This window comes from Artemia sp. Qi Xiang Cuo, chromosome 4 (genome assembly GCF_049724085.1).
Source record: "Artemia sp. Qi Xiang Cuo chromosome 4, ASM4972408v1, whole genome shotgun sequence".
Lineage (NCBI taxonomy): Eukaryota > Metazoa > Arthropoda > Branchiopoda > Anostraca > Artemiidae > Artemia > Artemia sp. Qi Xiang Cuo.
The window spans coordinates 39,791,130-39,863,218 of record NC_142797.1 but is presented as its reverse complement, the minus strand read 5'-3'; the positions used below and the strand labels follow the sequence as shown (position 1 = coordinate 39,863,218).

Here is a 72,089-nt window from a genome sequence, read left to right as displayed (position 1 = left end):
GATTATTTACTGACCTTCAGTTGTTGTGATTTTAAAAGTTCCGCTTTTATTACAGCCAATCGTGTTTAACAAAAAAAAAACACATGAATTATTTACATACCTTCAGTTGTTTTTATTTTAAAAGGTTTGCTTTCTTTTCACGAAATCTTGTTTAACAAAAAAAAACAAAGGAATTGTTTACTGACCTTCAGTTGTTGTGATTTAAAAGTTCCACTTTTGTTTCAGACAAAAATGTTTAACAAAAAAACAAATGAATTATTTACTGAACATAAGTTGTTGTGATTTTAAGATTTACGCTTTTATTTCAGCCAATCGTGTTTAACAAAAAAAACAAAGTGATTATTTACTGACCTTCAGTTGTGATTTTAAAAGGTCCGCTTTTATTTCAGCCAATCGTGTTTAACAAAAAAAACAAAAGAATTATTTACTGACCTTCAGTTGTTGTGATTTAAAAAGTTCCGCTTTTGTTTCAGCCAATCGTGTTTAACAAAAAAAAAAAAAATGAATAATTTAATGACCTTCAGTTGGTGTGATTTTAAAATTTCCGCTTTTATTTAAGCCAATCGTGTTTAACAAAAAAACAAAACAAAGGAATTATTTACTGACCTTAAGTTGTTGTGATTTTACAATTTCCGCTTGTATTTAAGCAAACCGTTTTTAACAAAAAAAAACAAAGAAATTATTTAATGACCGTTATTTTTTTCTATAATAAAGTCAATTCCGTTATTTAATCCTCTAGTGTTTAACAAAAAAAAAAACAAATGTATCAATTACTTAACATTAGTTGTTGTGATTTTAAGAGTTCCGCTTTTATTTCAGTCAATCGTGTTTAAAAAAAAAAAAAAAGGAATTATTTACTGACCTTCAGTTGTGATTTTAAGAGTTCCGCTTTTATTTCAACCAATCGTGTTTAAAAAAAAAAACAAAGGAATTATTTAATGACTTTCAGTTGCTGTGATTTTAAAAGTTCCGCTTTTTTTTAAGCCAATCGTGTTTAAAAAAAAAAAAAAAGGAATTATTTACTGACCTTCAGTTGTTGTGATTTTAAAAGTTCCGCTTTTATTTCAACCAATCGTGTATAACAAAAAAAAAAAAAAGGAATTATTTACTAACCTTAATTTTTGATTTTAAAATTTCCGCTTTTTTTTTATACCATCGTGTTTAACAAAAAAAAAACAGAATTATTTACTGACCTTCAGTTGTTGTGATTTTAAAAGGTCCGCTTTTATTTCAGCCAATCGTGTTTAACAAAAAAAAACAAAGAAATTATTTACTGACCTTCAGTTGTTGTGATTTTAAAAGGTCCGCTTTTATTTCAGCCAATCGTTTTTAACAAAAAAAACGGAATTATTTACTGATGTTCAGTTGTTGTGATTTTAAAAGTTCCGCTTTTATTTCAACCAATCGTGTTTAACAAAAAAAACAAAGGAATATTTTACTGACCTTCAGTTGTTGTGATTTTAAAAGTTCCGCTTTTATTTCAACCAATCGTGTATAACAAAAAAAAACAAAGGAATTATTTACTAACCTTCAGTTGTGATTTTAAAAGTTCCGCTTTTTTTTAAGCCAATCGTTTTTAAAAAAAAAAAAAACATAATTATTTAATTACTTTAATTTTTTTTGATTTTAAAATTTAGGCTTTTATTTAAGCCAATCGTGTTTAACAAAAAAAAAAAAAAAAAAAGAGATTATTTACTGACCTTCAGTTGTTGTGATTTTAAAAGTTCCGCTTTTATTTCAGCCAATCGTGTTTAACAAAAAAACAAAGGAATTATTTACTGACCTTCAGTTGTTGTGATTTTAAAAGTTCTGCTTTTGTTTCAGTCAATGGAATTATGTAAACAAGGAATTCCTTTGTGTAAACAAAGGAATTATTTACTGACCTTCAGTTGTTGTGATTTTAAAAGTTCCGCTTTTATTTCAGCCAATCGTGTTTAACAAAAAAAAAAACAAATTAATTATTTAATGAACTTAAGTTTGTTTTATTTTGAAATTTACGATTTTTTTTAAGCCAAACGTGTTTAAAAAAAAAAAAAGGGATTATTGACTGACCTTAATTTTCTGTTATTTCAAAAGCTATGCTTTTATTTCAACCAATCGTGTTTAACAACAAAAACAACCGAATTATTTAATGACCTTCAGTTGTTGTGATTTTATTATTTATAGTTTTTTTTAAGCCAATCGTGTTTAAAAAAAAAAAAAAAAATTAATTATTTAATGACCTTCAGTTGTTTTTATTTTTAAATTTTAGCTTTTTTTTATTCCCAAAGTTTTTAACAAAAAAAAAAAAAAATAAATATTTAATTACCTTCAGTTGTTGTGATTTTAAAATGTCCGCTTTTATTTAAAACAATAATGTTTAAAAAAAAAACAAAGGAATTATTTACTGACCTTCAGTTGTTGTGATTTTAAAAGTTCCGCTTTTATTTCAGCCAATCGTGTTTAACAAAAAAAAACAAAGGAATTATTTACTGACCTTCAGATGTGATTTTAAGAGTTCCGCTTTTATTTCAGCCAATCGTGTTTAACAAAAACAGCAAAGGAATTATTTATTGACTTTCTCTTGTTGTGATTTTAATAGTTCCGCTTTTATTTCAGCCAATCGTGTATAACAATTAACAAAAAACAAAATTATTTACAGACCTTCAGTTGTTGTGATTTTAAAAGTTCCGCTTTTATTTCAGCCAATCGTGTTTAACAAAAAATTAAAGGAATTATTTAATGACCTTCAGTTGTTGTGATTTTAAAAGGTCCGCTTTTATTTCAGCCAATTGTGTATCACAAAAAAAACAAAGGGATTATTTACTGACCTTCAGTTGTTGTGATTTTAAAAGTTCCGCTTTTATTTCAGCCAATCGTGTTTAACAAAAAAAACAAAGGAATTATTTACTGACCTTCAGTTGTTGTGATTTTAAAAGGTCCGCTTTTTTTTCACCCAAACGTGTTTAACAAAAAAAAACAAAGAAATTATTTACTGACCTTCAGTTGTTGTGATTTTAAAAGTTCTGCTTTTGTTTCAGCCAAAAATTTTGAAAAAAAAAAAAAATGAATTATTTAATGACCTTCAGTTGTTGTGATTTTAAGAGTTCCGCTTTTATTTCAGCCAATCGTGTTTGACAAAAAAAACAAAGGGATTATTTACTGACCTTCAGTTGTGATTTTAAAAGGTCCGCTTTTATTTCAGCCAATCGTGTTTAACAAAAAAAAACAGAGGAATTATTTAGTGACCTTCAGTTTTTGTTATTTAAAAAGTTCCGCTTTTGTTTCAGCCAATCGTTTTTAACAAAAACAAAAAAAAGGAATAATTTAATGACTTTAAGTTGTTGTGATTTTAAAAGTTCCGCTTTTTTTTAAGACAATCGTGTTTATCAAAAAAAAAAAACAAATGAATTATTTACTGACCTTCAGTTGTTGTGATTTTAAAATTTACGCTTTTATTTAAGTCAATCGTGTTTAACAAAAAAAAACAACAAATGAATCATTTACTGACCTTCAGTTGTTGTGATTTTAAAAGTTCCGCTTTTATTTCAGCCAATCGTGTTTAACAAAAAAACAAAAGGAATTATTTACTGACCTTTAGTTGTGATTTTAATAGTTCCGCTTTTATTTCATCAAATAGTGTTTAAAAAAAACAAAAAAGGAATTATTTACTGACCTTCAGTTTTTGTTATTTACATATGTCCGATTTTATTTAAGCCAATATTTATAGAAAAAAACAAAAAATTAACTATTTAAACAAAATCAGTTTTTGCTATTCCACGATGTCCGCTTTTATTTAAGAAAGTAGTGTATAAAAGAAAAAAAAAACTGGAATATTTACTAAACTTACGTTTTTATTTTAATAGTTCCACTTTTTTTTCATCCAAAAATGTTTAAAAAAAAAAAAAAAAGAAATATTTAATGACCTTAAGTTGTTGTGATTTTAAAAGTTCCGCTTTTATTTAAGCCAATCGTGTTTAACAAAAAAAAACAAAGAGATTATTTACAGACCTTCAGTTGTTGTGATTTTAAAAGTTCCGCTTTTATTTCAGCCAATTGTGATTAACAAAAAAACAAAGGAATTATTTACTGACCTTCAGTTGTTTTGATTTTAAAAGTTATGCTTTTGTTTCACCCAATCGTTTTTAAAAAAAAAAAACAAAGTTATTATTTAATGACCTTCAGTTGTTGTTATTTTAAAAGGTTCGCTTTTATTTAAGCCATTCGTGTTTAAAAAAAAAAAAACAAAGAAATTATTTACTGACCTTCAGTTGTTGTGATTTTGAAAGCTCTGTTTTTGTTTCAGCCAATCGTGTTTAACAAAAAAAAACAAAGGAATTATTTACTAACCTTCAGTTGTTGTTATTTAAAAATTTACGATTTTTTTTAATCAAATCTTTTTTAACAAAAAAAAAAAAAGTAATCATTTACAGACTTTAATTTTTTTTTATTTTCAAATATATGCTTTTATTTAAGCCCATCGTTTTTAACAAAAAAACAAAACAAAGGAATTATTTAATGACCTTCAGTTGTTGTGATTTTAAAATTTCCGATTTTATTTCATCCAATCGTGTTTAACAAAAAAAAACAACAAAAGAATCATTTAATGACCTTCAGTTGTTGTTATTTTAAAAGGTCCGCTTTTATTTCAGCCAATCGTGTTTAACAAAAAAAAAAAAGGAATTATTTAATGAACTTCAGTTGTGATTTTAAGAGTTCCGCTTTTGTTTCATCCAAACGTGTTTAAAAAAAACAAAAAAGGAATCATTTACTGACCTTCAGTTGTTGTGATTTTAAAAGTTCCGCTTTTGTTTCAGCCAATCGTGTTTAACAAAAAAAACAAAAGGAATTATTTACTGACCTTCATATGTTGTGATTTTAAAAGTTCTGCTTTTATTTCAAACAATCGTGTTTAAAAAAAAAAAAAAAAAGGGATTATTTACTAACCTTCAGTTGTGATTTTAAAATTTCCGCTTTTTTTTAAACCAATCGTGTTTAAAAAAAAAAACAACTGAATCATTTACTGACTTTCAATTGTTGCGATTTTATAAGGTCCACTTTTATTTCAGTCAATCGTGTTTAACAAAAAAAAACAACGGAATCATTTAATGACCATCAATTGTTGTGACTTTAAAATGTCCGCTTTTATTTCAGCCAATCGTGCTTAACAAAAAAACAAAGGAATTATTTACTGACCTTCAGTTGTTTTGATTTTAAAAGTTCTGCTTTTTTTTCAGTCAATAGTTTTTAAAAAAAAAAAACAAATGTATTATTTAATGACCTTCAGTTGTTGTGATTTTAAAATTTACGCTTTTATTTAAGCCATTCGTGTTTAACAAAAAAAAGGAATTATTTACTGACCTTCAGTTGTTGTGATTTTGAAAGTTCTGCTTTTGTTTCTGCCAATCGTGTTTAACCAAAAAACAGAGGGATTATATACTGACCTTCAGCTGTTGTGATTTTAAAAGTTCCGTTTTTGTTTCAGCCAATAGTGTTTAACAAAAAAAAACAAAGGATTTATTTACTGACCTTCAGTTGTTGTGATTTTAAAAGTTCCGCTTTTATTTAAGCCAAACGTGTTTAACAAAAAAACAAAACAAAGGAATTATTTACTGACCTTAAGTTGTTTTGATTTTAAAAGTTCCGCTTTTGTTTAATCCAAAAGTGTTTAAAAAAAAAAAACAAAGGAATCATTTACTGACCTTCAGTTGTTGTGATTTTAAAAGGTCCGCTTTTATTTCAGTCAATCGTGTTTAACAAAAAAACAAAAGAAATTATTTATTGACCTTCAGTTGTGATTTTAAGAGTTCCGCTTTTATTTCAGCCAATCGTGTTTAACAAGAACAACAAAGGAATCATTTACTGACTTTCAGTTGTTGTGATTTTAAAAGTTCCGCTTTTATTTAATCCAATCGTGTTTAACAAAAAAAACAAATAAATTATTTACTGACATTCATATTTTGTGATTTTAAGAGGTCCGCTTTTATTTAATCCAATCGTGTATAAAAAAAAAAAAAAACATGAATTATTTACTAAACTTAAGTTGTGATTTTAAAAGTTCCGCTTTTGTTTGAGCCAATCGTTTTTAACAAAATAAACAACAAATGAATTATTACCTGACTTTCAGTAGTTGTGATTTTAAAAGGTCTGATTTCATTTCAGCCAATCGTTTTTAACAAAAAAAAAACAGCGGAATCATTTAAATAAATGCAGTTTTTGTTATTTTGAAATTTAAACTTTTTTTTAGGCCAGTCCTGTTTAAAAAAAAAACAAAGGAAATTAATTAAATAACTTTAGTTGTTGTGATTTTAAAAGTTCTGCTTTTGTTTAAGTCAATCGTGTTTAAAAAAAAAAAACAAAGGAATTATTTACTGACCTTCAGTTGTTGTTATTTTAAAAAGTCTACTTTTTTTTCAACCAATCGTTTTTAACAAAAAAAAAACAAAGTGATTATTTAATTACTCTATGTTGTTTTTATTTTGAGATTTATGATTTTGTTTATATCAATTTTGTTTAACAAAAAAAAAAAAAAAACAACTTAATTATTCAATGTCATTAAGTTTTTTGGATTTTAAAATTTCCAATTTTATTTAAACCAATCGTGTTTAAAAAAAAACAAAGGAATAATTTAATGGCTTTAAGTTTTTGTGATTTTAAGAGTTCCGCTTTTATTTAAGCCAATCGTGTTTAACAAAAACAACAAAGGAATTATTTATTGACGTTCAGTTGTTGTGATTTTAAAAGGTCCGCTTTTATTTCAGCCAATCGTGTATAAAAAAAAAAAACGAAATTATTTACAGACAGCGTTGTTGTCAGACCTTCAGTTGTTGTGATTTTAAGAGTTCCGCTTTTATTTCAGCCAATCGTGTTTAACAAAAAAAAAACCTAGGGATTATCTACTGACCTTCAGTTGTGATTTTAAAAGGTCCGCTTTTATTTCAGCCAATCGTGTTTAACAGAAAAAACAAAGGAATTATTTACTGACCTTCAGTTGTTGTGATTTAAAAAGTTCCGCTTTTATTACCACAAATCGTGTTTAACAAAAAAAAACAACGGAATCATTTACTTACTTTCAGTTGTTGTGACTTTAAAAATTACGCTTTTGTTTCAGCCAATCGTGTTTAACAAAAAAAACAAAAACAAACGAATCATTTACTGACCTTCAGTTGTTGTGATTTTAAAATTTCCTCTTTTATTTCAGCCCATCGTGTTTAACAAAAAAACAAACAAAGTAATCATTTTCTGACCTTTAGTTGTTGTGATTTTAATACTTCAGCTTTTTTTTCAGCCAATAGTGTTTAACAAAAAAAAAACAAATGAATTATTTACCGACCTTCAGTTTTTGTTATTTAAAAAGGTCCGATTTTATTTCAGTCAATCGTGTTTAACAAAAAAACAAAAGGAATTATTTACTGACCTTCAGTTGTGATTTTAAGAGTTCCGCTTTTATTTCAGCCAAACGTGTTTAACAAAAAAAACAAAGGAATTATTTACTGACTTTCAGTTGTTGTGATTTAAAAAGTTCCGCTTTTATTTCATCAAATAATGTTTAACAAAAAAAAAAAAACAAAGGAATTATTTACTGACTTTCAGTTGTTGTGATTTTAAAAGTTCCGCTTTTGTTTAAGCCAATAGTGTTTAACAAAAAAAACACAGGAAATATTTAATGACATTCAGTTTTTGTGATTTTAAAATTTCCTATTTTATTTCAACCCATATTTTTTAACAAAAAAAAACAAATAATTCAATTAATGACATTTAGTTTTTTTGATTTTAAAATTTACTCTTTTTTTTCAGTCCAACGGTTTTTAAAAAAAAAAAAAAGGAATTATTTACTGACCTTCAGTTGTGATTTTAAGAGTTTCACCTTTATTTAAACAAATATAGTATAAAAAAAACAAAAAATGAATTATTTAATGACCTTAAGATGTTTTGATTTTAAGATGTACAATTTTATTAAAGGTAAACATGTTTAACAAAAAAAAACAACAAATGAATCATTTAAATAACCTAAGTTTTTTTTAGTTTGATATATATGATTTTATTTAAGCCTAACGTGTATAACAAAAACAAAACAAAGGAATTATTTATTAACCTTCATTTGTGATTTTAAAAGTTCCGCTTTTTTTTCAGCCAATCTTGTTTAACAAACAAAACAAAAGAATTATTTAATGACATTCATTTGTTTTTATTTTATAATTTATGCTTTTATTTAATACAATCATGTTTAACAAAAAAAAAACAAAGGGATTATTTACTGACCTTCAGTTGTTGTGATTTTAAAAGTTCCGCTTTTATTTCAGCCAATTCTGCTTAACAAAAAAACAAAGGAAATTATTTACTGACCTTCATTTGTTATTATTTTAAAATTTCCGATTTTACTTAAGGAAATCTAGTTTAACAAAAAAAAAACAAAGGAATCCTTTACCAATCTTCAGTTTTTTGTGTTTTAAAGTGTTCGTTTCTATATAAGCCAATCATTTTTAACAAAAAAAAACAAAGGAGTTATTTAATGAAGTTAAGATATTGTGATTTTGAAAGTTCTGCTTTTGTTTCTGCCAACCGTGTTTAACAAAAAAAAGAGGGATTATATACGGACCTTCAGTTGTTGTGATTTTAAAAGTTCCGCTTCTGTTTCAGCAAATCGTGTTTAACAAAACAAAAAAAAACGGAATTATTTACTGACCTTCAGTTTTTGTGATTTTAAAAGTTCCGCTTTTATTTCAACCAATCGTGTTTAACAAAAAAGACAAAGGAATTATTTACTGACCTTCAGTTGTTGTGATTTTAAAACATACGCTTTTATTTAAACCAAACGTGTTTAAAAAAAAAAAAAAAGGAATTATTTAATGACCTTAAGATGTGATTTTAATAGTTCCGCTTTTATTTAAGCCAATCGTGTTTAAAAAAAAAAAAAAATGAATTATTTATTGACTTTCAGTTGTTGTTATTTTAAGAGTTCCGCTTTTATTTAAGCCAATCGTGTATAACAAAAAAAAAACAACGAAATTATTTACAGACAGCGTTGTTGTCAGATCTTCAGTTGTTGTGATTTTAAGAGTTCCGCTTTTATTTCAGCCAATCGTGTTTAACAAAAAAAAAAACCTAGGGATTATATACAGACCTTAAGTTGTGATTTTAAAATTTACGCGTTTATTTAAGCCAATCGTGTTTAACAGAAAAAAAAAATGAATTATTTACTGACCTTCAGTTGTTGTGATTTAAAAAGTTCCGCTTTTTTTTCAGCCAATCGTGTTTAAAAAAAAAAAACAAAGGAATGATTTACTGACCTTCAGTTGTTGTGATTTTAAAAGTTCCGCTTTTATTTCAGCCAATCGTGTTTAACAAAAAAAACAAAACAAAGGAATTATTTACTGACCTTCAGTTGTTGTGATTTTAAAAGTTCCGCTTTTATTTAAGCCAATCGTGTTTAACAAAAAAAACAAAGGAATTATTTAATGACCTTCAGTTGTTGTGATTTTTAAAGTTCCGCTTTTATTTCAGCCAGTCGTGTTTAACAAAAAAAAAAAACAAAACAATTATTTAATGACCATAAGTTTCTGTGATTTTAAAAGGTCCGCTTTTATTTAATCCAAAAGAGTTTAAAAAAAAAAAAAAGGAATTATTTACTGACCTTCAGTTGTTGTGATTTTAAAAGTTCCGCTTTTATTTCAGCCAATAGTGTTTAAAAAAAAAAAAAAAGGGAATTATTTACTGACCTTCAGATGTGATTTTAAGAGTTCCGCTTTTATTTCAGCCAATCGTGTTTAAAAAAAAAAGCAAAGGAATTATTTATTGACTTTCTCTTGTTGTGATTTTAAAAGGTCCGCTTTTATTTCAGCCAATCGTGTTTAACAAAAAAAAACAACGAAATTATTTACAGACCTTCAGTTGTTGTGATTTTAAAAGTTCCGCTTTTATTTCAGCCAATCGTGTTTAAAAAAAAATTAAAGGAATTATTTACTGACCTTCAGTTGTTGTGATTTTAAAAGGTCCGCTTTTATTTCAGCCAATCGTGTTTAACAAAAAAAACAAAGGTATTATTTACTGACCTTCAGTTGTTGTGATTTTAAAAGTTCCGCTTTTATTTCAGCCAATCGTGTTTAACAAAAAAAAACAAAGGAATTATTTACTGACTGTCAGTTGTTGTGATTTTAAAAGGTCCGCTTTTGTTTCAGCCAATCGTGTTTAACAAAAAAAACAAAGAAATTATTTACTGACCTTCAGTTGTTGTGATTTTAAAAGTTCCGCTTTTGTTTCAGCCAATTGTGTTAAACAAAAAAAAAAAGGAATTATTTACTGACCTTCAGTTGTTGTGATTTTAAAAGTTCCGCTTTTATTTCAGCCAATCGTGTTTTACAAAAAAAACAAATGAATTATTTACTGACCTTCAGTTGTGATTTTAAAATGTCCGCTTTTATTTCAGCCAATCGTGTTTAAAAAAAAAAAAAAAAAGAATTATTTACTGACCTTCAGTTGTTGTGATTTAAAAAGTTCCACTTTTTTTTCCCCCAATCGTGTTTAAAAAAAAAAAAACAAAGGAATAATTTACTGACTTTCAGTTGTTGTGATTTTAAAAGTTCCGCTTTTATTTCAGCCAATCGTGTTTAACAAAAAAACAAAAAAAAGGAATTATTTACTGAACTTCACTTGTTGTGAATTTAATAGTTAAGCTTTTATTTCAGCCAATCGAGTTTAACAAAAAAAAACAAAGGAACCATTTACATAATTTTTGTTTTTGTGATTTTAAAAGTTCCTCTTTTACGTCAGCCGATAGTCTTTGAAAAAAAAACAAAGGAATTACTGACAGAACTTTTGATGTTAATTTTAAATGGTTGATTTTATATAAGAAAAAAGATTAAAAAGAAAAAAAAGACGGTAGCTTTGAATAACCTTCAGTTGTTGTGGTAGGATATGGACCGCTTAAGAGAAAGCCCAACGAGTTTAACAAAAAAAAACAAATAGATCATCATCTGAATTTAAGTTGTTGTGAGACTTTATTGTCTGATTTTATTTAAGAAAAAAGACGTTCAAAGAAACAAATCAAAGTAAATATTTACTAAACTTCCTTTTGTTTTTTTAAATTTAAGCTTTTTTTTCAGCCAATCTTTTTTAAAAAAAAAAAAAAAAGAATGATTTCCTGACCTTCCGTTGTTGTGATTTTAAAAGGTAGGCTTTTATTTCAGCCAATCGTTTTTAAAAAAAAAAAAAAAAAGATATTATTTAATGACATTCAGTTGTTGTGATTTTAAAAGTTAAGCTTTTTTTTAAGCCAATTGTGCTTAAAAAAAAAAAAAAGGAATTATTTACTGACCTTTAGTTGTTGTGATTTTAAAAGTTCTGCTTTTGTTTCAGTAAATCGTGTTTAACAAAAAAAAAAAACAAAGTAATTATTTACTGACTTTCACTTTTTGTGATTTTAAGAGTTCCGCTTTTTTTTAATCCAAACGTTTTTAAAAAAAAAAAAAAAATAAATTATTTACTGACCTTCAGTTTTTTTGATTTTAAAAGTTCTACTTTTGTTTCTGCCCATCGTGTTTAAAAAAAAACAAAAGTATTATTTACTGACCTTCAGTTGTTGTGATTTTAAAAGTTCCGCTTCTGTTTCAGCAAATCGTGTTTAACAAAACAAAAAAAAACGGAATTATTTACTGACCTTCAGTTTTTGTGATTTTAAAAGTTACGCTTTTATTTAAAACGATAGTGTCTAAACAAAAAAAAAAAAGGAAATATTTAATTACCATAAGTTGTTGTTATTTTAAGAGGCAAACTTTATCTTCAGCCAAACGTGTTTAACAAAAAAAAAACAAAAGAATTATTTACTGACCTTCAGATGTGATTTTAAGAGTTCCGCTTTTATTTAAGCCAATCGTGTTTAACAAAAACAACAAAGGAATTATTTATTGACTTTCAGTTGTTGTGATTTTAAGAGTTCCGCTTTTATTTCAGCCAATCGTGTATAACAAAAAAAACAACGAAATTATTTACAGACAGCGTTGTTGTCAGACCTTCAGTTGTTGTGATTTTAAGAGTTCCGCTTTTATTTCAGCCAATCGTGTTTAACAAAAAAAAAACCTAGGGATTATCTAATGAACTTCAGTTGTGATTTTAAAAGGTCCGCGTTTATTTCAGCCAATCGTGTTTAACAGAAAAAACAAAGGAATTATTTACTGACCTTCAGTTGTTGTGATTTAAAAAGTTCCGCTTTTATTTCAGCCAATCGTGTTTAACAAAAAAAACAAAACAAAGGAATTATTTACTGACCTTCAGTTGTTGTGATTTTAAAAGTTTCTCTTTTTTTTAAGCCAATCGTGTTTAACAAAAAAAAAAAAGGAATTATTTAATGACCTTAAGTTTTTGTGATTTTAAAAGTTCCGCTTTTATTTCAGCCAATCGTTTTTAACAAAAAAAAAACAACAGAATCATTTACTGACTTTCAGTTGTTGTGATTTTAAAAGTCCAGCTTTTATTTAAGCCAATCGTTTTTAAACAAAAAAAAAAGGAATTATTTACTGACTTTCAGTTGTTGTGATTTTAAGAGTTCTGCTTTTGTTTCAGCCAATCGTGTTTAACAAAAAAAAAAACAATTGCATTATTTACTTACCTTCAGTTGTGATTTTAAGAGTTACGCTTTTATTTAAGCCTATCGTGTATAAAAAAAACAGCAAAGGAATTATTTATTGACTTTCTCTTGTTGTGATTTTAAGAGTTCCGCTTTTATTTCAGCCAATCGTGTATAACAAAAAAAAACAATGAAATTATTTACAGACCTTCAGTTGTTGTGATTTTAAAAGTTCCGCTTTTATTTCAGCCAATCGTTTTTAAAAAAAAATTAAAGGAATTATTTACTGACCTTCAGTTGTTGTGATTTTAAAATGTCCGCTTTTATTTCAGCCAATCGTTTATGACAAAAAAAGAAAGGGATTATTTACTGACCTTCAGTTGTTGTGATTTTAAAAGTTCCGATTTTATTTCAGCCAATCGTGTTTAACAAAAAAAACAAAGGAATTATTTACTGACTGTCAGTTGTTGTGATTTTAAAAGTTCCGCTTTTGTTTCAGCCAATCGTGTTTAACAAAAAAAACACAGAAATCATTTACTGACCTTCAGTTGTTGTGATTTTAAAAGTTCCGCTTTTGTTTCAGCCAATAATGTTTAACAAAAAAACAAAGGAATTATTTACTGACCTTCAGTTGTTGTGATTTTAAGAGTTCCGCTTTTATTTCAGACAAACGTGTTTGACAAAAAAAACAAACTGATTATTTACTGACCTTCAGTTGTGATTTTAAAAGTTCCGCTTTTATTTCAGCCAATCGTGTTTAACAAAAAAACAAAAGAATTATTTAATGACCTTCAGTTGTTGTGATTTAAAAAGTTCCGCTTTTGTTTCAGCAAATCGTGTTTAAAAAAAAAAAAAAAAATGAATAATTTACTGACTTTCAGTTTTTGTGATTTTAAAATTTCCGCTTTTATTTCAGCCAATGTTGTTTAACAAAAAACAACAACAAAGGAATTAAGTATTGACCTTTAGTTGTTGTGATTTTAAAAGTTCCCCTTTTACTTAAGTCAAACGTTTTTAACAAAAAAAACAAAGAAATTATTTTAAGGCTTTCCGTTGTTGTAATTTTAAAAGTTCTGATTTTATTTCAGCCAATCGTGTTTAAAAAAAAACAAAAGGAATTATTTACTGACCTTCAGTTATGATTTTAAGAGTTTCACTTTTATTTCAGCAAATTGTGTATAAAAAAATAAACAAAGGAATTATTTACTGACCTTCAGTTGTTGTGATTTTAAGAGTTCCGCTTTTATTTCATCCAATAATGTTTAACAAAAAAAACAAAGGAATTATTTACTGACCTTCAGTTTTTGTTATTTTAAAAGTTCTGCTTTTATTTCAACCAATCGTGTATAAAAAAAAAACATCAAAGGAATTATTTACTAACCTTCAGTTGTGATTTTAAAAGTTAAGCTTTTTTTTCATCCAAAATTGTTTAACAAACAAAACAACAGAATTATTTACTGACCTTCAGTTGTTGTGATTTTAAAAGTTCCTCTTTTATTTCAGCCAATAGTTTTTAACAAAAAAACAAAGGAATTAATTACTGACCTTCAGTTGTTGTGATTTTAAAATTTCTGCTTTTGTTTCCGCCAATGATTTTTAACAAAAAAAAAAAACAATGTTATAATTTATTGACGATTAGTTGTTGTTATTTTGAAGGGTCTGATTTTACTTATGGCAATAATGTTTAACAAAAAAAACAAAGAAATCATTTAATTACCATCAGTTGTTATGTTTTTAAAAGATCTGCTTTTGTTTCAGCCAATCGTGTTTAACCAAAAAACAGAGGGATTATATACTGACCTTCAGCTGTTGTGATTTCAAAAGTTCCGCTTTTGTTTCAGCCAATCGTGTTTAACAAAACAAAAAAAAACAACGGAATTATTTACTGACCTTCAGTTGTTGTGATTTTAAAAGTTCCCCTTTTATTTCAGCCAATCGTGTTTAACAAAAAAAACAAAGTAATCATTTACTGACCTTGAGTTGTTTTTATTTTAAAAGTTTCACTTTTGTTTCAGCACATAGTGTTTAACAAAAAAAAACAAAGGAATAATTTAATTACCTTCAGATGTGATTTTAAGATTTACGCTTTTATTTAAGCCAATAGTGTTGAAAAAAAAAAGAAAAGTAATTATTTACTGAATTTCAGTTGTTGTGATTTTAATAGTTCCGCTTTTATTTAATCCAATCGTGTATAACAAAAAAACAAAGAAATTATTTAAATACAGCGTTGTTGTCAGATCTTCAGTTGTTGTGATTTTAAGAGTTCCGCTTTTATTTCAGCCAATCGTGTTTAACAAAAAAAAAAAACCTAGGGATTATTTACTGACCTTCAGTTGTGATTTTAAAAGGTCCGCTTTTATTTAAGCCAATCGTGTTTAACAAAAAAAAAAAGGAATTATTTACTGACCTTCAGTTGTTGTGATTTAAAAAGTTCCGCTTTTATTTCAGCCAATCGTGTTTAACAAAAAAAAACAAAGGAATGATTTAATTACTTTAAGTTGTTGTGATTTTAAAAGTACTGCTTTTGTTTCAGCCAATCATGTTTAACAAAAAAACAAAACAAAGGAATGATTTACTTACATTCAGTTGTTGTTATTTTAAAAGTTCCGCTTTTATTTCAGCCAATGGTTTTTAATAAAAAAAACTAAGGAATCATTTACTGACATTCAGTTGTTGTGTTTTTAAGATTTATGCTTTTATTTCAGCCAGTCGTGTTTAACAAAAAAAACAAACAAAGGAATCATTTACTGACCTTCAGTTGTTGTGATTTTAAAAGGTCCGCTTTTATTTCAGTCAATCGTGTTTAACAAAAAAACAAAATTAATTATTTACTGACCTTCAGTTGTGATTTTAATAGTTCCGCTTTTATTTCAGACATTCGTGTTTAACAAAAAAAACAAAGGAATTATTTTCTGACTTTCAGTTGTTGTGATTTTAAAAGTTCCGCTTTTATTTCAGCCAATCGTGTTTAACAAAAAAAACAAAGGAATTATTTACTGACCTTCAGTTGTTGTGATTTTAAAAGTTCCGCTTTTATTTCAGCCAATCGTTTTAACAAAAAACAAAGGAATTATTTACTAACCTTCAGTTGTTGCGATTTTAAAAGTTCCACTTTTACTTCAGCCAATCGTGTTTAACAAAAAAAGGAATTATTTACTGACCTTCAGTTGTTTTGATTTTAAAAGTTCCGCTTTTGTTTAAGCCAATCGTGTTTAACAAAAAAACAAAGGGATTATTTACTGACCTTCAGGTGTTGTGATTTTAAAAGTTCCACTTTTATTTCAACCAATCGTGTTTAACAAAAAAAAAAAAAAAGGAAGTATTTACTGAACCTTCAGTTGTTGTGATTTTAAAAGTTCCGCTTTTATTTCAGCCAATAGTGTTTAACAAAAAAACAAAGGAATTATTTACTGACTTTCAGTTGTTGCGATTTTAAAAGTTCTGCTTTTATTTCAGCCAATCGTGTTTAACAAAAAAAAACAAAGGAATTATTTACTGACTTTCAGTTGTTGTGATTTTAAAAGGTCTGCTTTTATTTCAGCCAATCGTGTTTAACAAAAAAACAACGAAATCATTCACTGACCTTCAGTTGTTGTGATTTTAAAAGTTCCGCTTTTATTTTCTAAAATCATCTTCTAAAATGCCTCAAACTGTTTCGCCCAAATAATTCCCTAAAATGCCTAAAACGGTTTCGCCCAAATAATCCCTAAAATGGTTTCGCTCAAATAATCTCTAAACGTAATTTCAGCGTGTTCCCTTGAAATTTCAGCGTTGTTCATATTTGAAATTCCTAGGAAACTCTTTCCCGCGTTAATCTCTTCATCTCTAAGATCAAAACATTCGCCCGGAGTCAATTCTCCTGGATGAACACCAACAAATCAATCAACCTTGACATCATCTGTCAGACATTAATAAACTTCGCCCAGACACAATTCTCCTGGATGAACACCAACAAATCAATCAACCTTGACATCATCTGTCAGACGTTAATAAACTTCGCCCGGAAACAATTCTCCTGGACGAACACCAATTTCTCGGAAACGTGTCACGAAAGGGGAATTAATTTGTTGTTTCTAAGGGGAATGATTGATCTACGAAAGGGGAATTAGTTCGTTGTTTCTAAGGGGAATTATTGATTCACGAAAGGGGAATTAATTTGTTGTTTCTAAGGGGAATTATTGATTCAAGAAAGGGGAATTAATTTGTTGTTTCTAAGGGGAATTATTGATCTACTAAAGGGGAATTAATTTGTTGTTTCTAAGGGGAATTATTGATTCACGAAAGGGGATGTTAGAGTCAATTGTAGATGACATCATGGTGTTCGTTCAGTATTCTATGCCCATATAGCGGGTCCCGTCAGTATTCTATGCCAATATATGGATTCCCGTCAGTATTCTATGCCCATATATGGAGTCCCGTCAATATTCTATGCCCATATATGGAGTACCGTCACGAGCTCTTGAAGTTAGGTTACGCAATCAATTTCTCGGAAACGTGTTCTCCCTGGGGATTCCATGCCCATATATGGTATGGGATTGGGACTGACAGCACAGGTGTTCTCTCTAGGGAGTCTATGCCCATATATGGAGTCCCGTCACGACTATAAGACCCCTCTCTACTTACATTGTTATAGCATTTAATGTGTTAACTTGTTACTGGTAGATTATACAGAAAACAAAGGAAATTACGGGGAAAATTAAATATTTGTTGAATTTTTCACTACTCGCATTGAGCGATGATCAGTCTTTGTCATAGATGTTCATCGATAAATAAACTCTTTAGTAACGCCATAAGGTACCTTAAAGAATCACCCTATCCCGTTCATTATAAACTTTTTATTTTTTGGGGCCAAACTATTTAAAATTAATTGGGTTGTCTTGCCAGAACATGTAGAGATTGGATAAGAGATCCGAATAAACGACAGAAAACTAAACACGGACTTCTACTTTCCCGGAAATCTAAGAAAACTCATTTAACTTCTCCAGTTTAGAGCCAGAAGATAGAGATGTTCGATTTTAATGAAACTTACATCATGAGAAAATGTAAATTAGGTGTTTTTTTTTTCGATCACATGGAGCAGAATTTTCTTTTTAATGTTCAGGAAAAGGTAGACTCTAGATATGTTCTGGCATACCTGCTCAGAAAACACCACATCAACGAATTATCCTACAAGTAATTTGGCCGCTTTGAGAGTGCCCAGTGGTGCGCCTGCTTTGACTGACAAATTCGCCGACAAAAAGGAAGTAAATTTAGTCTTTTTAGTAAATTTTACAGTCAAACCACAAAGTCTCGACAGCTTTCAATGATAGTTATTCCCCCGGGAGATTTCACTAATGGACCTTTTGTCTTTAAGACGGTCAGCCGACACTGAGGCTCACGAAATGATTTTTGAGGTATCGTATGGCGTCAAGTATGAATCAAGTTTTCTTCAACCCACAGGTACTTTAGGGAGAAATCTGAATTATAATGACGGCTTATCAATTTTTTTTTAATGTCGTGTTATTCATATTTGGGTCTTTGCCAAATAAGTTTATCGTAGACTGATCAAGTGCAAGAGACTCTAGGAACTCGATAGGACTTGAACTCCTGGAACTCGATTAATTATTGCTAATTATTTTATTGCGAACAACAAACGGCGCTAAAACGTCTGGTTACCGGGTTTTTGTAGAGCTTCTTTGAAAGTTGGCAATGTATATTTTGTCAGAAAAAAGAAGAATTCATAAATTATCTCATTTGAAAAAAAAAATACTTGATACCAAACTGTAAATATCTGAGAAATTGCTGTGCAAGATATAATCTGAAAAAAAAACCATTCGGCCGTCCCGGAACTTGGCTTTTAAATTAAGACGTGTTTGTTTTTTTCACTTGGGGCAGCATACACCAGTCTTTATAAAACGCGATAATGAAACCATACTAAGTCCCAAATATATTTCAAACAATACTAGGGACCACAATGAACTATGGAAAAGAAAAACTATTTCAATAATCTAGTGTTTTTAAGCAGTTTCTAATTTGACATCGATGAACGTCACTCAAGAATCCAATATTCAGTACAAAATTTGGTACATAAAATGAGAGATCTGTAGATTTTTTCCCGTTAAGAAAAACGAAAAACATAAAACTTTTAAAGGAACTTTTATTGTATTTCTTCCTTTAATCGATCAACTATACTAGAAAACTTGTCAAAAGGAAAGACAAAGACTCGTCGGAAAGGTTCCCATTCTTCGTCACTTTCACTCCAGGATCCTCCTAGTCCGGTATCTGCTTCATGTTTCACTGAGTAATCAAAAGAAAACAATGCTTCCTAAAAAAAACATGAAATCACTAAAAGCCTTTCAACACCTCTACCTGAAAGACATCTAATCAAACTCTATGTACTGTATCAAGGGGCTCACATAGTAGCAGTAATTTTATGGCTACCTTGGATACTGCAAAAAATTAATTTTATTATTACGCAGGCATCTGTGCTACAGCACACACAATATCTCAAATATTCTCAAAAAGGGAACTATTTTTTTTATTTTCCACACTTGCACGGATATTTTTGCAAAGATGAACAACGAACTATAAATAATCTGTTCATTGAGGAGTGGCACCCATCAACGAAATTATACCTTAGCTACCGCCACAGCTTTGCATTAGATTTTGACAAATGAGTAATTCACCAAGGATTTGTGTGTTTGGTGCCTTTTCTTCCTAGCTTTAGTATTTATAAACAGTTGCCTCCCCACTGTAGTATTATATTTGCTGGCATGACCATATAATGCATCGGGGGTAATAGGCTAAAGTATACTTTCGGGACGTTGACTGTTGTGGATAGGATAGCATCGCCAAGTGCATGAAACTATGTGGAGATGAAGACGGGCTCATTAAATTAGAGATCCCTTGGACTTCTTGTTATCCGGTTTTAAGCAAGCTTAAACGTAGTGACTCAGATGAATTTTACTTACAACTGCAGGAACAAATAGATACGGTCCCGGGTAGAAATATCGTGTTTTTGTTAGATTTTAACGCCCAGGTTGGTAGAAATAGGGACAGATGGTATACTAGCGTAGGTAAATTTGGTATGGGAATAGAAAACAGTAATGGATACACAACTGCTAAAATTTTGAAGGTATGACAATCTAGTTATAACCAATACAGTATAAGCTAATATGGTATTCACATTATGGTAAGAAAGCAAATCTTATTATGTTATTGTAAACCGAAGACTGGTAGGATCAATACAAGACACTAGCGTATATAGGAGTACTGTTATTGATGTTAAAAGTAAAGATCACCCTGTAGCAGCATCTAGGGTTAATTTGAAGCTGAAACTTAGGAAGGGTAACTACTTTCTGGAAAGCAATGACGTTGGTGGACTCCAGGATGAGAATTTGAGAGAAACTTTCCAGGAACAGTTGAATAATGGAGAGTTTAAAATTTGACAATGTAGAAGATGTATGGCAAATTTTAAGGGAAATAATTTGTGAAACCACTGATGGTATCTTAGTGAAAAAAATTAGGAACTTAGCAAGGAATATTAGCGAGAATACTTTACGTTTATCACAGAGAAAAAAAAGGCTTATACAAGAACTATCTGAGTTATATATCATATGACAATGAGAGGTATGTAAAGAAAGCGGAAAACCCATCTGCATCTGCATCTGGAAGATGCAGCTAGAGGGCCTAATAGTCAAATATTGTACAGGCATGTTAATAAATTGAGAAGGAGTAGTCAATCAGGACTTGTCCCAGCTAAAGATAGAAAAGATGTTACATCTTAGATTTGAAGGAAAACTTATTTTGTAAGGAACAATTAGTGACAGTACTAAAACAATTAAAAAATAACAAGGCCCCAGGCGCTGATAGTTTGGTAAATGAGTTTCTTAAATATGGTGGTTATGAGGTTCGAAATAAGTTACTGAAGATAATGAATCTGATTTTTGAAAAGGGGGAAGTACCTAGCGATTTTAGGAAAACCTTATTTAAACGGTAGTCTATTTAATTAAAGTGATATTTGTCAAGTCGGAAATAAATTATTGAAGATAATGAATGCGGTTATAATTAAACCATGGGTATATATCTGGTGATTATGGAAAAATTCTTAATTATATCGTTTTCAAGAAGCAAATTACTTGGCAGGAGGAAGATTTGTTATATATATTTTCCAGAGAAATTGTCTACGGATTGCTTCGGGTACCCTACTGACTGACCGTATTTCAAACAGTAGGCTTTACGAAAAGTGTGGCTCAATCCCTCTTTCTAGGGCTATAATGAGATAAAGGTTGAGATGGCTAGGGCACGTTCTGCGAATGAAGGATGACAGATTGCCAAAGGTTGTCCTTGTTGGCGAACCGTCTAGGGCTAAACGGAAAGCAGGTCTTCCGCAGTTGGGGTGGGAGGATGTCGTAAAGAAAGATTCAAGTAAAATGGAAACTTTCTGGGAGGATGTAAAGAGACAGAGGGACGCTTTGAATAGATTGGCTTCGAGGAGGAGCGTGCGTAGCTGTGTTGGCCTCGGGCGGCTAGTTGTTAGTAGTAGGGTGAAATTGGGTAAATCCGACACAGGAGTAACTGCGACCCCCCATCTTATTTGGGTCAGTGACAACAGATGTCTTTGGTTCCGTATGCCATCTTCTTCCTTTAGCTTGGATACTTGACAACAGTGTTCAATATCTCCGCCATTTTCAATTCCTTCCGTACTTTTTGTTGGCCACGAGGTAGGTAGCAAATTTTAAGTGATAGTTCAGAAAAAAAGAAAGATGATAAAATGACTCTAAATAGCTGATAAGTTAGTGGGATAGTTTAAGTAATTACTGTTATTTATTACTATTTTATTCTCAAACCACTCAGGAGATACAAGGGGTGTAGGACTTACCCCAGAAAACCTTCAGTTTAGGGTAAATCCATGTCAGACTTACCCCGTTAAGGGTAAATTCCGACAGGGGGGTCGGGCTTACCCAATGTATACAAGTGGCTAGGTTTTGGTAATTCTAGCCTAGATTTCAGTGTATTTGTCAACTATTTACAATATTAGCAATACACACTATACATAATTTACAACTTACTAATTTATCAGACAAAAAATCAAAAATATTTCCCTGACTTGCCCGCTGTTACTATCAGAAAACCTGTGGAGCTACCCAATTATGTTGAGCAGAGTAGGGTAATTTTGCTGAAGGTGATGGAAAAGTGGGGCATGGGGCTTACCAATCAACAGTTCCTAGACGAAGTGAAAAAATATATCCGTGAAAACAAAATCAGCACTCATTTCAAAAAGAATCGGCCAGGTGAAGACTGGTGATTTGGGTCTAAGAAAAGAAACAACCTCTCGCTTAAGGAGCCTGAGCGACCTGAAAACCCTGAGGGTTGTGCAATAAGCAGACCCTTTCATCATTCTAGGATTTTATGAGCTGCTACAAAAAAACGCAGAAGAGCTTGGCATCTTAGACAAACCAGAATGTTGGTACATCTTGGACAAAACTTCGTTTTGCTGCAATCCTGATAGCCTTAAAATTGTTGGTGCACAAGGATCACCAGTAAAGCGGCGAACTGGTGGCAATGGGCGTGATAACACACCTGTTCCAGTATTTATTAGTACATCAGATAAACTGCCACTACTGGTAATCTTCTCGAAGAAAAACACTTGGAGTTCATCGCTACCCGTTAAAGACCATCCAGATGCATATGTTTCAGCTACTAAGAAATGATGGAAGAGAGTGGAATTCTTCAATAACTGGTTTAAAGATGATTTCCTGCCTCAGGTGAAAGAAAAAACACTTCTTATTCTTGACAGCTATGGCTCCCATTTATTATTGGCACTTGTGGAGCTCGCTTCCGAAGAGTGTTATCATCCTCAAGATGCCAGCCCATGCATTTCATGTTCTGCAGCCCTTTGACAGGGTTATTTGCAAAGGGCTGAAATCATCCTATACACAGAAGCTTGTGAACTGGCAACGAGCACACCCAGGTGACATCTTACCAAAAGAAGGACTCGTGAAAATTTTATGTCAGATCTGGGAGACTTGCCGTACCCCTTCACTGACTAAAAAATCATCTTAAACGACAGGAATTTACGATTCCGCTATTCCAGCACGTATCAACTGTAACATGAGTGACAAGTCGAAGTTTGATCCAGGCAAGTTAAAACAATACGTTGAGACAAAGTTATCAGAGACTCGGAATTTAACAAGAGCGAAAACCATAGTGCATACTGCAACTAATCAGATTACTATTTCGATATTGGTTAGTCCAAAAAAGATTCATGCGCATGATATATCATTTGAAGAACTTCTCTTGGACTCAGTACGCTGCCCTTCTCTTGATGCCTCAGCACCCGGGACATCTGGTAGGCAGAGAATTGCTTGGGAAGCCGAAGTAATCACATCTGTAGAGGCTTTGAGAGGGCTTGAAAAAATAGAGAAAGAAAAAAAAAGAAGAAAATCTCAAGAACAAAAAGAGAGCCTTTGGGCAAGGGGGTATATAATGCCCTGCCCCCACCCCCTGTAGATTAGGCCCCGGGGGTATATAAGTTTATTACTGTAATTGACAGCTCCAGTGCCCTTTTTAAGAGACAAAAGTGAATGGAGGGGGGGGGGTAACCAGCCCCGCCCCCACATCCATCATCATACTACTGGTACTAAAACTTTTCGCGTATTTTGAGGGGGATATTGAATATTTAGGCTTTCAAGGAATATTTAGGCGGATGTTAGACTAAATCAAAAGAAACTACAGTATTCAGATTGTTAAAAGCGTGACATAGCTATATCTCAAGAACAGTTCACATTTTTAAGTTGGCCTTTTCAGGGTAAGTTGTAGCAGATTTTGAAAAAGCTAGAAGGCACTTAAGGTATACTATTAATATTAGTACTGTGATTCCTGTAATTAATGACACTAAGGGTATTAAGATCAAACTTTCAGGGAACGCTTAAGGGGAGTTTCAATTAAACAAAAAACTATATGCATGCAGGTTTTCAAATGGGCATATAAGCAATATTATAAGCAGTGCAACACTATCGTAGATAATAATAACATAGAAAAGGTCTAGTGCCCTTGAGAAGAGTCAAAAGTAATTGCACGGCAAGTAGCCCTCTTCCCAAGCCCACTAATTTTCCAAACAAGTCCCATCAGAATTTTGAGATAGCCATTTTGTTAAGCATAGTTGAACAGTCCAGTAACTATGTCTCTAATGATATTGGATATGTCGACCCCCACGGTTATGCAATATACCCATTATGCTTTAAAACTAGATGTTGCTTCAAATGTAAATCAAAAGGCACTGTGTGTATGCTGGTTGCCACAAACATCTCAGCAATATCCCAAGAACAACTGAGAGTATTAAGTTGAAACTTTGAGCTACTATAATTACTACTTCTGCTCTTATGATTTAACTAAATCAAAAGAGTGTAAGTGTATCCAGGTTGTCACAGAGTATAGATACAATTTTCTGGGAACGGTATTAAGTTTTATTTTCAGGTCAACTTGAGAAGGTATACAACTAAATTAAACAATACTATCTGTGTCAAGATTTTCATAAGGATTTGTGTTGTTAAAAATTGATAAATTTTTTTTTCCAAACATATAAATACTAAGCCAAACTATGGATTCTAATAGAAAAAAAAAAGTTTTAAAATATTATTTTCTGAAAAAGACTGTCCACTAAGAAGACTGTCGATAAAAACAAACAGAAATTAATTTAAAAGACTTCTGTCTGAAAACAAATTTTTCAAAGAAAACTGAAGAACTCCATTAAAGCAAAAATGAGCATAAATAAAGTCAAATAATATTCCAAGCGTAAAACTTCCTTAAATCACCATCAATATAAAAATGAAACCCGAAACGAACAGAAATTACAATAAATAACTAAGTCAAACTCAAAACGAGCAGAATTTAACGTAAGTATGGCTGACAACCCCCATGCCTTCTTAAGACCAGAACATAATTTGCACTTCACTGATATAAAACATTACTACACAGCATTAATAAGGTTCTAGTGCCTCTAAAAATCAAAAGTTACTGGAGGGAAAATGGCCCCCGTCTTCATCGTCTGTTTCCAGTATTCGGGTAGTAGCTTGGGATATATTTCCATCATCGTTTTCCATATCTTCCCTGTCTTTGTCTGGCGTATTGCTAAAAAAAACTCATGTGGAATCCTTTGCTTCTGATTGTTCACGAATATGAGCTCCCCTGAAAATTAGGGCCTCTCCGAATGGACAGTGGTGTAAGTGTGTGGTCCAGCACGTATAGACATATAAATGTTTTTAATTTTATAACTTTAGTAAATCAAATAATATTAATACTTTGATTACTAAATATCAGTATATGTATATTAAACTGACAATGCACACTTATTTGTATTTTTTCAGTAAAGTGCAAATTTTGTTCGGGCCTAGGGAAGGCATAGGAGTTTTGCGCCAAACTTATGTTAATTTCTGCTCGTTTTGAGTTTGACTCGGTTATTTATCGAATGAGTTTGAATCGAATGAGCCCTTTTCGAAATTTCTACAACAACTCCTTCGATACGAAGTGCCCGGGTCTGGAGAAAAAAAACAACAAAAAAAAACAAAAAAAAAACAACACATTGTGCCCACATCATTCTTTACTTAGGCAGCACTAGCGCGCTGCCTATGATTAGAAAATGTTACATATTATCATGTCTACACATAAGGGCAGGGGAACCTCTCAAAGACCAGTCTAAAGGACCACAAAAAAAGAAGTAATAAATGATACCCTTTTGTGTTTCAGACCCCTTGGTGATATCCCAGGTACACTCTTCCCTACATGGGCTAGAAACTTTATACGCCTAACTAAGCTATAATAAGTTAACAGTATTATGATAATACGAAATTTAAGAGGCAATCTTACCTCAAAGAAAATTTCTTCTTCATAATTAGTCCACAGCAGCTCAGGTATATCTTGTTTTTTGGCCTTTTTCTTCTGCAATTTCTTACTGTCAATTGGCTTATGGATCTTGCTAATCATCAGAACATGCGAAAATTCACTGAATCTCTTCCTTTCAACTTTTTTGGAAGCAACTTCTACCTCTTTCCTCCAAGAAAAATAAAACAATATACAAATCACAGTAATATGAATAATGGACCCATCAAAATTCCGTAGTATTCATCTTACGGTACCACAGACCATACATATGATACATAGGCTCTGATAGACCATCAGACACCTTTTTCACAATATTGACAATGGACTGTTTCTTCTTGATGATTTTTTTTTTGAATTTTTCTTATGAATCTTTTTAGGCATATACACTTTTTAGGTTAGACGAGCGAAAGAGGAGAAATATTTATAACAAAATTGGGTTGTATCGATTTGTTATAATCTAAAATCGGACAAAAATTAGTTTTCTTGATTCACATAAAACTTTTAGAGCAAGTAAAGGACGAATCCTCGTACCACGAAATATACCTTTGTTTTTGCTAATCAAGCAGAAGCTTGTTAGGTTTACCCAAAATTTAAAAAAATCTAATGCCGAACTGACCAGCCATGACAAAAACAAAGAAATGAATATAAAAACGACAAACGGGTCTATGGCCAGTAAAAAAAAGCGGGGAGAAACAACAAAAATCAAACCAATTTAGCCCGTATATGACACGGCGTCTTCAGCGAAAAAAACAAAACAAAACAAACTAGGAACTAAAACTAAAAAATATATATAAAGCTAAAATAGATTAAAATAAAATATATAATATACAATTACTTACATTTACAATTTGCAGTTACCTTCATCAAACCACGAAAGTAACTCAAGTCAGTTCTTTTCGCGGTTTGATGAAGGTAGCTATAAATTGTAAATATAAATAATTGTATTTATATATTTTATTTTAATCTATTGTAGTTTTATATATATTTTTTAGTTTAATTTCTAGTTTGTTTTTTTGTACGCTGAAGACGCCCTGTTATGTACGGGCGAAGAATTCGTTGGATTTTTGTTGTTTCTCTTCGCTTTCATTTACTGGCCATAGACCCGTTTGTCGTCTTTATATTCATTTCTTTGATTTTACCCAAAGTTTATTTCATTTTGGTCATTATTAATGATGTTCAAACTTGCTTAGTGTTGAAATGCAGAATTTCCTTATCTTCTTCAGTAATAGAGGCATAAAGTCTTTTGCCTGGTTTTAATTAAACTATTATAAATGGGACCTAATCTTCTACTCGTCCATATTTATCCTAGTCCCCTTTTAAATAATTTCTAATTTCTATCGTTTCTGTAAAACTTCGTAGCACTCTAAATCAATTATCGTTTCGCTTATTAATAAATTACAACTCAATATTATATATATATATATATATATATATATATATATATATATATATATATATATATATATATATATATATATATATATATATATATATAAACGAAAAATCGCGAAGAAAGGAAAAAAACGAGAACAATTAACAGCTAGTGAAAATATTGAAAAATTATGCAAATATTTCGGTCAAGACCTCCGCTTGACCGTCCTCAGTGCAGAATAAAACTGAAAAAAGTATACAAACCAAACCTTAAAATAAAACCACCAAACTAAAATTGGACGACCCTTTCCTAGTAAGGGTGAAAGGGTAACTGAATAAAAAACACAAGTCTAAATGGCATTTCAGAATTTCATTTTGCTTAAAGCACTTTTAAAGGTTGATCGATTTCCAGTTTGATTGTAATCGGAGACTCTATTCGATTGCACAATCTAACTTTGTGGATGTATGTAAAAACATTCAGAATTAATAATTTTGTCATAAATGGGACTTAGAAAAATTTCTCCAGTGTCTCTATTGAGAGCTACTTTTTGGTGAATGTGCTTTTTTATTTCAACTGCCTCCCTGAAAACTTGCGTGAGACCTTTGACGGGGGCAACGATAGAGGCCTCGTCAAACAAAATGAAATGGTGTGGATTCTCGTACACATGTTGCGCCAAGGCGGAATCAAAAACCTCAGGCCGTTGGCGTAACGTCATTGCCTTGTCGATTGAGGACTTGTGCTCAGATAACCTCTCCCCCAATTGATGTTGGGTTCTACCAACATAAAAACAGCCACAAGAACAAGGAATTCTATAAACACCACTACCCAGAATGAGGCTGGTTTTATCTTTGCCGTTGTTAAAAAAGTTCTGTGTAATATTTGAATTTTTAAAGGCGACGCTAAGTTTATGTTTTTTAAGGATTCTTTTCAATTTGTCACTCAATTTTGGAATGTAGGGTAGAACAGTGAAAAGTTTCTTATCATCCACCAATGGGACGGTATCTGTTGGGGCTTGTGGACCTGATGCACTCACCCCTGCCTTTTTTCGTCTTCTGTCTATAATGGTCTCAAGTAATTTTATAGGGTAGCCCTTGCAAAATAAGATGTCCTTAATATAGTTCAATTCTGAGTCTATGTGAGGCTCTGAGCATATTCTTATTACTCGGTCAACCAAAGAAATAACAACTCCTCTTTTTATGCAGGGAGAGTGGTTGGAGGAAAAATGCAAATACCTATCGTTATGCGTAGGCTTTCTATAAATAGAAAATTCAAGGCCAGGAGACTTATTGAAAATTAAAACATCTAGGAAAGGAAGTTTGTGGTTATGTTCTAGTTCTAAAGTGAACTGAAGGTTAGAGTCCAAAGTGTTTAGATGAGTTAAGAAGGAGTTAAGTGACTCTCCTATATATATATATATATATATATATATATATATATATATATATATATATATATATATATATATATATATATATATATATATATATATATATTTTCATTCCAATATTCACGGCGCCAGGTACTTCAAAGTGTCTGATATGCCGCTATTCATTTACTTCATATATCATTGACAGTCCGATTGTCTGGTTTTAATTATTGTTGAACTTTCCAAATTTAAAAATGGAATTGGATTTTAAGATAAAATTGGCAATAAGAAGAGGAAGAATTTTTTTTTGCAATGTCACAACAATCTGGTTTGAGAATGACTGACGCAAAATTTCATACATTCATGCTTTTATGACTTGTTTTTTTTATCCTTTTGAAAAAGATAAAAAAAAAAAAAAAAAACTACTTCAGTAGCATAGAAAAGGCAAAAGCCTGTTAGACAGGAATTGCTTTGGAGCAGGTCACTTCTGAAGGTTAGTGTTTTCTTTTTCCAATGAGGACGGCATTTTGGAGGTCTTTACCAAAATATCTGCTTTGTTTGCATTCTTTTATCACTTGCTAAGAAATACCCTCGTTTGGTTTTGTCATTTTGTTAACTATTTTTTTCCTTCTTCCTTTTTTATCTTATTTAATAACCATTTATCTTATTTATCGACTCCATACACGCGGATATACCACAGCACTATGCCCTCTGAAAGTGTGAAGTTATAAAATGGGTTAAAGTCTTTAACCACATTAATTTTTTTGCTGTTTTGGGAAATTCGGTAGTTCCTATAAATCTTACTTTAGGCTACATTTGCTTTTAAAAATCACTGGATAGGCTACTACAGAAAATAAAAGCTTACCTTAAACTCTCAAAGAGAGGAACAGAAACCTGAGGGGGAAGATTAATAAATCTTTCATTGATAAGAAAACCCAAAGAAGTACTGGGATTACCAACTAACTCCTCGAGTATCTTTTTAGTGGACGGGTTTTCTCCAGATTTCAGAAATGCAAAGTTAACAAGCTGCTCAATAGACTTTTTGTCCTGAAATAAAACTGTCATAAATAAACAAGAAAAAAGAGATTACGACAGAACTCTGGCAGGGTTAAGTAACATTCAAGATGTGTTTTCATCATGTTTTCAAGAGTAAAATTATCGAATATACTTAATTATCTCATATATGTGAACCTTTTCTCAGCCGTCACAAAAAAACAACTTTGATGATACCAGGTACTAAATAGGAACATATTTCGTGGGGGGGGGGGGTTGAATGGGGAACACGCAATACATAAGTCAGGTAAATTACACAAGAATTAGACAAAACAACTGAAAACTGACCAAACAAGTCTGATATTTGTTTTAGGTAGGGCAACGTTCCTTGTCCGCGTCTGTATGAAACGTTTCAATCAGGAATCAAGTCATTTTTTTTCTATTTCTTCTAGAATTTTGTTAGGACTTTAGTTACAAGAAATAGCCTGAACACAAATAGCAAGATACTTAAATGTCACAAGAAAACTTGAAAATGAAAGTTGAGATGTATCCGTATTTACGCTATTCAATCAGTAAGATAACCTCAAGTACAACCCTAAAGTGTAATAACATGACTAAAAGGAACATTTTAAAAAAAAGAGAAAGGTAAGTTATAATGATCTCTAAAGCTTTAATAAATTCTTTCTTTCATAGGTCTTTAATAGCCATCAACGCGGCGCTAAAGATATTTCTGTACCTTTTGGATAAACAGATATCAATGGACAGGAAAATATGCTAGTTCAAGTGCTACCTTGTCGGCAAATTCATAAAAAAAAAACTCTGCATACAGAAATTGACGACTATTTAGACAAAAACACAATTGTGACAAATAAAATTTAAATCTTTAGTCATTGAGTTCTTACGGACGTGAATAGGATTATGGACACAAGCGATGCTTTAACTCGATTGACGGAAAAAAGACACTATAGTCCGATTGAGTTGAGGATACAGCTGGAGAAGAAGCTTTGACTTGTTCTCTTTGCTGCACGAAATTTGTGGACTCCAGAGTCAAACTTTTAGTGTCATAGAATTCTGTGAAGCATAGGAATGATTCCAAGAGGTTGGATCCCTTCTTTCCATTGCACTACATAAGGAGCTGGCCAAAGCTCAAGGTTCTTATGGATCTATTGAAGTATACCTTTCAGACCCCATAAAATTTGATAGCTGCCCAATGAATATACTCAAACTCTTCCCTATCTTATCTTAACAAGTCCTTATAGAGTTTAGGAGCCATAATGCAATGTTATACGATAGAAAAGGCTATATTTATAAAGCCCCTGGTACTACTAGCATAAATTTCAGAGATCTTCGATGTTAGGCTAATGGTCATATATGTTTATTTGGGGCTGTTACGTCTAAATAATTTCTTAGACCACACTGCATACCCATTTATAATTGAAACCAAAACATATTAATAACGGATAATATTTTTTTAATATGACAGTGAAAAAAAAAACTCACACAAAAATGACAATAAAAGACAAAATCTTTTGGCTTCACATCCTGAAGCCTTTATCAACAAAAAAAAAAAAAAAAAAAAAAAAAAAAAAAGAAAAAACTCACCTAAACGAAAAACATAAAGAAAACCAACAAACACTATACAAAAAACAACAACAAACAACAAAAAGAAAACTTACATTTAAACAAAATCCAATGGTAAAGAAATAAAGCACAAATAACAACGTAACAAAGCAAAATGTCTGCTATACATATATTGCACATCCAAATTATTTTCTGGTGTGGAATTCTTTCAAGAGGAGACAGTCTTTTTATTAAAAAAAAATATAGCGTATGCCATAGGTTAAAACTAAGTACAGGATAAGTAATTATTATGCACAAAAAAAATACATCTTTTTGCATTGCTAATCTGGCACAACCTCGTTGACCTCTTCCGAAGTTTATTTTATATCTTGGCCTTTCAAATTCAAAGTTATATGAGGCTGATTATGCATAATTTCTTGATCTTTTTTACAATCATAAATATATATGGTTTTAGCCTGTTTTTATTTTTTTTTATTCAACAATTACAAATTGGATTTAATCGATATTAACCTTCAGCTCCATTTAAACCAATACCTTATACCAAATTCTTTTTCGAACCCCAAATATTCGAATTTATTATTATTCTTTTATTAAAAAGTGTTTATTTTTCACTGTCTTATTACGAATTTAAACGTCAGAAATACTTCTAATCAGACAAAAAACTTCTAGGAAAATGTATCAATATACTGTGCTGAGTAAAACGGTGTACCTACAACACCTTCCTTAAAAGACGACAAATTTTCAGAGCAAACAAGGTCATATGGCAAGAGGTTCCATAACTGGTGGACCCTATTAACAAAACTAACAGTTTCTGTGCGTCGTTCAGGTTTTGGCGGGTAAATTTTCTGCGTATGCTAGCGTGTCGCCTGATACATTGAAAATTTAATTTCTTTTCCAAAGATATGGGCGACTGGATCTCAAGCAGCTTGATGGGTGACTCTATTTTTATAACAATGGAACCCCAGTGAAACTAGAGTAGACTAAAATATATGTCGTAAAGCAAGTTGATTGCGTCTCCAAAATACATAATTGGTGCCAACGGAATTACCACCGGAAAGAAGAATACATTATACTTTTGTGGTAATTTTACTACAATGTACGTGCCTCTTATTGTCCAAAGTACACTAAAATATAACAACAGGCAAAACTTAAAAAAAATGAGAGAGTGAAAATGTATACATATGTTTACAAATACAAGTCCGAATATTTTAACATCCAGTAGCCCTTATCAAGGAAAAAAATAGATGAAATAGTTAATATATAACAGAAATAACGTGAAAAACATAATATAATAACACTTTAGAAAAAAGAAGAAGAAACAAACTAAATCTGATGAACAAAGTTGTTGTTCAGTACTTTAGTTTATCAGACACGAGTTCATATTTTCCAATTTTTATTATTTAAATTAAAAGATCATAGCCTAACTTTATGCCTACCTCCAACCATACAGTAGATACATAAAAGAGTCCAATCACAAAAATACGAAGAGGCTACCATGGAGCAGCTTTGAACTGAAGTTCAGCGAGGCAGACAACAGCGTGGGCAGCAAAGGAGTCAAGCCAGTGGGCGGTAGACAACAGTGTGGCAGAAAAAAAAAGGACTTGAAGAATGATTTGGGATACATAACTTACGTGGTAACTTGCCAAGAAGTGACAAAAAAATTATTTGTGCTCGTTTTTCCAATGAACCAGTCTGCAGCTTGAATTTAGCTCGTCGTTGTAGTTATTCAGGACTTAACATCAAGTCACACAAATAAAAGTTTTATCATTAAGTGTAGACTTAGCTCATTTTGGCACCGAATCAAAAGTTAGCTCATTTACATCTCCTGAATCAGGACTTAGCTCGTTTTTGTATTGAGTCAGGACTCGTTTCACGTCAAGTCAAGAATTATATCTTTGTCCTGAGCCAGATCTTAGCTTGTTTCCGCACCAAAACAGGCTTCATTTTGGAAATTTGTCATTTCGTAGCTTCGACTTAGCAAGTTTTTAAGCTGAACTGAAAATTTTTGTATAATTATGGTAGAAACTATGGGAAAATGCCAACCTGTCTGCTAAAAAGTTGGCGGTTGAGGAGGAGGAAGAGGTTTCAAAAAGAGGTCAAAATCAAAGAGGTTTCAAAGAGGCCAACATGTCTGCTAAAAAGTTGGCGGTTGAGGAGGAGGAAGAGGTTTCAATGAAGGTACAAAATCGTACCTTCGATCATGAACATTGGAATTCTATGCATGAATCCAGTTTTAGCCTGACACGATATGATAAGCTTTTACTACAGTGCATTTGTGTAGAACAGGCTAACTGCATAATTTGAGACCCTTGCCCCTGGGACCATGTCCCTCTGGAAACAAGCAATAAACGCTCCTTCGTTCTCTGGTAAGTATTATCACAGGGATTCAAGCTATTTCACATTGCTTGTCTGCAACGTAAACTACTTAACATTAGAATGTAAAATGATCTATAATGGGTCAGCCAAAATGGATCAAAATTAAATTTATATTCTAAAGAACCTACAATAGGCCAACTTAGCCTATTCAAAACCCCTGCTAAAATGAGAATACCATTTCAAGATGGAAACTTTTTGGTACAACATCATCAAGTCAACCAGAACAAAATGTCTCATTACTTACTTTTCTCTTTGATAAATTTATAATAGTCGTAACCCCAAAAACATCCATTTCATCGTCATCATCTTCATCATTGTCACTTAGTTCATCATCAGGAACAACTTGCTAGAAAAGATGCATTGATATCAAAAATAATTTTAGATTAACTCCAAAGTAACGATTTCTCATACAAAACCATAATCATTTTACAATAAAAAATATTGTTGCATTACGCGGCCAGCTTTTCCAATCTTTGGGTGTTGGAGTCAGGCTCTGTTGCAATAGCTATCTTCTTTAGATTTTATGCTATAGGAGGGTGCTACAGGCGTTACCATAGATCTATCCTAGAAACGCCTATACAGGAACAGTAGCACAATACAAGCTCAGGACAAATCACTAGACCATACACGTAGATTGTGCAATCACAAACGTTTTCTGACATCCACTTGTTAGTTAAAATTCTCAGTATGTGTTTATCTGGCTAAAACAGAAAACATGAGATTGAAAAAAAGAAGTTGGAAACTTAAATAACTTTTGACAAAGTCAGATGAGCATAAGCAGAGTAGTAGTTCAGATTAGTTTAATCAACACAGCCTCATAGGCTAGCTTATCTCTAAAGATATTTGTAGGAAACTAATAAATAATTTGCTGATTGCAGCAAATTTTAGCAGTCACGGATTGTCTATCCTGCTTTACTGCATTCAGGTAAGCTTCAATTCATCAGTTTTTGAATTCGGCATTTCAAATTATCCGACAATTTTCTTCACAACGATTTCATTTATTACAGAAACTGTTTAACAATATTAGCTAACAATTTTCGTTACTACAGACATTTATGAAAGACCGTAGGTAATATCAGGGAGAGGGGGGAAATGTGACGAAGCAAAGGAGCCTTAGGGAAGAGTTGTGTCTTCCCACCCCACTGTTTCGATACCACTAGCTATATCTCCATATTTATTCTTGCAGAACAGCCTGACATTGTTAAAAAGCCCCCTTATCTAGAAAAATGCAAGTCTTAAAATAAACTCTTTTTCTGTTTCTTACCCCTGTCCCTTCAGCCAAGGTGGGAGTAAAAATATTTAGAGTAAAACCAAGCAATAGATAATAATCATCAGTTTAACAATGATATATTTTCAAAAAAAATTTTCTTTATCTTGGGTAGAGGTAGAATCCTTAGGGGTGATTTGGGGACTTAATAGTATATGAAGCAACACGTTGCATTAGAGCACCAGGTTGCAACTTTCCTCACATTCTATGAAATACAAACTCAAGTTTCACTTTCCAAAATGGCATATTTTTCCTTTCCCTCTTTCCATCCGTAGTTTTGTCCGAGAGGGCGAGGGTTCAGATCCTAGTGTATCCAATTATTTGGTTTGGGACGAGGGTCGGTGGTGTGACTCTGTAAGTTCAGCCAGAGTCGACTCAGCTCTAAATGGGTACCTGGAGAAATCTGAAGAAGGTAAACAGGAAGGTTGTGCGAAAGCACAGGATGGTTGGCACCCAATCCCCCAATGCACTTCCTGGCTGAAGAGTCAGGAAACGGAGATCAGCACCGCCGGTAGGGACTGTAAAGTCCAATGCCGCATTCTTTACCTTTTTTACCTCTTTTCGTGCCTTGTCAAATTCAATTACAGTGGAAAGGATTCAAAACAAGCTTATCAACTTTCTGTAGAGACAAATTTCTGGGGCATTATTTCTCAAAGAAGCAAATCTTAATCCCATAGATAAAATGCCACAGTCAGTAAGAACAGAAGCTTAAACTTATGTAGGGAAAAACCTTTCAACTACTAGTAATCATATTTCAATAAAAGGAACATACAAATAAAAAAAAACCTGAAGAAATGATTAAGAATCTACAAATTTCTGGGGCATTATTTCTCAAAGAAGCAAATCCTAATCCCATAGATAAAATGCCACAGTCAGTAAGAACAGAAGCTTAACCTTATGTATGGAAAAACCTTTCATCTACTAGTAATCAGATTTCAATAACAGGAACATACAAATGAAAAAAAAAAAAAAAAAAACTTGAATAAATGATTAAGAATTTATAAGTAAAAACTTAACAAGATAATTAGTCTCTACTAATAATAAGAAAATTAGTTTACATTATCTTTATGTTATGAGGCAACTGATAATAATTTTTACATTTTGTTGTTCTTGTTGGGTAGTGGGGGTATAACACTAAATACAAAATGATTATGATGACTGTGTCTGGCAAGACTGATATTGGTCCCATTCAAACAAATTCCTTGGTAAACTATTCTTGCCCTTTGAGACAACAAAAATTATATTCAGATGAAAAATGGCAAAATTACAGAAGATTAAACACCAGATAACTGCAATGATGCTGGTCAAGTTCATTAAACAACTTAAGACAAATATTAACTGACTCCAATTTAGAATACAAGGACATTTATATAAGATTCAGGAAATTCAGAACTTAACAACTATGAAAATGGATTATAATCTAGGATTCTTAAAAAAAGAGAAAAAAAGAGACCAAAATAAAAACTGGAATGAAAAATTTACTGAAACGGGTCCTCAAACTTCAATCAATTTAAAAGTTTCTAAAGGAGAAAGATAGAGATTTTAAATTCAATTTAATATACCTACTAAATGAAAGTATAGTTTTCTAGGGGATCTTTATTCCCGGCTTTGCTAAACAAAAATTCTACTTTTAGCCATTACTTATAGTTTTCGCAACAGTTACTGAACAGTTACTGAAATTCTGGAGTTTACGAGCACACAGTACTGCTATGTTACAATCCCACTCCACTGGATCCCTTAATATATCATTGTAGAACAAAAAGAAAGAAAAAAACTGCTGTTGAATCAGGATTAAGCGAATGAGTTTCATTCTCATTTATACAGGATTATTTTACAGACCTTATCCTGAGGAAAACAGCCTTAACTGTTTTTCAGGAACATGATTATCAATTGAAAATGCAAAAATTTTCGACGACTTAAATTACATAGGTATAAATAATTTGAGTGCCATAGATCAGACATATGTCAATCCGCCATACAATAAGTAGAGTAGAATAGTAGCAATGCTACTTGGCAGTTTTCAAATTTGTTGGCAGATTTTGTCTGAAAATAACATTTTTACATAAGGCTGTCAAAACACAAGTTGTGCTGCTAAAGTGTTGGCAGCTTTTGGAATTCTGTTGAATTCTGCTACTTGCAGCTTTGGAAATTTTCCATACCTGACGTCAATATATTTTGAATATCAATAATATTTGAAGGGATTTTTTTTTCAGAAAAAAAAATGATAAGTTCTGTCCCAGACCAAGTCTCTTAAACTAGGAATAGTCTACATATGGGTGAAGAAGGAATCTTAGGTAACAAGAAATGCAAATACAGTAATGATATATAGCAAAAATAGCTAAGGTAAAATATGTTTTTGTTTTTTTAGTTGAGAGAAGTTTAGCAGAATAGGAAGATATGTCAAAGAACTAAGATTATGGTGCTAGAAGTTATACTAATGTCAGTGGCCAAGCATGGCTCCGAAACGACTATAATGAAAGAATTTCAATATGGATAGATCATCTTCTACAAATGAAGGATGGTGAGTTATCATAAATTGATTTTTTGCCAATTCAGCAGGGGCCAAACAAAACCTAGGGCGTCCTCAAACACGTTGGGAAATGATCACGAGAATAGAGTAAAGCTCTGAGCAGCGTGGAGCTGTGTTGACCTCACTCGGCTTAGTACTGCCATAAGTTGTCAGTAGTACAATCTTACAAAAAAAAAAAAAAAAACAAATAAAAAACTGAAGCCCAGCAGTAAATGGGCACTCACTTTCAACGCACTTCCAATATAATTTTGACTGATAATGATGTCTGTTAGATTGGACAGGTCAATTTGAGCCTTCAAAAACAACTGACTAAGTAGTTTCTTAACACTATGAAAATCTTCACCTTCAATATTTCTTCCTTCAAATTCTACAGGAACAACCTAAAAAAGGGGGACAGCATAGGTTACATTTGAATTGTGTACAACTGCAACAGAACAATAAAAAACTTCAGAGACAGCAGATGTTTTAAACAGTATTTAGCCAGCATATATATATATATATATATATATATATATAGTACCGGGAGACCATTGTCACTTGTCTTCCAACTGCAGACAATATGAACTTCTTCTTGATGTTGTGGCGTTGTTATACCACCCTGGAGAAAATACGAATTCTTCATTAAGGGTTGTCACCTATTTAGGTCGTTTTTATGGCCAGATGTGTCAATATGCCAGTTTTAAGAAAAAAAAAAAAAAACTCATCAACCACTTTCGAGGAAAAATCCATAAACACACATATACTCAATTATTCATTATTTAACTAATTTAAAAAAGAAATATAATTCTCACAATAAGATATTTTGTTGGATGTTGTCAGGGCTTCCCTCCGGACATCATTATATGTTTGTTGTTCATTTTCAGGTGGAACCCGAACTTTTAAGCTATATTGTCATTTAACAGGAGAACAAACCATGATAATGATTAAAAACAGGAGTACAGTGGTCAACGCCAACAAATTCAGAAGTTTGGCCTTGCGACTTATGCTTAGTCATGGAAAATGCAGGTCGAAGTGGAAACTGATGTTGTTGAACAGTATATCGAAGTTGAAATTTATTCCATTGCAACTCGGGATATGTGGATTTCTTTTCCTGTTTTTTCCCAGCAATTATATTTGCCCTAATTATATTGTTACATAATTCAGTAACAATAGGGAGAATCCCATTAAACATCCCTTCTGAAATATCTAAGTTACACAAAGCATAACGTATTGTATTTTTCTTTATTTTTAAGTCATCAGGTGGTAAATCTGCAGTATCAATTGAATTGAGGAATTCTGAAGTGAATTCAATTCCTCCTTTTCTTTGTCTTTTACAGGATCATAACTTTTATAAGATTTGTATTCTCTTGGGAGTCGATTAATAATTTTCGTATTTATTTTACTAACTTGTTTGTTGATCAAAGCTAAAATAACACAATCATGGATTAAATTGAAATTTTGATTTGGCAGAAATTCTCCAAATACTTCCTAAATTAAATTGCCACTGAACATTGTATCTTCTGGTAATTCGATTTCGTTAGTCATTTTTGGGAAGATTTCCATTTCCCAGGTCCAGGATGTACTTTACAAATGCTTCCTGTTCAGGATTCAACTGCATATTTTTTTTGCGTAATTGTTTGAAATACTTGCAAAGGACTTTTTTTTATTGACAATTCAAGTGTTTCACAGCGGTTGCTTCAGAGTTGAACTGGTGAACACTGTCGGAATCACCTCCAGCAACTAGAATTTACCCTCCAAATGAAAGTTTGGATTTGTAATGGACTGCAACAACTGATCCATATTTAGTAAGCTATACTTAGGAAATATCAGTGCTTTGTCAAGTAGGAAAACTTCTACTTGAGCTGATTCTAAAACATTGTTTGAACCAGGTCTTATGCAGGAAATTCAATCTGAGGAAAACAGAATTTTCAAGCCAAAGGTCTTGTGTGTTGTTAGTCTAAATGGTAATAAAGACAATGCTATTCCTATATAAGCCGCGAGTTACGAAACACAGAATCTGATACAAGGTTTAATACACAAACGTTTTACTGGTACAGCCTGGCCCATCTATAAAAAAAACTTTTTTAGCTGATATAATCAGGATCATTGATAGCCTGTAAAATATTATTTATAATTTCAAGCTGTTTTCGTTGCAGAAATAGATACATAATGACAGCTGACTCCTTAGAATTTAGAAATTCCAAGTTTTATTCATTTTTGTAGGTTTGAATGTTGTCCATGCCATATTGTTCGACACAAAAATAAAAAATTTAACCTTAAATTACGATTGTATTTAACTTGGATACAATAATGCGATAAGCACACTGAACTGCAGTATCTTCAGATATATGAATTTTTCATGCTTGTCAAATAAAATCCTCTGCCAACTAATCCTCTAGCAACATAGTAAGAGACGATCACGTCCAATGTTAAGAAATATAATAACCCATAGCTCTTAAAATAGAGTCAGATCAAAACAAAAAGAACACCGTTAGAACCGCCTTGTCCGAAACCCTTTATAAGAAACTTTATGTCCCTTGGCAGAACAGCAAGGACAGTATATTGGCTTATAAAATAAATTTATTTTCTTCATAAAATAAAGAAAAGTGGCAGCTACTACAGCATTCTGCTTAAACGGCAACATTTTTTTTTCTTTCTCTCTTTTAGGTCTGCAGGATTTCAAAAAAAAAAAAATCTGTGTGAAGAGTAGTCACATTACAGAAGGCATTTTGGACAGTGCTGATTCTTCTAGGGAATCAAACAGCTGTTTATTGTCAAATTCAAGGCCATCATCTAGGTATACTTGTTTGTATGTGGCGTAAAGAATGTTATTCATAGTTTTGGTATCTTCAAAACTTGTTCCATTCTTAACATTAAAGAGAACAACTCGCAAATAGAATCATTTGGGATAAGTTACAAAACTTATGTTGATAATTCGACCAATGACACGCAATCGGCGGATTCATGGTTCCCATGTACTCGTTCTCCCATTCCATTTAAAGTGTTCAGGCATTACCCATTAATAGAGAAATTCAAGGTTTTTCATATATTTCAACGCCTTGTTGTGTCAAAATAGGCTTCTAACATTGAGTCTTGTTGTCCATTATCTTCCAAATCTATTTGGAAGACCTACATAGAGACTTCCAAAAATATAATTTGTACTTTACTGAAAAATATTCAAATGAATTTAGGCCTACTGAAAAAAAAAAAATGTGCATTGTCTGTTTAATATTCATATGCTGATATTTTTCCCTTAAAATCTTAATTAGTTTTTTATTTCTTAAAGTTATAAAAATGATAACATTTAAAAGAATTTTTCCAGTAAAGTACAAAGTATATTCTGGCTTGTAAAAAGCATAGGGTTTTAGAACTCTACTCATATTAATTTCTGCTGGTTTTGAGTTTGACCCTGTTATTTATTTTAATTTCTGTTTGTTTTGGGTTTCATTTATTTATTGATACTGATTTGTGGTAGTTGTATGTTTGTTAGATTATTTGATTTTTTTTTTGGTCATTTTTGGTTTAATGGAGTTCTTTACTTTTTTTTGAAAAACTTACCTTGTGGAAATTTTTTTTTTAATTAATTTCTGTTCGCTTTATGTTTACAAAGGGAAAAAGACTGAGCCTCTTATAAGGCTAAACAACCAACCCTTCCATAAAAATCTTAAATACCCTCTGGGCACCACTTACAACCCTTGGCCCTAATCTCTGGGGTTTGTTTCAGCCCCTAAAAGCCTTGTTGTATGATATTTAGACTATTTTGAATAGAATGGCTATTTAAAAATTTATATTAGATGCAGTTCAGGACAACACGACGTGTGTGTGTGTGGGAGGGGCGGTAGCTGCCCTCCGATCACTTTGAATCTTTAAAAGAGTTGTAGAGGGTCTGATTACCAATGAACCCCCTGCAAAATTTATATAACTATGCTTTCTATAAGAACCTTATCCCAGTGCATAACTCACAACCCTTGCCCTGGGGGCTGGGGGGATTTGTTTTACCCAAAGACATAGTTTCCAGACTTTTCAAATACATTGAACAAAATGGCTATCTCAAAATCTTGGTTGGAAGTTTTTGGGGAAATTATGGGTGTGTGTGGGGGGGGGGGGGACATTTGCCCTCCGATCACTTTCGACTAATAAGACAGGCACTAGCCCTCTCCATTTCCAATCATATGAGCCCTTTTTAAAGCTTCTACAACAAACTTTCTACAAAAACTTTATATGCCCAAGGGGCTTAACTTGAACAAAATAGCCATATCAAAATGTTAATCGCAAAAGTTTGGGGAAATCATGAGCATGGGCGGAGGGGGGGGGGTGATTCTCCCTCCGATTACTTTCGACTATTAAAAAGGGCAATAGCCCTCTCAATTTCCAATCGAATGAGCCCTTTTTGAAGTTTTTACAACAACACTTTCTCTAAAAACCTTACATGTCCCCAGGGCAAAACTTACAACCATTATCTTGAGGGCTGTGAGGGGGAGGGGGTTGTCATACTCAAAGACATAATTTCCAGACCCTTCAACTATGTTAAATATAATGGCTATATCAAAATGTTGATCGGAAGTGTTTGGGGAAATGAAGGATGTGGGAGGGTGGCATTCGCTCTCCGATCGCTTTTGACTATTAATAAGGCCATTAGCCCTCTCAATTCCCAATTGAATGAGCCCTTTTTGAAGTTTCTACAACAACACTTTCAATACAAACATTATCTATCCACAGGGAACAGCTTACAAACTTTACCCTGGGGGCTGTGGGGGGTTTGTCATCCTCAAAGACATAATTTCCGGACTTTTCAACTACACTGATCATAATGGCTATCTCAAAATTTTTATGGAATGAGTTCGGGGAGATGGTGGGCGTAAGAAGGGGGTTAGTTACCCTCCAATCACTTTCGACTATTAACAAGGCCACTACCCTTTTTAATTTCCAATCAAATGAGCCCTTTTTGAAGTTTCTACGACAACACTTTGTATAAAAACCTTATATGCCCCAAGGGCATAGCTTGCAACCCTTGCTCTGTGGGTTATGGGGGGGGGGGGGATTATCATCCTCAAAGACCTAATTTCCAGAACCTAAAACTACGTTGAACAAAATGGCTATCTCAATATTTTGATTGGATGATTTTGGGAAATGGTGGGCGTGAGAAGGGAGTTAGTTGCCCTTAAATCACTTTCAACTATTAAAAAGGGTACTAGCCCTTTCAATTTTCAAACGAATAATCCCTTTTTGAAGTTTCTACAACAACACTTTCTATACAAACCTTATATGCCCCCAACGCATAACTTAAAACCTTTATCCTGAGGTCTGGGGGGAGATGTCATCCTCAAAGGCCCAAGTTCCAGAATTTTCAACTACGTTGAAAAAATGGCTATCTTAAAATTTTTATTACAAGTGTTTGCGAAAATAATGGACGTAAGAGGGGGTTAGTTGCCCTCCAATCACTTTCAACGATTACAAAGGGCACAAGCCCTTGCAGTTTCCAATCGAATGAGCCCTTTTTGAAGTTTCTATGACAGCCCTTTTTATAAAATCTTATATGCCCCCAGGGCATAACTTACAACCCTTGCTCTGAGGGATGTGGGGGGTTGTCATCCTCAAAGACAACCCCCCACAAAAAGGCTATCTCAAAATTTTGATTGGATGTGTTTGGGGAAATGGTGGTTAGTTGCCCTCCAATCAATTTCGACTATTAAAAAGTTTCTATAACACTTTCTAAAAAAATTTATATGACCCCAGGCATAACTTACAACCCTTGCCCTGAGAGTTGGGGGGGGGGGGGGTGTCATCCTCAAAGACCTAATTTCCAGAACTTAAAACTACGTTGAACAAAATGGTTATCTCAAAATTTTGATTGGCGGTGTTTGGGGAAATGATGGACGTAAGAGGGGGTTATTTACCCTCCAATCACTTTCTACTATTAAAAGGTACACAAGCCCTATCAATTCCCAATCAAATGTGCCGTTTTTGAAGTTTATACAACAACCCTTTCTATAATACCATATATGCCCCCAGGGCATAACTTACAACCCTCACCCCGAGGGCTGTGGGGTGGGGGGGGGGTAGTCATCCTAAAAGACATAATTTCCAGAACTTTCAACTACGTTGAACAAAATGGCTATCTCAAAATTTTGATTGGATGTGTTTGTGGAAATGGTGGGCGTGAGAGGGGTGTTAGTTGTCCTCCAATTACTGTCCTCTATTAAACAGGGCACTAACTCTTTCAATTTCCAACTGAATGAGCCCTTTATGAAATTTCTACAACAGCGCTTTCTATAAAAACCTTACATGCCCCCAGGGCTTAACTTACAACCCTTGCCCTGAGGGGTGGGGGGGGGGGGTTGTCATCCGTAAAGACTTAATTTCCAGATCTTTAAACTATGTTCACTATCTAAAAATTTTGATTGGATGTGCCCCCAGGGCTTAACTTACAACCCTTGCCCTGATATTTTTGGGGAAATGGGGGACTTGGAAGGGGTGTTAGTTGCCTTCCAATCACTTTCGGCTATTAAAAAGGCACAAGCCCTTCCAATTTCCAATCGAATGAGCCCTTTGTGAAGTTTCTACGACAGCCCTTTTTTATAAAAACTTATATGCCCTCAGGGCAAAACTTACAACCCTTGCTCTGAGGGCTGTAGAGGGTTGTCATCCTAAAAGACATAATTTCCAGAACTTTCAACTATGTTGAAAAAATCTGTCGCAAAATTGTGATTGGATGTTTTGGGGAAATGGTTGGCATGAGAGGGGGGTTAGTTACTCTCCAATCACTTTCGACTTTTAAAAAGGGCACTAGCCCTTTCAATTTCCAATAGAATGAACCGTTTTTGAAGTTTTTACGACAACGCTATCTACAAAACCTCATATGACCCCAGGGCATTACTTACAACCCAAGCCCTGGGGAGTGTGGGGAGTTTGTCATCCTCAAAGACATAATATTCAGAATTTTCAACTACGTTGAACAAAAAGGCTATCTCAAAATTTTGATAAGATGTGTTTGGGGAAATAATGGGCGTGAGAGGGGGGTTAGGTGCACTCGAATCACTTTCGACTATTAAAAAGGGCCCTAGTCCTTTCAATTTCCAATCGAATGAGACCTTTTTGAAGTTTCTACGACACTTTAAAAAAAATTATATGAACCCAGGGCAAAACTTACAACCCTTGCCCTGAGGGTTGGGGGTGTCATCCTCAAAGACCTAATTTGCAGAACTTTAAACTACGTTGAACAAAATGGCTATCTCAAAATTTTGATTGGCTGTGTTTGGGGAAATGATGGACATAAGAGGGGGGTTAGTTGCCCTCCGAACACTTTCTACTATTAAAAGGTACACTAGCCCTAGCAATTTCCAATCAAATGAGCCCTTTTTGAAGTTTGTACGACAGCCCTTTCTATAAAAACCATAGATGCCCCCAGGGCATAACTTACAACCCTTACCCTGAGGGCTGGGGTGTCATCCTAAAAGACATAATTTCCAGAACTTTCAACTACGTTAAACAAAATGGCTAACTCGAAATATTGATTGGATGTGTTTGAGGAAATGGTGGGTGTGAGAGGGGGGTTAGTTGTCCTTCAATTACTTTTCTCTATTAAAAAGCGCACTAGCCCTTTCAATTTCCAACTGAATGAGCCCGTTTTGAAGTTTCTACAACAATGCTTTCTATAAAAACCTTATATACCCCCAGGGCTTAACTTACAACCTTTGCCCTCAGGGGTGTGAGGGGGGATTGCCATCTTAAAGACATAATTTCCAGATCTTTAAACTACGTTAAACAAAATGACTAACAAAATTTTGATTGGATGTGCCCTCAGGGCTTAACTTACAACCTTTGCCCTGATGTGCTTGGGGAAATGGTGGGCTTGGAAGGGGTGTTGCAGGGGTTCCAATCAAAGGGGTGCCCTTGCAGTTTCCAATCGAATGAGCCCTTTTTGAAGCTTCTACGACAGCCCCTTTTATAAAACCTTATATGCCCCCGGGGCATAGCTTAAAACCCCTGCTCTGAGGGCTGTGGGGGGTTGTCATCCTCAAGACATAATTTCCAGAACTTTCAACTATGGTGAAAAAAAAGCTATTGAAAAATTTTGATTGGATGTGTTTGGGGAAACGGTGGTTAGTTCCCCTCCAATCACTTTTGACTATTAAAAAGGGCCCTAGTCATTTCAATTTCCAATCAAATGAGACCTTTTTGAAGTTTCTACAACACTTTCTAAAAAAAATTATATGACCCCAGGGCAAAACTTACAATCAGAGAAAGCTCAGGCTAGACAGCAGAGAGCTCACAACAAGAACGCCAAAGAGCTGAAAGAATTGAGCATAGGAGAGAAAGTATGGGTGAAATTTGACAAAAATAGTAGATGGCACAAGGGCGTAGTCGAGAAGAAGTTGAGACAACAAGAGCACTCTTACCTGGTGCAGCTGCAAGACGACAGTACTCTTCGGAGAAACAGGCGCCACCTACATCACAGATCAGAACCAGTTATAGCCGAGCCAGCGCCTATACCATCCCACCCATTACATGCAGGCCGTGCTACCCAGTGCCCCATACTACATACTTACCCGGATGGAACAGCGACAGTTGGAGCTAGTATGACGCCTGTCGCAGATCGATCCAGTGCTGAGTTGAACAGCAGTACTGATGAAGAAACCCCGTCAATAGTCAAAGATGATGATTTCACCATAGCCGAAAGGCCAAACGTCAGGGGGGAGGAGGAAAGAGCATTAAGTCTATGATGTCAGTCAACTACTGATACAGTCATACCCCCAGTGACCAGCGCTGAAGCCCCGCCAGATGCAGGAAGAGTCACTTGCTCAGGTAGACTTTCCAAACCACCTGCGCGTATGAACCTGAGCATTGATTGTCACGTTGATATCCACCTCCATCCAGTCTGGCAGTGATGGAAGCCATTTCTACATGAGAAAGAAGGTGAAATATATTGATTTAATTGCTTTGCTTGCTTTGCTTTTGTGTTGTTTGCTTATGCTTATGCACTTTATTTATAGGTGTTGGGTCTCCATTAAATAATTGAATTCAACTCTTTACCCAAAGATAGAATACATTACAATGGGTATATGGAAAATGTATAATTTGAGCTATATATTTGCACATCAGTGAAAGTGGTGTTTAAGATAAGTGATGTACTTTTAGGAATGATAAGCTACACTTTTCCTGCACATTATGAAGTAAGAATTGTTTTCTTAACATGTTTCTATCTCAACAGTCCTAATTTTGTGTAATGTTTATATTAACAGACTATTCAGATAGCTAAGAAATGAACTTACCTCTATAGTCTGAATTGCATATTGAATCCAAAATTAGCATACATTTGTGGCAGAAATGAACTTTGCCCCTATCCCCATATATATCAATTCAGGGATTATATTTGCATTCAGTAATATGATACTTTTTAGACTGAGAGATGCTGTAGACAAAGTTTTAAGAGAAGAACAGTGCAGTTTTAGAAAAGGTAGAGGAATGTGTTGACCAAATTTTCACTCTTAGACTAATAATTGAGAAGTGCCTGAGTTTTCAAACACCTTTGGTCCTCAGTTTTATAGATTACGAGCAAGCAGTTTGATTATCAACAGTTTGATTCTGTTGATAGAAGAGCTTTAGTAAAAGTTTTATCCTTGTATGGTATACCAGACAAATACATTAAAGTGATTAGTGTTATGTACAAGAATAACACTGCTGTGGTTAAGGTAGGAAATGAGGTTACCAGCTGGTTTTGCAAAGTTCAAACTTATCACTATAGTCAGAATTGCATCCTGAATCCAAATTTAATATTAATTTGCATCAGAAATGAACTTTACTTTCACCCCCTTAATGTGCAAATATATGCTCTGAATTGGTAGGCTATCCCAGCCTATATAGGGGTGGGGTAAAGTTCATTTCCAATGTAAATGAATGTTAAATTTGGATTTAGGATGCAATCCTGACTGTAGAGGCAAGTTTGTTTCTTAGCTACCTTAATAGTCTATTAACATAAACACTAGGCTGTCCCCAATTTTACCTATTGAAACTTTGTTGCCTTTAAAGATACAGGGCAATATACCAAGAAATCAAGAGTTTATAATCTTAGGTAAAAATTTTGATTAAAATGTATCTGCCATAAATTTGAACAGTAGGTTTCAAATCTTGGATATAATGCAAATGATCTTAAATAGTTGGGAATGGGTTATTGGCTTATTCTTATCTAAGAAAACATTTTTGAACTTGTATAGCCTACTTAAAATAGTTATCCTGACATCCAAGCCAATTTACACATAATTACTCTGCTTCACAACACATATTAGATTCAGTAGGCCTATATTTATGCAAGACCCTGTCTATGACTTACATAGGCTACTTTAAAGTTCTAACTTTAAAGCTTTAAAGGTTTTTAGTTCTAACTTTAAGATCTTATGTCAGTAAATATTTACCAAGTCATATTATTGACTTACAAATAAAGTGAATATACCACTTGATGCCTTTTTTATGCTCTTTACAATTATAATAATCATTTTTGTTGGAAATGAATTTTAGCCCCCACCCCAATATATACCAATTCAGGGTGTATATTTGCAAATTAAGGGGGGGAAGGTAATTTTATTTCTGACTTAAATGAAAGGTAAGTTTAAACTGTCCCCCCCCCCCCCTAATGAGCAAATATATATCCTACCCTGAATTGGTATATATAGGGGTGGAGGCTAAAATTCATTTCCAACAGAAATGATTATTATATTTGTAAAGAGCATAAAAAAAGGCATTGAGTGATCTATTCACTTTAGTCATAACTCAATAACATGATTTGGTAAATATTTACCCTTATGTCTAAGATTAGGCAGCCTTTTTTAGCTTTAGCTTTAGGCTCAGGCTTAACAAATGTGTCAAACATTGTACTCCAATGTTGTATCATCTGTGTATTTTAAATAGCCTATTTCTTGTAGACTAGCCTATGATATAGGCTATGGTTCAAATATTCAAGCAGGACACAAATTTATTAAGAAAATTAGACAAACCTAATGGTGAAACAGTCCACTTTCTAAATGGTATAACAGAGATTTTAGGGTGATTTATCTGACTAAGAGGTGATTTGCTGTCCAAGTAGGATCTTGGGGTATTACCCCAAGATCATGGCTGATTGACTAGGCTAGTTAGTTGTTACCTTAGGGAAAAGAAAAGAGACAACTGTCTTTCTTTACCATGTTCTCATCAAGCGTTTCACATTCAATTTCTGAATCACTGCTTTCTTCAGAGGTGTCATTGTTTTTACTCTCGCTTTGAGCTTTCTGTTTTTTCCTTGATGTGAGACCCATGCTGATCTTCTTTCTGTCTTTTTAAAACGCTTACTGGACAGGGTTGCCATTCAGGAGTTATTTCTAGTCCCAATTTGGGTGGCGAAATAGGGCTAATTTCGTATAAGAGTGTCATTTCCCAAACATTTGCCACTCGCGATGCTTCGCATTGCTTGCGCTGGTACCAACAAGTTTTTCAAAATGAAAATATCTGCCAATACGCACGTGATCATCTCCGCGCAGTTTTCCGTATCTTTTAATTTTAAACATCGAGAGTCCGCTTTAATGCCATCCATAAACTACAAAAAAGTAATATTGATTTTGCTTAGGCGTTGCTGATTCTCTTTTTTGCGCAGCACTTCCACTCTTGTCAAGTTTCAAGCTCTCCCCTTAAAACCTTCTAAAGCGCTAATGATACTTACTGTATAAAATGGGAATTTGTCCCACAGAGTACTTATTTCTCTGTCTTGTTCTGAGTGGTCTTTGCTCATAGCGCGAAAAAGGAAAGAAAAGGGAAAAAGCCGTCCGAGCTTTTTTTTTCTCTTGAGTAAACCGAAGCAAGTTGTACCGAACCAATCCTGCTCAAATCATCCTCAGGGCTATACTGTGGTGTTTCTCTTCCCCATAGTATAGTGTAGACGGTTTGATATCATTGTATTATCCCTTCTTGTTTTAGTTTTGTTTTAGTTTAAAGCCTTTTCCAATAGACAATGATTAGAAGTCCTCCAAAAAAAGTCCCCCAGATCCCACCCCAAATACCAGTGAAACTGATACCGATTTTGGCTGGTCAAGCTCACTATCTCAAAGTTTAAATGATAGCTCCAATTCTGAGAATAGGACAATGATCAGTGTAGGGGCTGATGTCACTATAAATGATGATAATGGGTTTGAAGAGGTACTTTCTAGAAGCTCTAAAAAAAAGGAAAAAAATCTCCCCAATCAAAAGCATTTCCCCTCTCCCTGCCCAAGATCCTCCCTCCCAAAACTTAGGAATTTACCTTAAAATTTCTCCTATTTCCCCTTTGAAATAAAAAAGATTACTGCAATAAGAGTTGCAATTTTCAAATTGATAAAATCAATGTTCTCTCTTAATATTCACCGTGATGGATATCTGCTATTAGCTGTCCTAGATCCGAAATCAGCAAACACAATAATTAACCTAAAATACCATCTGAATACCCCAATTATTGCATCTACATTGAACCCAAAACAATCACCAACAAAAATGGTAGTTTATAATGTTCCCCCAGAAATATCCATTCAGGAGTTAAAATAAGGGCTCTCAGATAGGGCTGGCAACACAATCCCAGTTGAAGATGATACCCAACTTGGCAAACCTAACTCTAATGGCCTAAACACAAAAAGATGCTTCTTATTTACACTGAAGGAAAAAATTAAAATCCCAGAAAAGTTATTCCTATTTGGGCAAATCAAACCACACTAGGAATACAAACCTAAGCCTATCCAGTGTCAGAAGTGTCTCAAACTGTGACACACAACAAACAAATGCAATGAAATTCTCCTAGAGTGCAGTAATTGTAAAGCTTACCATCCTAAAGAGTTGACAACTTGCAGCAAAACTCAGCCTGCAAGTATCAATTGCAAAGGCCCACATGAATCTACAAATAAATCACTATGCCCTGCATATAAGAAAAGAGCTCTAACACTCCAAATAGCAACAGAGAAGGTCATCCCATACCCCTTTGCAGCAATGGAAGCAAATGCTGCCCAACAATACCAAATAAAGCCCGTAATGAAACCAACCAAAACCCCCAAGTCAAACGCCCCCAATGCATCAAGTACCCCTTATAAAACACCATCTTCTAAGCCCCCAAGCTCACATCCTTATCAGAAGGAATCACCAAGTCAACAAACTTTTTTGTCCGGTGAGATGAGGTCAGCCTGCCCCCCCCCTCCCAAGAAGAAACAAACCAGAAACACTACCAGGAATTGATCCCTTAACTGACAAACAGGATGCACAACCAAACATGCAATCCCCAAATATATGCTTATTCATTCTAAACTGTAATACAGTTCAGGCCATGAAGATACATCAACTACAGAAAACAAAAATCATTGCAGAATTGGCAAAAATCTACATCCCTAATGATATGCTCATTCAACCAAAAAAAATATCTTGCTTTACTTTTAACAAAGCTGAACATTGATACACAGTCATATGAAAAATAAATCAACAACACAACACATATTAATACTCCAGTGGAACATAAGATTACTCACAGAAAATAAGCTAAATGAACTAATATCTTTTATGAATAATAATTCCATTAATATTGCTTGCCTCCAGGACACTCATTTAACCCAAAATCAACAAATTAAGTCTCTGGGATATACTATCCTGAGAAAGGATAGGTCATCAGAGAGAAAAGGAGGTGGGGTAGCTTTATTAGTTAATAATAATATAAAAATCTGTGGCATCAATTTTCCAGATTTTGCAAATGATGTTGATACAATTGGTATCAGTATTTGGCTGAATAATACAAAAACCTACATACTAAGCTTTTATAACCCTAATGGCCAAATTATAGATGCCATGGATTTCTTTAATCATATAAATAATCCTAATAAGTTAAAAAATATCATGATCTGTGGAGATTTCAATGCCCGCAGCCTTTTGTGGAGGAATAAACCAGCAAATAAAGCTGGTAAATTGATTGAGTATATGACTTCAAACAATAATGAATTAGCTGTTGCTACCCCTCCAAACCTGAATACTTATTTTAACGCCAAAAGTGGCAGATTCTCCACAAGTGACCTACAAATTGTGTCATTGAATATTTTGAATAAAATTTATATAAATAAAATTGATAGTCTATGTACTGACCACTTTGCTATAGTTTGCTCCCTAAATGAACCTGCTGAAACTCTACCACATACCTCCAAATATATCAACACTAAAGCAAATTGGTCTATGTTCCAAAATAAGCTAAATGATGAAATTACAAGTTTCACCCAAAATTCATGCATTTCAAACACAACAATTGACACACATGCTGAAGTATTGACATCTTTACTAATAAATACAGCTAATCATGATATACCCATGACAACGCCAAAGAAACCCTTCCCTAAACACATTCCTAAAGCATGGTGGACAAATGAGTGCCAAAATAAATGGAGAATAAAAAAGGCAGCTAGGACAGAATTCATAAAAAACTATCACCTATTACATATTTTAAAAAATTACAAGCAGAATCTAATCTAAAAAGGACTATAATAGATGCTAAATGTGATTACTGGAATAATTTTGCAAATAATCTCTTCAGAGAAACACCTGAGCGAATTATGCATAAAGTCATAAGCCACATCTGTGGGAAAAAGACTTCTCCCAACCCACTCCTGTATGAGCTTATAGAAAATAAAACCCATCATGACAATGATAATGAAAAAGCTAAGCTATTTGCAACACTTTTTGTTAATAAGCTGACATCAAATAATCGAAACAAAATGTCCCCAATTCCTATGAACCCAAGTTACCAACCACGCCCAGGATCGGAGTATATAACTAGTCCATTTTCAATCCAGGAAATGAATAATGCAATACATCATATTAGGACCAAAACTAGCGGCAGCTATGACAATATACACCCTATATGGATAAAGAATCTCACACCTTCATACAAACAAGAACTGCTAAATTGTTATAATCACGCTTGGGCACCTTCTATGTTCCCCAATATATGGAAATGTTCGTCCCTCCTACCAATTCTAAAGAAAAATAAACCCAAAAAGAACCCTGAGGCCTATAGGCCCATAATGATTACTCCTGTGATGGGGAAAATAATGGAGAAAATAATCTATCACAGACCCCTCTGGTTTCTTGAAAAAAATAATATGATCCCTCACACTCAAACTGGATTCAGGAAACACCACTCCTCAACAGATGCTTTCATCTTGCTAATAAATGCAATAAATGAATCATTCTCAAAAAATAATGTCCTAGTTGCAGCTTTCCTAGATTTTGAAGGGGCATATGACAATGTGAACCACCAAATCATTTTAAACAAACTTGCAAACCTTGGACTACCCCCCAAGCTATTATCTTTTATATAATCCTTCATAGAAGAGCGAAGTTTCATTGTTTGTGTTGGTTCAGCCTCTTCACCCCAAAAGACAACAACCAAAGGCCTACCTCAGGGAGCAGTCCTCAGTTGCCTCCTGTTTGCCCTATATCTCTGGGACATGAACCTACCCCACACGAATCTACAATATGCTGACGATCTGGTGCTATGGTCATCTGGCAACACATTTGAGATAGCACAGTCAAATCTGCAAAAGCCACTTTTCCAATTTGAAAAATTTCCTCAACATTCAGATTTACCCATTGCACCTACCAAGTCAAAAATAATCCAATATCACCGAAAGCGTAACCATGTTAATGCAAAACTAACTCTAAATAAAACAACTATTCCAGAAGATAATCATATTAATTACCAAGGTCTCATGCTTGACCAAAAACTTAATTTCCACCTCCATATTTCAAACACAGTAAAAAAAATGCTATAGAAAAACAAATATACCAAAAAGACTTCTTTCCACACCCTGGGGCTGTAAGGAGAAAACCTTACTCCAGTTTTATAAATCACATATAAGACCCCATATTGACTATGGGCTCATTGTATATGGTGCATGGGCAAAGACCCTGATGCAAAAAATTGAAACAACACAAAATGATATAATACGCCTGATATTTTGTCTTATTAAACACACAAGCACAAATTTTATGATTATGAAGAGTGGATTAACATTAATAAGAGAGAGACATAGTTCACTCTTGATAAAATATCTTACAAAAATTGAATTAAATAGCTCACACACCCTAAATAATTGACTAAAAAATCCAGCCATGTATAGAGGCATTGCAGATGAGTATGCCAATATTCAGAAGAAGTTCCCCGTACCAGCAAAGTCTATTGCACCCACTTTCCCCCAATCCCCTCCATGGAATTGGTCAAATCCCATAATAAATACTAATTTCTCAAAGTGGAATAAAGATTTAACCCCCATTGCTTTTGTTCATAAAAAATTTGCTGAATTTAATACAATTACCTATAAAAGTCACTTCCAAATATTTGTTGATGGATCAAAACTGAATGAGAAGGTAGCAAGTGGTGCTTTCCTTCCTCACCTGAAAATTGCAATGGGCAAGAGATTATATAATAACTTATCTATAATGTCTGCTGAGTTAAATGCCATAATCATGGCATTAGAACACCTTAAGGAAAACTAACCTTAGATTGCAAATTCAAATAATAATATTGTATATTCCGACTCTTTATCAAGCCTTGAGTTGCTGGCCTCAGCTCCTCAGTATAAGTTGGACATTGACACATATCATTGTCTCAGTATTATAGATAATCTTGCTTCAAGTGGCATAAAAACTTATTTTCAGTATATTCCTAGCCACTCTGGCATAAGTAGTAATCATCATGTTGATGAAATAGTAAAAAATGCTATAAATATTGACCAGCCAAGTGGGAGACCAATCCCGATCAGAGATATTTACCGATAGAGGCTATCAGATATTAATTTTAATAAGATTAATTCTATCTTTTCCCCCTTTCCCAATAAGTATCTTTCTAAAATTTATTATAGAATTCTTTCTGGAACAAATGGACTAAATTTTCTTGCATTCTCGTGTAAGTTTTCTAATTCAAGTGGTTCAATTCCCCTGTCCCCTCTTTGCAGGCATTGTAATATGAATAATGAAACAAAATTGACTGTAGCGATGAAGATTTTTTGTGGCTATAAAGCAATTATTAGCTATATAAGAAAGGACCGGGCTTAATTGTGGTCATAAATATTGACCACGTCAAATCTAATATCGTACTTTAAAACTGCAAACTTACATCTTATAAGTTCTCCGATAGCGCCGCTTATAGCGCCAAAGATTGTGCCATCAAGCCCTGTGCCACAACAATGGGGAGTGAAGTAGATTTATAACCGCGCCATCCTCAATTATTGAGAGAAAATAACATGTGTACCCATATAAATGTGGCCTCTTTTCTTCGAGCGATCTGGACGTCAGATTCCCTGGGAACGTCCTTGGAGATTTGTAAACTATGTACCTGTTATCAGACTAGATGCAGACATATAAAATGAAATATAAACAGGTAAAAAACAATAGATTTATTGAGACTTACATATTTATGTGAACAGCAGTGAGTCACTTCAAACGACAACAATGGTGACTGAGATACAACAGTCAAAGAATTGCAAGGATTGCACGCCGAAATAATTCTATCTCATTGGTCCTGATTCTGAATTATGAATCTCTTCAAAAAGCACTTTTTTCCCACTGTCAAATGTAGTTTTTTTCATCCTGTGATGTGAAAACTGGCTCAAGATTGGTTGTAGTGGCCTAAGGATACAAACCCTTTGGCCAATAATTTGTCTAAAATTGTTTTGATTATGCAGACGTTCACACACTTTTATCACTGAAGACTTCATGTGAAAACATTGTATTTTGTAGTTTTTTTATTACCACTCTTCTCGGCGAAATTCAGAAGCCTCTCCCGTGATTAGCGCCGAGTTTTGGCTGGAACTAAAAGGCAGTTTTTCTTTATGCTGATTAAGAGTTTATACTCTTGGAAAAGGAATTCAAAATTAATTAGAGGAAGTTGGCATTATCTTTAAGAATTATCTTTAGAAAGATGGAACTTTATTTTTGTATTTTAAATATATCGTATTCTACTCACGGTATATATTACCCTTCCCATTATATAATGACGTCCCGTCAGTAGGAGTTGCTTGCCTTTGGGCTAATTGAAATGTTCGCAATTTACTAACTATTTATTCTACATAATTATTTTATATCTATGTTATGGCTTAATCAGGAGTGCTTAAAAAACTTTTTTGCTTACTTTTCTTATTTTATTCTACATCCCTATCTGAAATTCATCTACCGGACTAGGATTATTCATGGTTCTAGAATAGATACTATACTAAAGATTTTTTTTTCTACATCTAGCACTGATTATTTTTACATTTCCAACAAGGTCGGGGCTATTTTACCTTCAAATTTTTTTTTGCTGTCTATATGGCACACTACTTTCTATCTACTCTAAATTGAATGAATAGCTCGACAACGCAACACATAGCTCTATCTGGACATCTAACACTACGTACAAGAACGATTTAAAACACACAATATTGGGTTTACCATATTCACTGGTAACATTAAAACACTTTCACTGGGGATGTTTTGCTACGCAACGTTAATGATGGGATATTGGAATTTTTTGAGTTATCAATGTTATTAAGAAGTAACACATATGTAAATTCACATCTATTTCATCACCATTCGAGTCCTTAGTGTACTCAATCCTTCTGTTGTAAATTATTGTTCTTCACTCTTTTCGTCTTGGCAAAATTTTTAAAGCACTTACGTTATCGTTTCTTCATGGAACAGTTCGAGCCTGATTGTGTTCACACGACAAGCTTTCTCTAATTGTCAACTGGGAAATGATGCTTCCCACTACAGGTGTTGGGATATGCTATCAGGGTTCATTCTCACCTACTTTTTGATAGTTCATAGGGTGCCTTATCATTAAGGGGTCGAACACTGGGAGTGCGTTTATTTTCTTCTCAGCATATCATTTTTGGGATATTTTGAGGCACATAGAGAATGTATTCTCGCATAAAATTGTTCATTTGTGTCTCTTAGAAAATTGTTAGCTCATGGCTTGCGTCTATTAACCTTTGCGGTAATTCCTAGGTTAATGCCGGGAGAATTTACATTTGGATTTGGAGTAGGTCAACGTAAAACAGTAGTGACTACTTTGATATAGTTTCTTTTTCGTTTAGGAGGGGTTTAAGGTCACTACAGTTTGGGATACTGTGGTTAGTTTTGGATTTAAGGTCAGCTTTTGGGAAAAGGTCTATCATCAATAGTAAAACAAAAGAGATAAGATCTTTAAACACGGAGTGGATAAGATGGATTTCGAGGGATGGTCGAAAGGGATTCGACGCGTGAGTCTGTGACACATAAATAGTTTTTGGGGTCATCAAATATCATGACTATACGGTCATATGGTATATGGGTCCATAATGATTATCAAAGGCGATATTTATGTACTTATATCTTGTAATGGTCGATGGGGTTCTCATAATTTATGTGATTATATAGTTCGATAAAGCACTGGATACTGAGATTCAAATATAATGTTATCTAATACGTAATATGGTTCGTGGTCGAAGAAACAATGATCAAAGGTAACTGTTTTTTTCGTAGACGAAGCTGGGATGAAAATTGCCTGGAGTGTATGGTGAGTACTCTTCGTTGGTTGAGGTATGATGAAAATAGATGCTATTAGGTTGTATCTGACATGGGCAACTCATTGTAATGCTCGATATCCAATGTTTCAATCCACTTCCTGCAATAAAAATAACGAGACAGAATCACACGTTCTTTAAAGTAAATACTCATAGTACAAATAAGTCACGTATCGATTGGGTACATGAATTTTACGTTATGAGACAGAGTTAAATAAATACACTAATAATAGTACAGAAAACGATATTTTTATCGTGTTGGTTATAAGAACACGACATAATTCCCATTGGGAAATTCAATACATAGAAGTTTCTAAGTTGTTATAGCCTAACGACGATATAAAAGATTAATTCTTTAACTTTGAGTGTGGTCTGTTATTATGCTTTCTAATATACATTACTACATACACTTTATTTTAAATTCTTTCAACACTTAGTTAATTTTACATTAGATTTAAAATAATCATTTAAACAGAGTTTATGCTACATGGTTAATTTTGAGGTCTAATTTTACAACATGTTTCATGCCTGCATTGTTCACGCACGTCCGTGCTGTTTAAGAAACGCATGTTGCAGTGTCATAACCACACGGTTTTACGTAAACGATACTACAATGAGGGAACAAGACATAGCAAGTACGAGTGGAGACCTCTATACCCACTCGTTTTCTGATGTCTTCCCTTTTTCTTGGCTTAGACGTTCTCATGGGGTTCCGGGTTTAACCTCTGCATTTCGTTTGTTTTCCCATGTTCTTCTCTTGGCTTTCGCCTTCTTAGTCTCAGGATTTTTCCGTAATTAAAAGTCAATAGGGTTCTTATGGTCAGGGAAGTTCCGAATACGAAACATACGGCCAATAGTATGTTCCACCAGAAATTGGTTCAGAACAAGCCGTATCTATTATCCACATACGTTAATCTCTGGTCTTCATTTGTAAATAGGGGAATCTGGGAATATAATGCTTCTCTTATTTTTGTAAGCCTTATTGTCCCTTTATTCTTTTCTATTTTTGACCATATCGAGGTTTTTATTTCCTCGTTTTCTATATTGGGAATAGTGTACAACAGGTTAATTACCTTGAAGTTAGTTATTTTGGGAATTATTATCTTTGTGCTCGTGGTAATTAACGGCTTTCGAACGGTTGACTCTTTAGTTACGAGTCGACACCCTTGTTTTATGGTTATCGTACCCACATTTTGTAATAGTAATTCTGTTTTGTAACTTGGGTCTATTATTTCTGTATTATTGTAACAAGACAAAGTTCCAACAGTTTCTCTTGGAACAGAAAATAACCAAAGGTCATTTCTAAGGTGTATGAATATTTCTCGCTTAGTACTTCCTATTACGGCTTCGCATGAATTCGGTGTTTCTTCCTGTTGGGTGTCTTTCAAAAATATATCTAACATACAGGATCCAGATTTGACATTATAAATAGGTAACGTAAGTTGGCATACTAAGTATTTGAATAGTACGCACTCTTTTAAGTCTTGTGGATTGGCTAGGGCGTATTTTCGTCTATCTTGATCAACAAGCAAATACTCTGCTTCAGGCATGATAGTCATAAATGAATTCGTCTTCTTTTTGTTAGCCGGGAAGGTCGATACTTTGTACAGGTCGTAAACGGATTGTTGATTTATCAATGGAATTGTTACTACTATAAATAGCTGTTCGTTTATTTCCGTGACGTGGACCTTTGATTTAGTATAGTAAAGAAATAAAATTGATACTTCTGGCTCTACGGGTAAATGTAAACCAAACTTTAGGTGCGTTTTTATTTTGTCTAACATATTTTTTAGGCTAGAAGGATCTACTAGGTCGTAAGACAAAGTTCCTCCCGTGAGGGCAAATAATGCGAACTTGAACTTGCTGACATCTGTCGCCAGATTTAGTAGCGACATGGTAATTGTATCGAGTGAAAGCGTGGCTAAGCTCGCGTCTATTACCACGCGGTCCACTTCGTTCCTTAAATAATTCATTACGTTTATAGTTTTTGAGATTCTCTTAGATATCATTTCAATTTTATCTCTCTGGTAGTCTGCTACACTGGCTTGTATCTCCTGAACATGTAATGTTACATTCGTGGCATTATTCAACTTTCTTACACTTTCCCTCTGGCTGTTTAGGTTTTCCTCCGCTGTCAAACCAAAAAGATGGGAGGCGAGCTCTCCGATGATGAGAATCAGGCCTGTAGACATACGGTATTTAGTTCTTCGAAAGAATACTTCGAAAATATTCGTTGTACTTTGTTTTAATTTTTGTATTTCCGTGTTGAATGATTCAAATAGGGCTTGTAATCTTTGTCTATATAGAATCAAATAGGCTTGATGAGATGAAATTTTTTGGGCACATTTCTCATTCAGATTGGGTAACGGTTGTTCGTCTTTCATTGCGTAATTTCCATCGTAAGGTTTTCCTTTCCCTGTAGTCAGTAATTTAGGGTTTTGTATCGATTTCGTTTTAGCAACGTCTCTCGCTAAGTATTCCATATTATCCGCCAGTCTTTTCCCTCTGTCTTCCTTAGTGCTTGTTCCAAGTGCCATGTCAATTTCTGTCCTTTTCTCATCAAAGTCATCTGTCACGAATTTTGATTTTGTTTGGGTACAACTGAAGTTGGAAAATCTTTATTATCTTTAAGATGCATTATTTTTCTGGCCTGTAGTCGTTTTTTCGATCTAAGGAATAGAAATATCGATTGCTTGAGTTCATTCGTGTTTTTTTCAAGTCTTGTTACTTGTTGGATCAAGGTATCGAAGGGTTTGGGGTTCAATTTCATAAAGACCTTCCATGCGTCATGGCTAGCTAGCAATGAATTTTCATGCTTGAATATTACTCCATGTTTTACAATATCTTGGGCCACTGCGTGAACAACGAGGATTATGATGATATTCTTAGGCTTCATCTTATTGTTTGTTTCTTGAATTAATTTATCATTAATTTTACCCATTTTTTGCAAAATTTGTTCGTTTACTGCTTTGTTATTATTATATTTTTTTTTCAAAGGCACTTTAATTTTTATTTCTGTAATTTCTTATTATGTAATCACTTTATATCATTGGCCAAATAAAACTGATTTGTAGGCGTAAAACAGAATAAATATTTTTATGATTATATAGGTTAGAAAAGTAAAGTTAGGGCTTCCGAGCTTAATTCTTGTTGTGATATACCTCTATAACTGGTTGAGATATAACTTTAAAGCCTTGCTAATAATTGCTATACGATTTAACTTTATATTATATTTCTCGAGTAATAAACACATGAATAAGTAAACGTGCAGCACATAATTACACTGGTATCCTATTTTATGTGTAGGCCTAAAATAATTTTAATCTGCGCTAAGACAAAATAGTTTATATATATCAGGTTAATTTCTTCCACAGTTACCTACTAATAGGTAGTTTTGAGTTTAGAATCTCCTCTTAATTTTCTTGTTGCTGTTTTTATAGGCGTCTCTTTTTTTTGGTAAGTTTTCATACGTTTCAGGAATAATTTACTACCAAGGGATTTGTATTCTTCAGATTCAGGATCAAATAAAAATTGTTTGTAATATTGAATTTCCGCTAAAGGATTATGTATGCCTTCATATTGGACACATTGGGGATTTTTTTCGAGGTTGTAGCAAATTTTGGGGGCTCTGCATTTATCGAGGAGTAATAAGTCTGTTTGAGTGGGTCCCTTGGAATAGAAATACTTGATATTGAGGTTCTTTTGTAGGCGTCTTATCAATAATTGTAGACAGCCAAGTTGTTTCGCGCTTCTTCTCCTATATTTTGTTTTGACCTCCCCTCTAGCCGGACAATACTTGGGGGTATTTGCAAGTGCTAAACCATACTTATAAGTGTGGGGTGCATACCCTTTAAGGTTGTAGGTTAAATCCCATTCTGTCTCATATTTTTGATTTCCTTGTTCGTCCACGACTAACATAGCTGCCGAATATATAATGTTTTCCTTCGCGTTCATTATGGTAATGTACTCATTATCAATTATCGCCTTTCGAGTAGGTTTTGATTTCATTGTCATGATCTGAAAATTCTCAGAGTTAGGACCTGGGTCAATTTTTTATAGAAAATACGTGGGGACCGCCAAAACCCTGCAAATTAAGCGCAGTGTGGGCTTGGAGTTCCTCCCCAAGCTTCCCACAAAACGTGGTCCATCTATTTAGATTTGATTACACAACTTAATACTGAGTAGGGGATGGTTTCCATAGTTCATTTGTAGAATATAAGTTGAATTCCATGGAGGAGTATAGGGACGGTATCCTTGCTAAATTCAAATAGGCTACTTGGGCTAGGTGAGCATCCGAAATCCTCGATTCTATATGTGTTGTTCTAATGACCAAGTATAGCAACAACATATATAGAATCGATGATATTGACTTTGAAAACACGGTCGGTAGGGGAGACCGAACCTTCCCTCCCCATGATATAAGTTCCGTTCTTGATCTCGATAACTGGGTACATTATAGGTTATCCAACTGATTAATTCACATTTATAGGGGTATAGTTGATTTTCGTAAGGTAGCTACCTAGTAGTGAGAATGTGCCAAACATGTTCTAAAAACACTATTTGTCACCATCGGTCGATCATGAGCTTCCTACCTTGGGCCATTCTCCCTGATCGTCGACGTTTTGACATCACTTATATTACTTTTTTTTTCATTAATATTTACTTGGTTAACTTTACTTGGACACTGTTAAATTTATTATGGTGGATCATAAGTTGATTTTCATAAGGGATCTGAAATTTGTCTTTACATTAATTAGGGATACTTCCATCTGTCAGGTTTTTTAACTGTTCTGCCTGACTGTGTCGTTATTTTCTCCTCTGTTCCTTGCGGTTTTTTCTTTTTCGGTTTTTATAGCGAAATAAGGTCAAACTTTTTGTATTGTTTTTTCAAAAATTATTGCCCTTTTACTTTCGTTTGTTTCGCGTGTGTGGCTGCTGAAGTCGGTCTTGATTTTCCTATTTCTTTAACTACTTTATGGTCTGATTCGTCGTCACACTCTTCGGAACTAGTTTCCGACGAATCCGGATTAGAACTTTTAGAAGTGGCACTTTTTGTGGTATTGCCTGCCCTTCCTTCGTAAATTTCTACTCCTTTGGAAGTAGAAGGTTTATTCTCTAAGTCCTCGCCCTGAGTTTTCAACTCGGGAGATTTGAAAGATTCTTGACAGCTTTGGGAGGAATCAATAGTTTTTGCGGGGTTCCTCCACTGTTTGAAGGCCATGTCCTCAGGGGGATGGGGCATTTTGCACTAAGGTTTCCCTCCATGAAGTCCACTGTTTAGGCTTGACCTTTGACATAGTTATATCATGATATTGACCTTGCTGGTCATCCTTGGGAGTTTATTCTCGGGCAATGTACTTTGACTCGTTTTTATGGGGAAATTTATTAAATCCATAGGCTCTTACAGATTTGTTTTAGTTGAATCTTTGGGAGGAGTTTTCTTTACGGTAATACCAGGGGTTTCTACAGCTCTGTTTTATTCTTCCTGCAATGGCAGGGGCCTTTCTATCGGTGTTGCAGGGGAAACCATATCGTCTGGAAATCTTTTGGGGGGACATGAGGTCGAAATTCTATTGGGGAAAAATTGGGTTTTTGGAGATATTGTATAATCTAATTCTGCCGCGCTCTCTGGTGATGAGCTTTTTGAGCTTTTTGGCGTTCTTATTCTTACTGGTATTAGGGATTTTTTCATTGGAATAAATAGATTTTTCAGATTCGAAAGCTCTTCAAAATTGTACTTTTTGCCGTTATTTCCAAAATAGCTGTGATTTAAATTAATGGATCTTAGCTCTGTCAATGTTGACCCAGATGTTTCATTGTCCGTCTCTAACACATTTGTGGAGTAGAAGTAAGACATCCATCTCTCTGGACAAGTGGCTCATTTCGTTCTGTAAACATGCACTTCGTAAGTTCTTCCGCCCTCGGGGTTGTCCATTTTAAAAGTATAATCGTTATTATACTTTTTGACTATTCTGTACGGTCCAGAATATTTGTTGGAAAGTTTTTTGCCTTCCGTTTTTGCTTCTTTCTTTAGGTAGACGCAGTCTCCTACTTTGAAATCTATACTCCCCTTGACTTTGGGTTGGTTTCTTAGCTCTTGGTTTATTTCACATTTTTCCAACTCTTGCCTAACTATTTTATAAGTTTTCCTCATCCTATTTATGAATTCTTGTTTGTAATCTTCCGAGCTATTATAATACTGCCGAGATTCAATAATCTCATTGTACGGGATTCTAAAATCACGACCAAAAAGTAAATAAAATGGATTGTCTTTGGTTGTTTCTGAATAAGCAGTGTTGATTACGTTAGTTAAATAAAGTAAGAACTTTTCCTAGGAGCTTATGTTGCATTTTTTGCAGATGCTTAGTACGTTCAAGAATATTTTATGTAAATATCAATTTCGTCAATAGACTTTTGGGTGGCATGGGGTTTTCCAAAATATCCCTAAATTAGGAAATTCGTGATATCTGGCTTCACTTATGAAACAAAATAGACCCTGTGTTGGCTTAAAGTTCCTATATTAATTACAACCCGTAAAAATAATTTTACCAGCGCCATACTATTAACGTGGGAACCTTTATGTTTCGATGCTTTTACACAATTAAATCCTTTAAAGTGATTCACGACTGAAAAAATGCAATCATGGCCTCGGCTGAAAACAGACCATGGTCTAATTGTTTTGGCTAAACCAAATTGCCAGATATTGAATGTTTACTTCGCTGCTAAGACCCTTATCATTGGAGGATTAGGATAAGCTGGGGGATTTTTCTTAAGTTACACGCTTCGCATGTTCTTACAAAATCTTTAAGTTTTGTCATTGCCGACGGCACGTAAAAATATTGTTTTAATTTATGAAAAGTTTTCATTACTCCTAAATGTCCACCTATATCTGAATGAAAATATTCAAATGCAGGCACTATTAAGTTTTGTGGTAATACGGGTATTATTGAAGTTTGGTTTCTATTCGTCTCAGCCGTCACAATTCTACATAGTATTTCTTCATCAAGATCATAGTAAAAATTATCTATCTCTTTTCTAAGAGTTAAAAATTTATCCGGTAACGTATCGTCATTCACAAAATAATTAATAAGCGCCGAACACATATCGTCCTTTTTTGCTTTCTTTTTATATTTTCTAAAGACATGGGACAATAGTTAACCTTATTTTCCTTTACCGTTTGCTTGACTTTGTTTTTTTTACTTCCATGTTTGCTCTTAGCATCGATAGTGTTAGCTTCATTTTCCTCAGTTTCCGACGGAATATTTTCTGGGCATCTACTCAAAAAGTCAAAAGCTGCATTTTGTTTACCTTTTAAATGTTGAAATTCATAATCTAGGTCATGGACTTTCATAATCCATCTAGCTAGAATGCCCGTGGGGTTTTTAAATGTGCGCAGGTACTGCAAGCTTTTATGGTCTGATCGTAGTATAAATTTTCTACCAATTAAATAAGGTCTAAATTTGTCCAAGTGGTGGATTATAGATAATAATTCTAAGTTTGTGGCGGAATAACTACTTTCGCCTTTTGATAAGGTTCTACTCGAATAGCATATAACTTTTTCTGTTTTTTTATTAGAAGGTCCTTGTAAAGGATCAGGGTTTCCCATGGGAATCATTTGCGAAAGAATAGCCCCAATGCCTTTTGAACTAGCATCGGTTGTGACCACAAATTCTCCGTTTTCGAAATCAGAAAGTGATAATATTTGTTCAGAAGTGAGTGTCTTTTTGAGACGGCCTAGGGAAGTTTGAGCTTCCTGGGACCAGGTAACATTTTGGGAGTTCCCTTTAGTTAATTCCGTGAGGGGTTTTGCAATTTGGGCGTAATTGCGCAGGAATTTTCTAAAGGAGCCAGTAAGACCTAAAATTCCCCTTAATTCTTCCATAGTTCTAGGGGGTTCGAGGTTTTCAACACATTTTATTTTATCCGGGTCTGAGGATATCTCTCCTTGTGTTACTACTACTCCTAAAAATTTAATTTTTGATTGAGATAAATTTACCTTCGCAGGCCGGCATTTCAAATTGCCTTGTCTGAATTTCTCGAACACCTTAGCTAACGTTGCTAAGTGTTGTTCAGCATTTTGTCCCACGCATGTGACATCGTCGACAAAATTAATTATATTCTTTAATCCTCTTAACAGGTGTAATAGGGGTCTACATAGCGCGCTTGAACTTGTTTAAGTCCAAATGGTACCCTTAAGTATTCATATGAACCACATTCAGATGATGAAAATGTAGTTTTATGGACATCCTTTTCGGCTATTTTCACTTGGTGGTAGCCTTGGGTAAGGTCCAAGGAAGTAAAAATTTTGTTTTTGCTTGAAATAGAGTCAAGAATTTTATCTATTCTTGGTAAAGGAAATTTATCGCTAACTACTTGTTTGTAGAGGGCTCTATAATCTACAACAAGTATAAGATCACCATTCTTTTTTGGTACTAAGATCACTGGTGCACTATACGGACTTATACTTGGATGTATAATTTCATTTTTTTCTAATTCATGAATTTTATTTTTTAACCATTTTTTGTGCTTATACGGCACACGATATGGCTGTTTTGCTACGGGATTACCAGTTGTGAAAATTAAGTGTTCATAAAATGCTGTTTTAATGCTGTTAACTAGGTTTGTTTTAGAATTTTCCCATCTATTTAAATCATTCTCCGTTAAAACATGGATTTGAACTTATCACGTCCCCTTTTTTATTGTAATTGTATCATTTTCGTGGTTATTAGTTACCCAAATAAAACCTTCTCCTCTGTCGTAAGATATAATCTGTTCCTCACATAGTAGATTTTTTGGAATTTCGTTTGATGGTGTCGCAAACCATATTTCGGATTTGCTAACCACTGGTTCAATCATCTGTGATATTTGAATTTTTTGCATTGTTTTGGGGCGGATTTTGGTTTTCCTTATCGCGAATCCGTAATATTTCTCTTTATTTTCATTGTGTATTAGATTCATACTGGCGCTATGCTGCACCATTGCTGCATCTTGTGGCGTCACGTTGGGTTTTACTATGTTTTTCCATAATTCCGCTATTTTCTTCATTTCGTTCGACCTGTACTGTCGCCTATCTCCTATTTTTATTTTTGCGGATTCAATACTTTTATTATTTAAATTTGCTTCATCTTTGCAATGTCTTCCAGAATAATTGGACAAGTTTCTGATTATTCCTTTTCCTCTTTGTGAGACATGAGGTTCAAAAGATTGCGACATTATACCGTCAGAAATTTTGTTTACTGTTACGTTGTCTTCGTAACCTCTGTTACGATTTCTTAAGGTAGAAATTGTTTCCCCTACCTTAGCTGGGTAGACAAGCCTCTCGTTTGCTACGTCTAAGAGTACTCTATTAGACCTTAAAAAATTGGCACCTATAATTGCTTCAAACGGAAAGTTATAGCATATTATAAAATTTGTCGAAAAGATCCTATTGTCCATTTTTAAGTTTAGGCAAATTGAGCCTCTTGCATCCAATTTATGTCCTGTCACACTAGTTTAATTGAGATTATTAAAATTTCTTTGTTGTCTAATATGGGAAGGCAACATATTAAATACGCAGGAGCTTATGATGTTGACTGTAGCTCCGCTGTCAACTAAGGTTTTAAAGTAAATGTTTTCTACACAAAAATCATTAAATATAGGCAACCTATTATTATTATCACTACAAGACGGCACTACCATTGTTTTGGACCTATTAAATATTCTGGGCTCCCTCTGTGTCCAATTTATATTTCTGAGGGGCCTAAAACGTTTCCCTGAGGATTTATTTCATGTGTCGGTGCCTGTAATAGATATTCAGGCATATGAGGTTCCGTAGGCATATCTAATTGATTTGCATCTGTCTGCCTTCGCCATATATTATTATGGTAGCTTGGATGTCTTTTGTCCGTGCCGCTTTCTGGCGCTGACTGCCGATGCCGTTCGCTTGTAAAGTTTTCATGTACCGCCGGTAAGTTTTCGTGGTTTCTATATAGCATTCTCGCTTTATATTGGGTTTGTCGATTATTTGGGTTTTCAAATCGGTAATTAATTTGTCTATTGGGGGGAGGGGTATAAAAATTTGGTTTGTACTTGTTGTAAGGTACTGATTGGCGCAATCTTCCCTGGCTATAGCCTGGCGTACCACCAGCGCTAAAATTTGTTTTTCCGAACAAATGGTTGCCGTAATTTTGCGTACTACCGTCAGCAATTCTTGGTATGCGATTGGGGACATAACTGTACTCTCTCGCGATATGTCCAGTTCGATTGCAAATATAGCATCTTATTATTGTATGGTTATTTCAATAATTAGATTGTTTGACAGGCTGAAAACGTACTGTTTTTTGCCTAGCGGGTTCTTGCGTTTTATTTTTTTGCGGCACTGGGGGGTTCTCCCTTGAAAAGAAATCGGGAGACGCCTGATCGCCCTTGAAGATTAGGTTCGCGTTTGAATCGCCTAGGCTATTTATTTTTGCTTTACTGTGATTTGCGACCATTGTATCTACTTCGATCAATCGCTCTACCTCCTGAACTGCAAGATCCAACGTCTAAATATTTTTGGATATTACTATTCTATATAGTTTTGGGGGTAGCCCTTGCAAAAAGGTATTTAGTATGAACTTTTCATACAGTTCTCCTGAACCTCCTCCATGTTTTGCCTCTACTGAAATGCATATATTATCAAGATATTCTCTTATATTTTGTGAATAATCAAAGCTCACCATTCCGTGTTTTAATTTATTTATAGAACTGGTTTCGATAAATCTGTTTTTAAATGCTTTTAATAATTTGTCTACCGTATTTATTGGCAAGTTGATGTCATTGCCTATGGTATGTTCAATTTGTTTTGAGAAAGGTTAAGGCCTGGCCTTTTAGTCGTAATAGGAGCATGTCGACTAACGCTTCTAGCTCTGTTTTTGTTAGTTGTACAAACTGGGCCAATTGGATATTAAATTCGTCGATATTTGATTGACCATTGTACTCCGGGATAGACTTCGCTATTTCTATATTTTTCGCGACTAACTTTTGCACTATTAATAAGTCATTAAGGTCGTCCGCCATTTTTTTTTTAATCAATTCAAAATAAATTTATTTTTTCACTTAACCTATTTTTGGGGAGGCTATTATCTCCTATGATATATTTTAAAGGGTTTTCTGTGGTAGCTTAGCGGTTATAGGCCTAATCACTTTACTTATATGTCTGTATCTCCCTAATAATTAAATTTAAATTATGAAGTTTTATAGCCTAATTAGTTCGCAAGTTTTTCTCTAATTTCCGACCGTGCCATTTGTAGCGATGAAGGTTATTTGTGGCTATAAAGTAATTATTAGCTATATAAGAAAGGACCGGGCTTAATTGTGGTCATAAATATTGACCGCGCAAATCTAATATCGTACTTTAAAACTACGAACTTACCCCTTATAAGTTCTCCGATAGCGCCGCTTGTAGCGCCAAAGATTGTGCCATCGAGCCCTGCGCCACAACAATGGGGAGTGAAGTAGATTTATAACCACGCCACCCTCAATTATTGAGAGAAAATAACATGTGTAGCCATATAAATGTGACCTCTTTTCTTCGAGCGATCTGGAGGTCAGATTCCCTGGGAACGTCCTTGGAGATTTGCGAACTAATTACCTGTTATCAGACTAGATGTAGACATACAAAATGAAATATACACAGGTAAAAAAAAATAGATTTATTGAGACTTACATATTTAGGTGAACAGCAGTGAGTCACTTCAAACAAAAACAATGGTGACTGAGATACAACAGTCAAAGAATTGCAAGGATTGCACGCCGAAATAATTCTATCTAAGTGGTCCTGATTCTAAATTACGAATATCTTCAATAAGCACTTTTACCCCACTATCAAATGTAGTTTTTTTTCCTGCTCTGTGAGAACTGGCTCACAATTGGCTCGAGTGGCCCAAGGATGCGAACGCTTCGTCCAATAATCTTACTAAAGTTGTTTTGATGATGCAGACGCTCACACACTCTTATTACTGAAGACTTCCTGTGAAAATATTGTATTTTGTAGTTTTTTTTATTACCACCTTTCACGGCGAAATTCAGAAGCCTTTGACATTATTAATGCCAAAGTTTGTTTGGCACTAAAATGCAGTTTTTCTTAATACTGATTAAGGGTTTTGACTCTTGGAAACGGGATTTAAACTTAATTAGGGGAAGTCGGAATTATCTTTAAGAATTATCTTTAGAAAGAAGGAACTTTATTTTTGTGTTTTAAATATATCGTATTTTACTCACGGTACATGACCATTGCCTATTTGAACGTAATATGCTGACGTCTGCACAACATACCTTGCTTCGTAAACTGTTAAAATGCTTCAAACACCACAAAATCTCACTACCAGCCAAGAGCTTAGCCAACTATACCTGCACACAGAGCATAGAAATTGACATCTATCATCTCACAATTGAACTCCAAGAGTCAAAAGATCTACTGGAAGATATCTGAAATTATCTAATAAACATGATGCAATCAAGCCTGTAGCTGTGTAGCTCACAGAGTGAAGCAAAAGGAAAAGGGCTAAATAGTATCACTGAAAAGCTCGCCTGCTGTTAAATAGAAGAAGAAGAAGTAAACGGAAAAAAGGGACAGCAATACTCGTCTACATTGAGAGTTGTTCATCCAGTTTTTCCACACAATGGACTATCTGAATTATTACAGTACGTTCGGGTACTTGAAAATTTTCTCTGAAAATACTGAACAGAATGCCGCGAACATAGATCGTAATTCTTGATGACCTTTTACAACTAAAAGTAAGGAGCAACATTAAAACTTAAAACTAACAGAAATTATTGCGTATATGAGGGGGTTCGCCCTTTAGTCAATACCTCATTCTTTATGCTGAAGTTCGAATTTTGTTCAAATACTTTAAGAAAGACTCCTGAATCACAATGCCCGTTTAACTAGAATAGATAGCCCTTTTGAAAGTACTAAAAAAACTTTAGCGTAAAGAGCAAGGTATGCGTATTAATTTATATACATAATAATTTATGTTCGTTTTAAGTTTTAATGTTGCTCCTTACTTTCAGACTGAAAAAACTTGTTTTTTTTATTTAATTTCTGATCATTTTTTAAATAATGCTGGGAAATCTGGCACCCCCTTCATAGAAATGTCCCTTCTCCCATGAAAACATCCTCCACGGAAAGATTTTCCCACGCAACCCACTCCTCCGACCCCCTCCCACCAGAAAAATCCCTCCTGAAAACGTCTGTATATTTTCCACTAACCAATACTATATGTAATATCTAAACAGTGGGCAAAGTCCATAACTTGTAGCCCTTTCCCCGGGGACTATGGGGGATTAGGTTATCCTCAAAAATACATTTATTAGATTTTCGACTATGCTGAACAAAATGGCTATCTCAATTTTCCCCCGTAACCCACTCCTCCGACCCCCTCCCACCAGAAAAATCCCTTCTGAAAACGTCTGTATATTTTCCACTAGCCAATACTATATGTAATATATAAACAGTGGGCAAAGTCCATAACTTGTAGCCCTTTCCCCAGGGACTGTGAGGGATTAGGTTATCCTCAAAAATACATTTATTAGATTTTCGACTATGCTGAACAAAATGGCTATCTCAAAATTTCGATCGGGTGACATTGGGGTAAAAATGAGCCTGGGAGGCCTAGTTACCCTCCGGTTTTTTGGTCACTTAAAAAGGGCACTAGAACTTTTAATTTCCGTTCGAATAAGCCCTTTCGCGATATTCTAGGAATACTGGATCGATACGACCACCCCTGGAAAAAAAACAAATAAAGACGCATCCGTGATCTTACTTTTGGCAAAAAATTCAAAATTCCACATTTTTGCAGATAGGAGCTTGAAACCTCTTCAGATGGGTTTTTCGATACTCTGAATCTGATGGTTTGATTTTCATTAAGATTTTATCCCTTTTAGGGGGTATTTCCCGATTTTTTAAAAAATAAGGCAAGTTCTTTTAGGTTCGTAACTTTTGATGGCTCAAACTAAACTTGATGAAAATTATATATTTCAAATCAGCATAAAAATCCAATTCTTTTGATGTATCTACTGTTACCAAAATTCCGTTTTTAGAGTTTCGGTCTCTATATAGCTGAGTCGCTCCTTGCCTACAGTTCGTTACCACAAACTGATTGATACAAGTAAATAGTTGATCTGAAAACAGAGAGATGGAAAAATGAAAGAAAAAAGGGAATTGATCCTTCTACATTGACAGTTTTCCTTCTGTTTTTTTTTTTATAATCCATTTTGGTAAAAAAGCGCTACTTTAGAAAAAAAATACCCCTTTTACTTAAAAGTGTCACGATAGTGTCACGTTTCCCAAAAAGAGTCAGTTTAAAAAAAAGTGTCACCGTGCGTGCTAAACAGTGATTTTCGGTGCTACTGTCAAAAAAAAAAAAAAAAAAATTGACGTGTATCGGGGCCATAGATTTACAATTTAAAATTTTTTGATAATATACCTATAATCGTGGCTTTCACCGCGACATGCACAAAGTCCGTTTAAGTTTTCTTAGATTTGTTTTTATGTTAATTTTTTAAATCTTTTTTAATGCAAAAGAACACAAAATGTGTCCTGAGCTGATCAGAGCGCTCAATGGGAAAATGCACGTGCAGAGCCCGTATTTAAGCGCATTAACTAAAAAAAACTTTCCGAAAAATAAGTTTTTCAAAGAAAAGTAAAGGCCATTTTAAAGTTTAAGCTCAACAAATACAAATACCATTTAAAATTCAAACTCATAACGACCAGAAATTACTATTAAAGAATAAATGGAACCCAAAACGAACAGAAATTAAATAAACAAGTCATAGCAAAAAGCATACAACAAGTAATAATAATATAAATGAATAAATAGATCTTAAAGCGAGTAACGCTTAGATTGAATATGAAAATCAAGCTTAAAACAAAAAAAATATTTTGCTATTGAAGTATAAATGAAACTTAAAATGAACAGAAATTAAATAAACAATCAATGCCATCAAACATACAATAGACATTACTTTTAAATGAACAAATAAATCTTAAAACGAGTGAAACTTAAATTTAAAACGCAAATGAAGCTTGGAACTAACAAAAAACGCTACCAACAAAAGTTTGTGTATCGCCTCTTTCTCTCACTGTAAAAGTCTAAAACCTACTGCGTCATTGGCGCTTTACTAAAAACTAATTTTATTACAAATATGTTCTTTTGTACTTAATATTGAAAAGGAACATTAAAATTATAGTAAAATTTTGTACTGATGTGCTTTCAGCAATTAATATCACTATACATCAAATATTCAGTTTAATCTATTAAAGTTGTTCAAGACAAATATAGTTCACTACAAACAGGAATTTGGATACTCCCCCTTTCCTTAACTGTAAATAAAAACCAAAAGCCTACTGCGTCATTGGCGCTTAACTGAAAACGAATTATATTACAAATATTTTCTTTTCCAGTTCTTCCAGCATTGAAAATAAAAATAAAATTAGAGGGTAATAATTTCTTGAACTGATGGATCTTTCAACAATTAATATCATTATGCATCGAATATTAAATTCGATGTTGTTTATACTTTCCAAGACTGTTCAAGACGCATATAGTTTTCAGTAAAGAGCCAATGACGCAGTATGTTTTAGGCTTTTACAGTGAGAGAAGGAGTTCATACTCAAACTCTTGTTTGTAGTGATTTTTGT

General features: G+C 33.7%; 1 protein-coding gene across 1 annotated transcript; it reads right to left on the bottom strand.

Moving 5' to 3' along the window:
- Positions 1 to 18,660: 18,660 nt before the first annotated feature.
- Positions 18,661 to 48,195, bottom strand: LOC148953103 (protein BCCIP homolog). Its single transcript, XM_089087527.1, has 6 exons — positions 48,041 to 48,195; positions 37,112 to 37,267; positions 33,335 to 33,436; positions 29,006 to 29,187; positions 25,388 to 25,571; positions 18,661 to 18,845 (listed from the first exon to the last, which is right to left on the bottom strand). Exons 1-6 carry the CDS (start codon positions 48,152 to 48,154, stop codon positions 18,678 to 18,680), a joined length of 906 nt encoding a protein of 301 aa, XP_088943653.1. The 5' UTR covers positions 48,155 to 48,195; the 3' UTR covers positions 18,661 to 18,677.
- Positions 48,196 to 72,089: the final 23,894 nt, after the last annotated feature.

Bases quoted from the DNA above. Each gene is read 5' to 3' on its own strand.
- LOC148953103 (XM_089087527.1), bottom strand. From the start codon at position 48,154: ATGGGTCTCACATCAAGGAAAAAACAGAAAGCTCAAAGCGAGAGTAAA. The intron at 37,268-48,040 runs GTAAAGAAAGAC...CCCCTTTTTTAG, and splicing joins AAACGCTTGATGAGAACATG to GTTGTTCCTGTAGAATTTGA. The intron at 29,188-33,334 runs GTAAGTAATGAG...GTTTTATTTCAG, and splicing joins TAAATTTATCAAAGAGAAAA to GACAAAAAGTCTATTGAGCA.